We start from the raw sequence: 71,695 nt of genomic DNA, 5'->3' as shown, positions 1-71,695 counted from the left end.
TCTACGCTCAGAAATCGCTCCTGGCAGGCTCGGGAGACCATATGGGATACCGAGATTCGAATCACCGTCCCTCTGCATGCAAGGCAAACACTCTACCTCCATGCTATCTTTCTGGCCCCAAGCACAGTTTTTGCGTCTAGAGTACTAAGTAATATGGTAGTGAGGACTATAAGATGTGGCTACCCTATGTAGTATTGTCCATCACATCTTATCTATAGAGGTACTTTCCTAAAGAGAAACTGACAGTGTGGGCTTTATTTAACATTGATTGAGTTGATGAAGAAGAAGAAAGGAGAGAAGGAAATAAGTAGAGGGAAAAAAGAGAGAAAGAGAGAAAGGGAAAATAACCAAAAGTAGTAATTTGCAAAAATGTATTCGATGAGTGGGACCTGTAGCATAAGTCTGTGGTGTGCCATTGACTGTTTCAGTGATTTGAATGATCATATGCTTTGGGTCCTAATAGAAGACATAAAAAGAAATGGATAAGTTGGAGTATTTTATCGAGACATTGTCATAATGAGCACTATATTTGATGTCTAGTATGATTGAGCACCAAGGCGTAAAATTTGGGTGTCCACCTTTGCTTCCAAGGACCATTGTGGACAAAGAAGCTGAAGTAACCCTTATACCGGGTAAAATTAAGGCATTAAAACATATTGTTAGTAATCACTGCAGCAGGAGTCCCTGGCTTCCAATCATATTCTGCACCTGATTCTGTGAATAAATACATTAGGACATTATTATAGGTCTTTGTAGTTAGAGGTTGATTGCATACCTGTTCACTCTAAACTGCTGTTTCCGTTGTTTCTGGTTTATGGTATAATGGATAGTCGCAGCTTTGTTGTTGATTCCCATTCCACTTGATTTAAAAACTTCTCATTATATGCTGATACCTATGATGTTTGGAGTTTCTACTTGAAAAGGGAAGGGTTTTTATGTGTTTTGTTTGTTTGCTTTTTTTTTTTTTTTTTTTTTTTTTTTTTTTTTTTGGGCCACACCCGTTCAATGGTCAGGGATTACTCCTGGCTAAGCGCTCAGAAATTGCCCCGGCTTGGTGGGACCATATGGGACACCGGGGGATTGAACCTCGGTCCGTCCTATGCTAGCGCTTGCAAGGCAGACACCTTACCTCTAGTGCCACCTTCCCGGCCCCGTTTATTTTGTTTTTTGGGCCCCACCCAGCACTCCTGGCTCTGCACTCAGAAGTTACTCCTTGCAGGCTCAAGGGACCATATGAGATGCTGGGGATTGAACCCTGGTCAGCCACATGCAAGGCAAATGTCCTACCAACTGTACTATCTCTCTGGCCCCTTATGTGAAGTTTTTTTTTAATCCTAGTCCTGAGCATTGCTGGGTATGTAAACAAAACAAAGAAAAACACCCAAAATATGACTTAAGTAAATTAAACAATTCAATAACAAATAACAGAGAATGGAGATAGTACTTGCTTTGTATATGGCTGACCTACTTCTACTCTTGGGATTGCATATGGTGCCCCCAAAGACAACCAGGAATGATCCCTAGCACAGAACAAGAAGTAAGCCTTAAGCACCTCTGGATATTATTTCCCCTAAAAAAATAGCTGTGATTATTCTTATTTCTCCCCAGGTACAAAAGTTTGTGTACATGAAAGAATCTATAAAAATATTGACTTATAGGACACAAAGTATAGAATGAATTTTTATTACTCTTTAAGAAAAAAAGGTCAGGGGCCAGAGAGATAGCTTGGAGGTAGGGTGTTTGCTTTGAGTGCAGAAGGACAGTGGTTCAAATCCCTGCATCCCATATGGTCCCCAGAGCCTGCCAGGAATGATTTCTGAGTGCAGAGCCAGGAGTAACCCCTGAGTACTGCCGGGTGTGACCGAAAAACAAAAACAAAAACAAAAAAAAGGAGAAAAAAGAAAAGAAAAGAAAAAAGGTCAACTAATAAATGGAGGAATGTGATGAGGAATTGTTTGGAAAAAATGTGGGAAACTGTGGCACTTAGACTTTTTGATGACAACAACCAAATAAATAATCTATATTATGATTAATGCAGAAGGAATGCTTTGGAAGCACAGAGAAAAGAGAAGTGTACCTGTCAGATAGTATGTAGGTTGCTGTGAAATTGACTCAATGTTTATAGCCAAATGGGATGTAAATCTCACATCCATTCTATTTCCAAGGATTTTTCACAATCTAAAGGACCTAGCTTAAGATCTCCCTTGCTAGGATCTAGATATAGCCACCAGGCCTACCTAATTTATGGAATAGCCTATTTGCCAAAGGACTTCTGGGAGAGAATGGATTTGAAAAGACAAAAATACCTTATTTGAGCAAAGAAGTTTCAGGGACAAGAGAAAGATGATTAAACAGAGTAAATCTGTCTCTTGGATTTAATTCAGACTTAGCTCAAATGAAATTATTTCTAAGTCTAAGGAAAAGAAGTAAAGAAAAAGAGAAGTTCCAAGAAAAAGCAGAAATCAAAAACTGAAATAGCATGGGGCTGGAGTGACAACACAGTGGTAGGGTGTTTGCCTTGTACACAATCAACCCAGGATGGATACAGGTTTGATTCCCAGCATCCCATATGGTTCCCCCAAGCCTGCCAGGAGCAATTTCAGAGCATAGAGCCATGAGTAACCTGAGCACCACCAAGTGTGACCCCCCCCCAAATTTTTTAATTAAAAATATAAAAACTGAAATAGCAGTTTTTACTAAATATCTGACATATATTGACATTAACTGAAATCCCTTTCACATAATGTCATAAAAAACTGGAAAGAGGGGCAGGAGCGAAAGTACAGAGGTGGGGCATTCGCCTTACACCTGGCTGATCTAGGTTAAATCCTCGGGATTCCATATGGTTTCAGGAGCATGCCAGGAGTGATTTCTGAGGGCAAAGCCAGATGCAACCCCTGAGCTGAGTGTTCTTGCCCCCACCCCCAAAAACTGGAAAGATATTTGTTGTGTCTTTTCATTATGATAATAAGAAATCCACATTGCTGGAAGGTAATGATCCAGGGAAGTACTGATTACAAACAATTTAGGGGGATAAAAGAGTAATCAACTTACCCAAATTCTACCAGATTTTAAATGATAGTTAGAATTTTGGTCCAGATAGTCTCTAGAATCATTTCCTCTAGTTCTCATTTTATGTTCCTCCATGCTATCCTAATTGTGTTTACTTCTAGTGATAATAACTTTACTTGCAGTGTTCTCAAGGGAAGATGAATAATTTCCCACTTGCCTTAAAATTTGAATTGGTATCTTTATCTCTTCTGCTCTTCTAGGGTACTCTTCTGTAAAAATGTATGTTCCTGGGGGTTGGAGTGCTACCATAGCAGCTAGGGTATTGGTCTTGGATATGATCAATCCAGGTTTGATCCTTGGCATCCCACTTGGTCCCCCAAGCCTGCCAGGAGCAACTTTTGAGGGTAAAGCCAGGATTAACCTCTGAGCAACACAGGGTGTAGCCCCAAAACAAACCAAAAAACTATATTTCTTTAACTACTATACCTTCAGACTTTTTCCTTTTTGGTTTTTGGACCTTGGTTTTTGAGCACCCAGAGATGCTTAGTGCTTCCCCCCCCCCATTTTTTTCCTGCATAAAAGACACAAAGTGGGGCTGGAGCAATGGCACAGGATATAGGGCGTCTGCCTTGCGCATGCTAGCCTAGGACTGACCTTGGTTTGATCCCCTAGCGTCCCATGTGGTCCCACAAGCCAAGGGAGATTTCTGAGCACATAGCCAGGAGTGACCCCTGAGGAGCATCACCTGGTGTGGCCCAAAAACAAAAAAAAAGACACAAAGTCAGTCATAATGGTATTTATTCAGTACTTTTTTTTTTTTTTTTGATTTTGGGTCATACCCAGCAGCGCTCAGGGGTTACTCCTGGCTCTACACTCAGAAATTGCTCCTGGCAAACTCACGGGACCATATGGGATGCCAGGATTCGAACCACCATCCTTCTGCATGCAAGGCAAATGCCCTTCCTCCATGCTATCTCTCCAGCCCCTTTTTCAGCACTTCTGATGTGATAATAGTATAATGTCAACCATGAGAAATAAAAATAGCCCACTTGGAGACAGAGAATCACACACATGCATGGACAAGCATTTTTCATGGGGAGGGTCAGAACATGTACAACATGGAGCTGAAAGTCCAATCCAAAGCTACCAACCCCCAATCCTATGATTTCAACTAGTGACAGTACATTACCTGTGTTCCTCAAATACACCATCTTTTAAACCCTAGACTCATAAACTAGAAACACTGAATGGCCAACCAGGTGCTAGTAACATTCTGATTTGTAATTCGCCAGGCAACCTGACAGAACTGTCTGAAGGAGACTGGCAGTATCACGATGGAGTCATACTGCTAATTATCCTTCAACTATTATATAGCACATGAGAAATAACACGGCTCACATGAACAGAAGAAAGCAGGTCATTGAAATGTGCACTTACTCCTGGCTCTTTACTCAAGAGATCATACACAGTTCTGAGGCTTTACACTCAGTAACCACTACTGGCAGGCTAAGAGGGTAGGGTGGGATGGGATCAGGGGGAGGGCATATGAAATGCCTAGGATAGAACCCGGGTTGGCCGTGAACAAGACTAGTGCCCTACCCACTGTGCTATCACTCAGTCCCCTGAGGTAGCCTAATTGTTTTCGTGTTATTCTTCCTTCTAATATCTTAAAGTTTATTTAGATTATCATTTTAAATTAGTTTTTTTTCTTCAGTTTTTTGGGTCACACCTGGCAGTTTTTTGGGTCACACCTGGCTCTATGCTCAGAAATCACTCTTGGCATTCAGCAGACCCAAGTTCTAATTACCAGTCCATGCCAAACACCATGCCAGTGTTAATACAGAGCCGAGAGTAAGCCATGAGCACTGATAGATGTGACCCCCCAAACCAAAACCAAACCAACAACAAATAAACAAAAAAACTAAAGGGTAGAACCTGATTGGTATAATTCAGTAACAAGTAATTGGTTGACAAATGTCACAAAACCTCAAATAAATTGATTAGCTGGTCCAATACTTAAGGGAATAAAATACCCTCTTTTGTCTTGGTTGTGGATGAAGTATATTTTATGGTTAGAAACTTACTTCTTTGAAGGGATTCAAACTCAAAATAAAGCCAAAGAGAACCAGAGTTGAGTAGGGATTCAGCTTAAGTGGTATAGTACATGCTTTGTTTATGTAAGGTGCTGTTTGGTCTACAGCACTGCATGTCTTTATGAAAATTGCCATGTGTGGCCTCATAGTTAAAGAAAGAATGACACCAGAGGTATTTATAGGAGACAGAGAGATTATACAGTGAATGGCACTTACCATGACACTCCAACCCTGGTCTGGGTTTGACTGTAGCACCACATACAATCTTGAACACTGAGTACAGTGACAAGAGTAAGCCTTGATAACAATTGGATATGGTTCACAAAACAAAACAAAAATAAAATTCTAAAATACTGTGTGGTGTTGTATCCATGGTGCTTTATGGTAGCCAGAGTACTATCAGTAACCCCCAACCATCAAAATAGGAGTAGCAGCCCTTGATCACCACCACTTTTTTTTTTGTTTGTTTTTGGGCCACACCTGGCATTGCTCAGGGGTTACTCCTGGCTATCTGCTCAGAAATAGCTCCTGGCAGGCACAGGGGACCATATGGGACACCGGGATTCGAACCAACCACCTTTGGTCCTGGATCGGCTGCTTGCAAGGCAAATGCCGCTGTGCTATCTCTCCAGGCCCTCCACCACTTATGACTCAAAATCAAAACCAAACTTAAAATACAGAGCAGGAAGAGTACAACAAACTTATATGAGAAATAAAAAGAAATGTATATGAAGGTAAAATGTCTGTGTTTCTCTTTAAATGGTAAAGTACTGGTTCTAAGTGGACTATTAAAAGTACTTATGTGGGCTGGAGAGATAGCATGGAGGTAGGGCATTTGCCTTGCATGCAGAAGGATGGTGGTTTGAATCCCGGCCATGCCTTGCCGTGCTCAGGACTTACTCCTGGCTCTGCAGTAAGCGATCAATCATGGCATGGTGTGGGGAGGGAGGGAGGGAGAAGGGGATATTGGTGATGGGAATATGCACTGGTGAAGGGGGGTATTCTTCTTATGACTGAAACCCAACTACAATCATGTTTGTAATCATGGTGTTTAAATAAAGATATTATTTACAAAAAACAAAGAACAATCATGGCGTGGTTCTGGGAACTCAATGGGATGTCAGAGTGAGCAGCACTGATTGCATACAAGGCTGTATTCTCACTCCAGACCTCTACTTTGATAATTTTGTTAGAAGCTCCCCAAAATGGAATAAGCCTGAATCCCTTCTATTTTCTTTCTTTCTTTTTTTTGCTTGGTTTTTGTGTCACACCCGGCAACGCTCAGGGGTTATTTCTGGATCTGCACTCAGAAGTCGCTCCTGGAAGGCACAGGGGACATATGGGATGACAGGAATTGAACCACCATCCATTCCTGCTTGGCCACGTGCAAGGCAAACACCCTACTCCTGTGCTATCTCTTTGGCTCTATGAATTCCTTCTATTTGGGGAGTTGGGGTGGTCACACAAGGCAGAGCTCAGGGGTTACTCATGGCTCTAGGCTCAGAAATCACTCCTGGCTCTGGGGACTATATGGGATGCCGGGATTCAAACCACTGTCCTTCTGCATGCAAAGCAAAGGCCCTACCTCCATGCTATCTCTCCAGCCTTTTTTTTTTTTTTTTTTTTTGACCAAAGTGGATTACAAATCTTTCACAGTAATTTTCTAGGTACATAGTATCATTGAATCAGGGGCATTCCTACTACCAATGTTGTCCTCCCTCCAACCCTGTTTCCAGCATGCATCCCATATCCCCCTCCTGTACCCCCCGGGTTGCTAGGGGACCACTAAGGTCCCCTCTGTGTCTAGCATGTTGTAGATTGGGTGTCAATTCTGTTGTCGTTGGCTTTGGATTTGGTGTTTAATTCTGATCATTATTTTATTTGTACTTAATGTTCATATGACTGTCTGGTCTTGGTATCCTCTATTATTTCCCCCTCAATTTGTGAGGCAAAACAAAATGGTTCGAGTTATGTGGTTCTGTTTGAAGAAAAAATAAATAAAATAAAATGCGGCAAAAATCAAACAAGCAAAAAATGGGAAGAGTCCTTCTAGAACAGGGGTCTCAAACTCAATATAGCTGGGGGCCGCAGGAGGCAAAGTCGGGGTGAGGCAGTGCCGCTTAAGGGATTTCGCTTACCGAATATTCGCAATAAAAAATCGCATTAGTGATCCAGGACCAAAGGTGGTTGGTTCGAATCCCGGTGTCCCACATGGTCCCCCGTGCCTGCCAGGAGCTATTTCTGAGCAGACAGCCAGGAGTAACCCCTGAGCAATGCCGGGTGTGGCCCAAAAACCAAAAAAAAAAAAAAAATCGCATTAGTAAGAAAAAAAATCGCAAAATATCGCATTAGGGGCCGGGAAGGTGGCGCTAGAGGTAAGGTGTCTGCCTTGCAAGTGCTAGCATAGGACGGACAGCGGTTCCGTTCGATCCCCCAGTGTCCCATATGGTCCCAGCAAGCCAGGGGCAATTTCTGAGCGCATAGCCAGGAGTAACCCCTAAGCGTCAAACGGGTGTGGCCCAAAAACCAAAAAAAAAAAAAAAATCGCATTAAACATTTGCATACCCCGAACAGAACTGCTCGGGTTATGCGAATGTTTACTGCGATTTTTTTCTTACTAATGCGATTTTTATTGCGATTATTCGTTTACCGAATAATCGCGAATACTGCGATATTTGAAGGCCGGCCGTGGGCCACAAAATGTTGTATGGAGGGCCGCAAATGGCCTGTGGGCCATGAGTTTGAGACCCCTGTTCTAGAGGCTATAAATATCAGTTTAAAAGAAGAAAGGGAAAAAGGAAGAAAAATATAAGAACGATACTAAATTTTTTTTAATAATCAAACAAAAAACTCGAAAAGCACCATAGCAATAAAGACACCAACCACACAATAACCTGAAATAAAAACAAAACAAAGGGCCCGGAGAGATAGCACAGCGGTGTTTGCCTTGCAAGCAGCCGATCTAGGACCAAAGGTGGTTGGTTTAAATCCCAGTGTCCCACATGGTCCCCGTGCCTGCCAGGAGCTATTTCTGAGCAGACAGCCAGGAGAAACCCCTGAGCACTGCCGGGTGTGGCCCAAAAACCAAAACCAAAAACAAAAACAAAACAAAAAAAAAACAAAAACAAAGCGGGGCCGGAGAGATAACCTGGAGGTAAGACATTTGCCTTGCATGCAGAACGTCGGTAGTTCGAATCCCGGCATCCCATATGGTCCCCTGAGCCTGCCAGGAGCGATTTCTGAGGATAGAGCCAGAAGTAACCCCTGAGCACTGCCAGGTGTGACCCAAAAACAAAACAAAACAAAAATAAAACAAAGCACACACACAAAAAGAAAACCCACAGGAAAGAAAATAAGCAAGAGATGGCATGGAGGTAGGGCATTTGCCTTTTTTTTTTTTTTTTTTTGGGCCACACCCGGCGGTGCTCAGGGGTTACTCCTGGCTGTCTGCTCAGAAATAGCTCCTGGCAGGCACGGGGACCATATGGGACACCGGGATTCGAACCAACCACCTTTGGTCCTGGATCGGCTGCTTGCAAGGCAAACACCGCTGTGCTATCTCTCTGGGCCCGGGCATTTGCCTTTTATGCAGAAGGATGGTGGTTCGAATTCTGGCATCCCATATGATCCCCTGAGCCTGCCAGGAGCAATTTCTGAGCGTGGAGCCAGGAGTAAGCCCTGAGCGCTGCTGGTGTAAGAAAGGGAATTTCCTTGGCCTAAGACATACAGGGTTTCTCCACCCTTGAAGTATACTGTCATGGAATAACTACAGGTTCCGTACATACATGTTCTTTTAATCTCCCCTTGGTCCTTTGATGGTGTCTGGAAACTTTCCACTCCATCATGGATGATAAAAATCATGCCTCTGTAGCTAGAGATTTTGGTATTTTCACAGGTCAAAGGATGGAGCCTAGGATGGAATCTTTCTTTATGGTTCTAAAAGTTCTGTTCCATCATTGTTTTGGGTTTTTTTGTTTTTTGTTTTTGTTTTTTTTTTTGGTTTTTCGGGCCACACCCGTTTGATTCTCAGGGGTTACTCCTGGCTAAGCCCTCAGAAATTGCCCCTCGCTTGGGGGGGGGGAACCATATGGGACGCCGGGGGATCAAACCGTGGTCCTTCCTTGGCTAGCGCTTGCAAGGCAGACACCTTATCTCTAGCCCCCCCATCATTGTTATTTTAATCAGTCTTCTGTAGTCGGTGGTCTTGGTTTTTGCCCCATCCTAGAATGAAGCTTTAGGATGTTTCCAAAAGATCTGCTTGATTGCAGTTGTCTCAGTCAGACCTCTGGAGTTAGAGATCTTGGTAGTTGTATAGATCATAGGCCAAGGCCTAGACTAGGGTCTTTTTTTTTTATTGGTCCCAGGATGACTCCCTTCTATTTTTGCAGCCAGTATGGCTTACTGAAAAATTTCTCTTTCCCAGAACTTTAAAACACTGCTTTTCTCCTCTTTGAAACCCTGAGTAGGCGGTGTACAGCAATTATATCCACTTTATTTTGTTTGTTTGTTTTGGGGCCACAACCTCCTGACTCTGTGCTCACAAGTTAACTCCTGGCAGTCTCAGGGGTTACTCCTGACTCTGTGCTCAGAAAATAACTCTTGTCAGGCTGGCGGATAAAACCATATGTGATGAAGGCCAGGGATCGAACCCTGCTTGGCCATGTGCAAGGCAAATGCCCTGCCAGCTTGCTGAGTGTTCCAGTCCCATATAGGCCACATTTCAAGGCTGGAAAAAGTTGCCAAATAGAGCCAACTCCAACTCCAGGAAGTTTGTTCATCTTTTTTGTTGTTTTGTTTTGGGGGGGGCTACAGCTGGTGACACTCAGGGGTTCCTCCTGGCTCTGCGCTCAGAAATTGCTCCTGGCTTGGGGGACCCTAGGGGAATCGAACGCCCTACCGCCTGCGCCACCGCTCCGCCCCCTTAACAGTATATCTTAACTCAGTGCCCATTCCTCCGCCCCTCTAGCCTCTAGTCTTCAAAATTTGCCTATCTAGGAAGCAGTCCTCGATGATCACTCCTCCGAAGCCTTCAAGGCTGCCGCCCCGTTTGCTCTCCAGATGGCCCTCCAGATACGGAAGTGCGGAGGGGAGGGAGGAGGGCGGGGCCAAGCAGAGCCTGTCGTGTGCGCATGCTCGATCGCGAAGCACGCTGGGAAAGGGGGCGGAGCCAGCGCCTCTGTATGGACCGGCACTTCCGGAGCGGAGACCTCGGGCGGCCGGCTGGCGTCCGGAAACGAAAGGAGTAAGCCTCGGGAAGCGGCGCCCGGTTCAGGCTTTTCCCCGCCGCCCCGTTTTCGCCGGAGTAGGGACGGAGACATTCGTGTGTCCTAGTGAGGAAAAAGGACGGGTCAGTTAGGTCAGGCATGGTCGCTAAAGCTGGTGGGGGGGGCGTGCTTTGTCACTGCTGTTTTGTGTTTGGAGGTTTTGGTTTGGGCATCACACCCGGCGGCGCTCGGGGCTTCCTCCTGGCTCTGCACTCAGAAATCGCTCCTGGCAGGCACGGGGGGACCATATGGGATGCCGGGATTCGAACCACCGTCCGCGCGGGGTTTCTCACACTGCTTAACTAGGAGAGTTTGGCCTTTTTTTTTTTCGGGGGGGGGGATGAGGCCTGCATTCGGCCTTGCTGCTTTACTTTAAGGTGCTTTCTTGGGAAGGGCAGGCCATGCGGGCCCCCGAATCCGGATCTTCGGCTTGCTCCAGCCCTGGGTGCTCTGTCTCACACCGGAAAGCTTGATGATGCTCTTGGTGTCTGCGCCCTGGAAGTTGGGGAGTCAGCGGGGCTGCATCCTTCAGTAGATCTTTCTTTGCCTTATTCCTGGAGAACTGGGGTTTGTTTGCAAAAGTTGCAACGAACGATTATGCGGGGTGCTCTGCTCGCTCTGATGCCACGTCTGGCGCCGTCTGGCGTTTGCTAGGCTTTGAATAAAATGTTGCCCCTTTCCCAGCTTGCTTTCTGCAGGCTTTGCAACCAGCCTGAATCGAGAGCATTGAAGTTCATCTTTTTGTTTGTTTGTTTGTTTGTTTGTTTGTTTTTTGTGAGGCACACCTGGCCACACTCATGAATTCATCCTGGTGCTCGGTGCTCGGGGAACCAGGTGGGATGCCAAAGATCGAACCCCAGCAGGCTGCCGGCTAGGCAAGCAAGCAAGCTCTCCACGGGCTGGTACTCCAGCCTCTCAAGTTATGTTGTTGTTTGGCCCTGCGCCACACCCCGGCCTTGGTCAGGATTTACTCCTGGTTCCAGTGGTCCTCAAACTATGGCCCGCGGGCCACATGCTGTATTTGTATCTGTTTTGTTTCTTCATTGCAAAATAAGATATATGCAGTGTGCATAAGAATTCGTTCGTAAGTTTTGTTTCTACTATAGTCAGACCCTCCAATGGTCTGAGGGACAGTGAACTGGCCCCCTGTTTAAAAAGTTTGAGGACCCCCCACACACACAGTCAGTTAGTCCTGGCTAAGCTAACCCAGGTCAGCTGAGTTCAAGACAAATACCCTACCCTCTGTATTATGGCCTGGACGTGTGTGTGTGTGTGTGTGTGTGTGTGTGTGTGTGTGTGTGTGTGTGTGTGTGTGTGTGTTGCGTTTAAGACAAACACGTGTGTTTGTGTGTGTGTGTCAAGACAAACACTCTAGTGTGTGTGTTTGTGTGTGTGTGTTGCGTTTAAGACAAACACCCTACCCTCTGTGCTATGGCCTGGACCCATTTGGGGTGTGTATGTGTTTTACTTCGGTTCTTACTTCCATTCTTGGGGGTATAGGGGACCATGTGGGAAGTCGGAGTTTGAACCCTGGCCAGCCTCAAGCAAGGAAACGTCCTACCCTCTGTACTGTCCCCACAATTACCTTTTTTTTTATGAGAATAGGATCTCTAATGTAACAATTGGTTGTCCTTCTAGCTTATATTGTTAAGACTGGCTGTCCTTAACATTCAGTGTAACAAGATTGTAACATGTAATCCTGACTATAGACTTGATGGAAAAACTTTTTTTTTTTTTTTGGTTTTTGGGCCACACCCGGCGGTGCTCAGGGGTTACTCCTGGCTGTCTGCTCAGAAATAGCTCCTGGCAGGCACGGGGACCATATGGGACACCGGGATTCGAACCAACCACCTTAGGTTCTGGATCGGCTGCTTGCAAGGCAAACACCGCTGTACTATCACTCCGGGCCCTGAAGAAAGAACTTTTTTTTTTTTTTTTTTTTTTTTTTTTTTTTTTTTTTTTGGGCCACACCCGTTTGACGCTCAGGGGTTACTCCTGGCTATGTGCTCAGAAATCGCCCCTGGCTTGGGGGGACCATATGGGACGCCGGGGGATCAAACCGCGGTCCTTCCTTGGCTAGCGCTTGCAAGGCAGACACCTTACCTTCAGCGCCACCTACCCGGCCCTGAAGAAAGAACTTTTACGTTGAAGGAAGAACATTAGAAATGCCCTTGCTAAAACTGAGTTTGGTTTTAGGCTTTTTTTCTATAATTAAACAGGTCAGAATCCAAACTAGAATAGATGCGAAGCTGTCACCTTATTTATAAATTTAAAAAGAATTTATTTTTATATAGGCTCCCAGATTGCAGAAAAGCTGTTTTATGAATTTCTTTGTTCATCTCGTATAGTTCAAAATACCTAATACTTGCTACATAGTACACTTTGATGTCTTTTATTTTACTAGTTTAAATATTTTAATTTTTTCTCTCTTTTTTTTTTTTTTTTTTTTTTTTTGGGCCACACCTGTTTGATGCTCAGGGGTTACTCCTGGCCAAGCGCTCAGAAATTGTCCCTGGCTTGTGGGGACCATATGGGACGCTGGGGGATCGAACCGCGGGCTTTCCTTGGCTAGTGCTTGCAAGGCAGACATCTTACCTTTAGCGCCACCTCGCCTGCCCCTATCTAAATATTTTATTTTATTTTATTTTATTTTATTTTGGTTTTGGGCCACACCCGGCGGTGCTCAGGGGTTACGCCTGGCTATCTGCTCAGAAGTACTCCTGGCAGGCACAGGGGACCATATGGGACACCGGGATTTGAACCAACCACCTTTGGTCCTGGATCGGCTGCTTGCAAGGCAAACACCACTGTGCTATCTCTCCGGGCCCCATCTAAATATTTTAAATGCCCCTAGTTTATCTAAATATTTTAAATGCGAGTGGGCATTCCCTTGCACATGACCTGAGTTCAATCCCCAGCATCCCATATGGCCCCCCAGAACCTGCCAGGAGTAACCCCTGAGCGCTGCCAGGTGTGCCCCCCCAAATACACATTTTTGGGGGTTACAACAGGCAGCACTTAGGGGTTACTCCTGGTGCTACACTCAGAAATCACTTCCTGCAGACTCGGGGGACCATATGGGATGCCCGGATTTGAACCCCACTGTCTTGCATACAAGGCAAACGCCCTACCTCCATGCTATCTCTCCGGCCCCCCCAAATACACTTTTAATTGAGATTTGAATATGTGTTAAATTCCTAAAACCTTATTTACATGACTCGTGTTCAAGGTTTTTAGTTTTCAAGACCTTCCAGATCTGATGTGTACCTCCTATTCTGATTTGCTCACCTGCCACTTTCATTTAGCTTCAAAAATAACTATATATTGAGGCTGGAAAGATAGCACGGAGGTAAGGCATTTGCCTTGCAAGCAGGTCAGTGGTTTGAATCCTGGCATCTCATGGTCCCCTGAGCCTGCCCGGAGCGACTTCTGAGCATAGAGCCAGGAGTAACCCCTGAGCACTGCTGGGTGTGACCCAAAAACCTATATATATTATACATATATGTACATATACATATTATCCTAAAATACAGGCTATTTGTACATGTTGTCCCTATATCTGGATTATCTTCTGTCTCTTGTAGACAAACTTCCATAAAACCTCATTTTAATTTCACTTTGTAGAAAGTCTTTGGCCATTTCCCCCCATTATGCTTTATCTCCAATTATGCTACTGTGTTAAGCAGAACTGAGAGATTAGATAAATATAGGGTTATACTATTTACTGGGGCCAAAGAGGTAACACAGCAGTAGGCCGCTTGCCTTGTAGGCGGCTGAGCCAGGTTCGATTCCAGGAATCCCACATGGTCTCTTGAGTCTGCCAGGAGTGTGGAGCCAGGAGTAATCCCTGAGCACTGCCGGATGTGACACAAAAACAGAAAAAAAGAAATTTACTACTTACTGCTGTAATACCCAGGGACTTAACACAAGAAAATATGAAAAAAAAAAGAAAAAAGAAAAAGAAAAGAAAAGAAAATGTGTAAATATGATGGGGTAGAGCTGGAGATAGTCCATGGGCACATGCCTTGCAAGTGGCTGATCTAGATTTCTGTTCCTGCAATCATATATGGTCTCCTTAAGCATGCCGGAGTGATATCTGAGCATCTCTGCCAGTGGCATATAAACAAAAAATGTATTGAGTTTGAGGGGGACTTTTGGAACATCCAGGTGGAGATATTTAATAGGCAATGAGCTAATAATAGGATGGAGCAAGAAAGTAGACTATAGGTGATAGTTAAATCTGAGGTTACGCATAAGTGAGAAAAGACCTGGGAAGTTTTGTTTGAAGTAACAGATAAATTTTTAAAATACTTTGAGTCATTTGGTGAGAGACAGTTGCACAGTTCACGATTGAGTTTCAGCCATACAATGAATAGCACTCTTCACCAGTGCACATTTCCTGTCATCAGTTTCACCCTCCCCCAGTCTCCCTTCCATGCTCTTCCTTTTGCCTCTGAGACAGACATATTTCTTCTCCCTTTCTTTTTTTAGGCACAGGGGTTTGCAATATTGTTACTGAAGGAGTATTGTGTATATCATTTTATCTCCTTTCAGCACCCAGTTCTTGTCCAAAATGATCATTTCCAGCTGTTACTGCCTTAATGGCCCCTTCTCTGTCCCAACTCACTTGATTGCTATTTGTAGCAAGTCCTATCATGGACTGTCCTCCTGGTACTCATCTCTGGTGTCCTTGGATATTATTACCAGGTTAGGTTTTTTTTAATATCCCACAAATGAGTGTGATCAGTCTATGACTATTTCTCTCCCTCATTTCATTCTTTATATCCATCCACATTTTATAACTTCATTTTTCCTAACAGCTGCATAGTATTTCATTGTGTAGATGTACTATAGTTTCTTTATCCATTCCTCAGTTCTCGGGTACTTGGGTTGTTTCCAGATTCTGGCTATAAGGAAGAGTGAGTGCTACAATGAACACAGAAGTGCAGAAGACTTTTCTGCATTGTGTTTTTGGGCTCCTAGGGTATATTCCTAGGAGTGGTATTGTTGGGTTATATGGGAACTCAATTTCTAATTTTTTGAGGAGTAACTTTTTTTTTTTTTTTGGTTTTTGGGCCACACCCGGCGGTGCTCAGGGGTTACTCCTGGCTGTCTGCTCAGAAATAGCTCCTGGCAGGCGCACGGGGACCATATGGGACACCGGGATTCGAACCAACCACCTTTGGTCCTGGATCGGCTGCTTGCAAGGCAGACACCGCTGTGCTATCTCTCCGGGCTGAGGAGTAACATTTTAAAAGCAAGTGAAATAGCAAGAACTATGTATAGCACAGTGGGTAGTGGGTGTTTGCCTTGCACACAGTCAACCAGGGTTAGATCCCCAGCATTCATGGTCCCCTGAGCCAGCCAGTAGTGATTTCTGAGCACAAAGCCAGGAGTTACCCCTGAGTACTGCTGGGTTTGGCCCAAAAAACATAAAACAAACAAAAATAAGGCAAGTAAAATAAATGTTTGAGAATAAGACTGTCAAGTAGAATGAGAGAAATATGTCTTGGAATCAGGATTCTATATAATTCAGGATGGTCTAAGAATAGTGCAGGTGCCTTGCATGCACCTGACCCAAGTTCCGTCAGCCGACAGCCCATATATTCCCCCTAGTCCTCCAGGAGTAATTCTTGAGCATTGCCAGTATGGCCCAAACTCCCCCATCCTCCAAAAAAAATAATTTCAAGGAAACTATCATTGAAAAAGACAGCAAAGAAATACAGCTTTAGAATGCATTTATATATATATATATATGTATATATAATATATATAAGCATGTGTGTTTTATTTTGGTTTTTGGACCACACCCAGTGGTGCTCAAAGGTTATTCCTGCAGGTTTGGGGGACCATATTGTATGGCAGGATGTGGGGATCAAACCCAGGCCTGTCCCAGGGCAGCATGTGCAAGGCAAACGCCCTACCACTATGCTATCACTCCAGCCCCTAGAATGCATTTTAATGGGGTTTTTGTGAGGAGTTGATTTTTGGGACTATACCCAGTGGTGCTCAGAGTTTACTGCTACTGGTTCTGTGTCCAGGAGTCATTGTTATTAGTGCTCAAGGGATCATTTGTGGTGCTAGGGCTTGAACTGTGGATGGCCACAGGCAAGGCGAACACTTTGGTACTATTTCTCCAGCTCTATTTTTGTTTTGCTTTTTTTTGTGTGGTTTTTGGGTCACACCTGGCAGTGCTTAGGGGATACTTCTGGCTCCATGCTCAGAAATTGCTTCTGGTAGGCACGGGAGACCATATGGGACGCTGGGATTCAAACTGATGACCTTCTGCATGAAAGGCAAACGCCTTACCTCGATGCTGTCTCTCTGGCTTCTCCAGCTCTATTTTAATGTTTTTGTGAGAGTAGTCAAAAAGAAAAAGAGTTGAAGATGTGGGTGATAACTTGCTCTGTAAGAGGGCAATATGGAAGGCTGGAATGATAGTACAGGGGTTCAGGTACTTGCTTTCCTTGCACTCAGCTGACCTGGGTCCAATCCCATGTTCCATATAGTCCCCTGAACATTGCCAGAAATGATCCCGGGGCATTGCCAGGTATTGGAGTTTCCCCTATCCCCCCCAAAAAAGAGGGCAGGGGGCCGGAGAGATAGCATGGAGATAAGGCGTTTGCCTTGCATGCAAAAGGATGGTGGTTCATATGGTGGTTCCCATATGGGCATTGCCGGGTATAACCCAAAAACCAAAAAAAAAAAAAGTATTGGTAGGGTGTATTGAGAATTATGTAAGCAGTGTTAACTTCAGATAGATTTTACACTTACTAATAATTGTAAGTTGGGGCCGGAGAGATAGCATGGAGGTAAGGTGTTTGCCTTGCATGCAGGTCGGTGGTTTGAATACCGACATCCCACACATCCCCTGAGCCTGCCAGGAGCAATTTCTGAGCATAAAGCCTGGAGTAACCTCTGAGCGCTGCTGGGTGTGATCCAAAAACCAAAAACCAAAAAAAAAAATTATAATAATAATAATAATTATAAGTTGGGCCCGGAGAGATAGCACAGTGGCGTTTGCCTTGCAAGCAGACGATCCAGGACCAAAGGTGGTTGGTTTGAATCCTGGTGTCCCATATGGTCCCCCATGCCTGCCAGGAGCTCTTTCTGAGCAGACAGCCAGGAGTAACCCCTGAGCAACGCCGGGTGTGGCCAAAAACAAAACAAAAAAAAGATTGTGGGCCCGGAGAGATAGTACAGCTGCGTTTGCCTGCAAACAGCCAATCCAGGACCAAAGGTGGTTGGTTCAAATCCCGGTGTCCCATATGGTCCCCCGTGCCTGCCAGGAGCTATTTCTGAGCAGACAGCCAGGAGTAACCCCTGAGCACTGCCGGGTGTGACCCAAAAACCAAAAACCAAAAAAAAAAAAAAAGATTGTAGTCATGAATGGTGGAATAAAAATAAATATTTAAAACATTGGGGCCCGCGAGGTGGCACTAGAGGTAAGGTGTCTGCCTTGCAAGCGCTAGCCAAGGAACGGACTGCGGTTCTATCCCCCGGCATCCCATATGGTCCCCCCAAGCCAGGGTCAATTTCTGAGCGCTTAGCCAGGAGTAACCCCTGAGCATCAAACAGGTGTGGCCGAAAAAAAAGCAAAAAAAAAAGAAAAAGAAAAAAAAAAACATAGGGGCCAAGTGGTGGTACAGTGGTAGGGTGTTTGCCTTGCACGCAGCTGACCTAGGACAGGCTGCAATTCCATCCCTGGTGTCCCATATGGTTCCCCGAGCCAGGAGCGATTTCTGAGCTCAGAGCCAGGAGTAACCCCTGAGTGTCACTAGGTATGGCCCAGAAAAACAAAACAAATGATTTAAAACATAACAGCTGGGGTTAGAATAATACTGAGGGTAAGGTGTTTGCCTTGTATGCTGTTCAATCCCTAGCATTCTATAAAATCCCCAAGTACCACCAAGAATGACCCTGGAGCACCACCAGGTGTGGCCCAGCCGCTTCTCCCCCAAAAAAAGAAAAGCCTATAGTTGTATATACCAAACCCAAGCAAGCTATAGCTGTATTGAGGAGCAGTGGATGAACAGAAGAAAACCAATGTTGGCCAAGTTACCTAAAGTCCCTTTAAAGCTTTCTTTCTACCTTCTAATAAATTTCCATTAATAATAACTATGTAAGTAGATACTTTTTTTTTTTTTTTTTTTTTGGTTTTTGGGCCACACCCACCATTGCTCAGGGGTTACTCCTGGCTGTCTGCTCAGAAATAGCTCCTGGCAGGCACGGGGGACCATATGGGACACCGGGATTCGAACCAACCACCTTTGGTCCTGGATCGTCTGCTTGTAAGGCAAACACCGCTGTGCTATCTCTCCGGGCCCTAGTAGATACTTTTTTAAGTCATACTCTTCACTAATTACTATTTTGTTTTAAGAATCTATACAGAGTTTTCAAAGAAGAAACTCATTAACTTGGAGCTGGAGAACTACCTTGCATAAAATACTAAAATGAAAGAATCAATAGCTGGCGAATGTGATAAGGCAGTTGCACCACATCTAGGACATCTAAATGAAATTAAGATGGAACCTGACAATGCTCATGTAAATATTTTTATCTTATTTTATATATTTGTTTTTGTTTTGTTTTGGGGCCACACCCGTTAAAGCTCAGGGTTTCCTCCGGCTATGCGTTCAAAAATCGCTTCTGGCTTGGGGGGACCATATGGGACGCCAGGGTATCAAACCGCAGTCCATCCTAGGCTAGCCACTGCTCCGGCCCCTTATTTTATTTTTCTCTCTCTTTTTTTTTTTTTTCCGGCCCCTTATTTTGTATCTTTTTTTAGGACATTTAATGATAAAATTTAGTTTTGTAGTTGCTGCTTTATTAGTTAAAATTTAAGTCCTTTCAAAGCATTACAAGATAATGAGGTTAATTAACTGCCATAGTAAGTATTGAAAGTGATTGGAGAGGGCGGGGCGGTGGCGCTGGAGGTAAGGTGCCTGCCTTGCCTGCGCTAGCCTAGGACGGACCGCAGTTCGATCCCCCGGCATCCCATATGGTCCCCCAAGAAGCCAGGAGCTACTTCTGAGCGCATAGCCAGGAGTAACCCCTGAGCGTCACAGGGTGTGGCCCAAAAACCAAGAAAAAAAAAAAAAAGAAAGTGATTGGAGAGATGAATGTTCTGTTTAGAACTGAGCTTGGTGTTTACCTTGTACACGGCCAACATGGGTTCAATACCCAACATCCCATGTAATCCCCGGAACCTGCCAGGAGCAATTTCTGAGTGCAGAGCCAGGAGTAACCTTTAAGCTCTGCCTGGTGTGGTCCAAAAACCAAAGAGAAGAAAAGAACTTTGGGGTGGGTGCTTTGCATGAGAGAATACTGAGATAATAGTGGAGGGAAGTAGATATTCTCATGGAGCTTGTGGTATTGGGGTGTTGTATATGTGACCCCTATAATGAACAGTTTTGTAAGTCATTGTGCTTCCAATAAAATTTAAGGAGAGGAGGAATGTGCTATTTAAAAATGGGTTTGAAAGTTTGAGAATAAAGCACAGTAGTAGTTACTTCTGTCCTCAGCACCCTCCAGGGAGAAAGAAAGAATCATGACTTGGAATTAATCAAAGGGTCGCTTGCTTAATATGTTACTTGCCTAGCTAGGATTAATACATTTTTATTTTTATTTTTCCTGTAGCAATACAAGTAATTTTTTTGCTACTGCTTAAGTAGATATGGTACAGTTTTCATGTTTTATACAGTTTCATGTTTATATGTTTTCACTTCTTTAGACATATACTGAAAAATCTGTAAAATATGAACTGACTCAAACTGAGTGTTCTATTAGAAGAGTCAAATTTCCGTAGAAAGTATGTGAATCAATTGAGAGATTTCAAAGGAAATAAAAAGTAAACTCTGAGACCAGAGTGATCATTCAACAGATTGGGCATGGCTCGACCTTGAATGTGGCCTTGCCAGGTTCAATCTTCAGCATTAATGGCCTGTGGTTCCCTGAGCCTGCCAGAAGTGATCCCAAGTTGTGGCCCAAAAACAAACTTCCCAAAATTAGCAATAGCATGAAGCCAGAGAGATAGCATGGAGGTAGGACATTTGCCTTGCATGCAGAAGTTCGGTGTTTCGAATCCTAGCATAGCATCCCATATGGTCCCCTGAGTGCTGCTGGGTGTGACCCAAAAACCAAAAAAAAAAAAAAAAAGTAGTATGGTGGGGCCAGAGAGATAGCGTGAAGGTAAGATATTTGCTTTGCTTTGCATGCAGAAGGACGGTGGTTTGAATCCCGGCATCCCATATGGTCCCCCGAGCCTGCCAGGAGTGATTTCTGAGCATAGAGCCAGGAGGAACCCCTGAGTGCTGCTGAGTGTGACCCCAAAACCAAAAAAAAAAAAAAAGCAATAGCAAAAAAGTAAATCAGTGTTAAATAAAAATGTGTCTCTCAATATGTTGGTGACATTGGAGAATATGATACATCTCTAAAGTATCTTGTTTATTTAACCCCTGGACAATCAAACACATGAATCAAGATTAGATAGTTTGCCTTCCACTCTAAAAAAAGTAAAATCTTCCACAGCAGTTGGGCACAAGTTGTCTTGCACAAAACCCACCCAGGATGGACCTGGGTTCAATTCCCGGCATTCCATACGGTCCCCCATGCCTGTCAGGAGCGATTTCTAGTGCAGAGCCAGGAGTAACCCCTGAGCGCCATTGCGTGTGACACAACCCTTCCCCTTCCCCCCATTAAATGACTCATTTACTCATGGGGCCACAGCTGGTAGAGTATTTGCCTTGCAGACAGCTAACACAGGTTCAATCCCCAGCATCCCATATGACCCTGATCCTGCTAGGAGTAATTTCTTAGCATAGAGTTAGTAAGAATCCCTGAGTAACCTCTGTGTATAGTCCTAAGATCAGAAAGAAAAAAGGAAAAGACTCATTTCAGCCTGTACAACGGTTTTTGTGTAAGGTCTTTATGAAGACATCAATGAAGACATTTATGTCTTTATTTATGAAGAAAATTTGTCAATAAGGAAAGAGAGCCAAGAAGATACAGGAATTAGACATGTGTCCAATTCCAGTTCAATCCCCATATCCCCAATACCTCATGTCTTCCCCAACTACCCCCATTATATTCCTGGAATATAATACCAGGCACTGCCAGGTATGCCATAGTTGTTCCTCAGCACCTCAGAACCCATGAATAGCTACATCCTTTGCCTCCAACAGTGACCTGCCTGATTGGCCAAGAATCCCTGTGAGTGGCCTCCAGGCTCCTTGAGCATTTCTTGGGAAGTCCCCAAAATATACATAAAACAAAGAGGAAAATAGATACTATCAATATTGTTAACTATTTTGGTAGCAGCAACTAAGGTACTTTGTTAACAAAATTGTCTAGAATTATACCTAGTTCAATAGGAGTTGCAATGGGGAGCCGGAGCGATAGCACAGTGGTAAGGTGTTTGCCTTGCATGCAGAAGGATGGTGGTGCGAATCTGGCATCCCATAAGGTGCCCCGAGCCTGTAGGGCGATTTCTGAGCGTAGAGCCAAGAGTAACACCTGAGCGCTGCTGGGTGTGACCCAAAAACCAAAAAAAAAAAAAAAAGAAAGAAATTGCAGTGGTTAACATGTTACTATACAAACCAGCACTAGAAAGGGAAATACCCATTTACCATGGTTTAATTCTATTATTTATTTATATTTGGATTTTGGGTCACACCAGGCGGCTCAGAGGTTACTCCTGGCTCTGCTCAAAAATCACTCCTGGCAGGCATGGGGGGCCATATGGAATGCTGGGATACAAACCACCATCCTTCCTGAATTGGCTGCATGCAAGGCAAACACCCTACTGCTATGTTACTGCTCCAGTCCTAATTCTATTATTTATTGAACAGACTTAACATCATTTTCTATTGAATGGTCTTCATCAGTAACATTATTTTAAACTCCCTTTTTTACCCCCTAGGAGTATTGTCAAGCCCAACAACCCAAAAATCAAGAGAATGAACTGAAAATAAACACTACATTTTCAAACGATGGTAATAGAATTATTTAAATTGATTTAAATTGATGGTTTATTTTGACATGATAGTAAACGTAATTTTTTTAGAATACTTTTTAGTTTTCTTGTTGATTTTTGCTAGTTTTAGATGTTTGTTTAGATATTTAGATGTTTGTTAGAACCACTAACTTAATGCTTGAGGATTCCTCCTGGTGGTGCTATGGGGACCAAGCAGGCGGGTGGGGGTTGGGCTTTATGGGGTGAATTTAAGTTTCTGGCACAGAAAATACGTACCCTTTGAGCTAACGCTAAGGCACCTATATGTTAGAAGTCCTTGGATTACTCCATAGTTTGGGGTTTAAGATAGGGAGAAATATATATATATATATATATATATATATATATATATATATATATATATATATATGTATATTCATAAATATAAATTCTAATTTTTCTTCCTGTTTTATGTTTATAGCCTCAGAGTTGACTACAGGCATTCAACTTTCTCTGGCATCATCAGGAATGAATAAAATGCTCCCTTCAGTTGCATCTACAGCTACTCAGGTTTCCTGTTCTGGTTGTAAAAAAATTCTTCAGAAGGGGCAAACAGCTATTCAGAGGAAAGGGTCTACTCAGCTTTTCTGCTCCACTCCATGTATCAGTGAATACATTTCATCTACCAATTCACCAGCTCTTCCCAGGAGAATTTGTTCAAACTGCTCGAAGTATAAAATTCTAAATTATTTGCTTTCTTATTTCCCAACACCGATGTAGAATGAAAGCCTAGTTTAAATTTTCTACATTTGCGCTTTTTTCAAAAGAAGTTATCACTTCTTTTTTTTGTTTGTTTGTTTTAGTTTTTGGGCCAAACCCAGCTGCACTCAAGGGTTACTTCTGGCTTGGTGCTGAAAAATCACTCCTGGCAGGCTCAGGGGACCATATGGGACATGCTGGAGATCAACCCTGGATTCTCAAGGCAAATACCCTTCCTGTTATGCTATCACTCAGGCAAGAGCGAGGCTGGAGTGATATTACAATGGGTAGGGGTATAGAGCCAGAAATAACTCGTGAGCATAGTCAGGTATAGCCCCAAAAAATGAAGGAAAAAAAAGAAGTATTAGGACCAGAGCAGTATGGCACTTGACTTAAACACTGCTAACCTGGGTTCTATTTCGGGAACCACATATGGTTCCCCCAAAACAGAGGAGAGGCTAGAATGATAATACAGTTAAGATAGAGTGCTTGCCTTGCATGAGGGCAGTCCAGATTCAATCCCTGACATCCCATTTGTTCACTTGCACCCACCAGGCTAATTCCTGAGTGCAGAGCAGAGAGTAACCCCTTACTGGCCAAAACCTTGATCTGGAGTTCTTACTCTCTTTAGCTTTAAATTATTCCCAAAACGTATTCTTTCTTTTGTATGTAGCATCGTTATAAACTATATTATAGATTTAGAGAGAAAATAGTGGGCAAGGTATTTGTCTTGCATGCATCTGGTTTGAGTTCAGTCTCAACACCACACATAGTTCCCAAGTACTGTCAGGGATTATTCCTAAGAACAGAGTCAGGAGCAGTGTCTTAGCAAATCTGAATTTGTCCCCTGCCAAAAAAAAAAACAAAAAAACAACCCACCGAGAACTGAGTGGCTTAATAGAGTTAATACTGTGGGTAGAGAGTACTTACCTTCCTTTTTTTTTTTTTAACCTTTCATTTTTTAAAGTTAAACTATGTAGGAAGCAACCTATAAATATCAATCATAGAACAGTTTTAGATTCCAAAGTGTACAGTTACCTAAAGTTTTTCCTTTAATGGAAAAGAGGTTAATTTTATTTTGGAGGGGTCACACCCAGCAGCACTCAGGTTACTCCTGGCTCTATGCTCAGAAATTGCTTCTGGCATGCTGGGGAACCATATGGGATGCAGGGAATCAAACCGGGGTCTGTTCTGTGTTGGCCGCGTGCAAGGCAAACACCCTACCGCTGTACTATCGCTCCGGCCCCAAGATGTTAATTTTTTTTAATTGAATAGCTGGTGCCGAAGTGATACGCAGCGGTAGGGTATTTGCCTTGCACACGGCTGACCCAGGAAGGACCGATCCGTGGCGTCCCATACGGTCTTCCAAGCCAGGAGCGATTTCTGAGCACATAGCCAGGAATAACCCCTGAGCTCACTGGGTGTGGCCCAAAACCAAAAACCAAAAAAACAAAACAAAAAGAATAGCAGTCGATAAACATACTTATAATGTCTAACCCTCTCTAGACTCTGTAAGCTATTATGGAAATATGTAAAGAAATAAAAGATTATTTCAGAATGGACTAGTAAAAAACATCCAGAACTTGGAAATATATATAAAGGATCCATGCTTTGAGAATTCTATGATAACGTGATATTTTTTAGTTAGTTTTCCTTAAACGTGAATGCTGCTTATTTTATTTAGTTATTAATTTGGTTCTTGGTTTTTGAGCCACACCTGTTGGTGGTCAGGGGTTACTCATGACTCTACTCAGAAATCACTCCTGGCAGGCTTAGAGGATCATATGTGAATTGAACCTAGGTTGGCCAAATACAAGGCAAACGCCCTAATTATTTTCTTGTTTCAAAAGCAGACATTTAAAACAGCATTCACTGAGGCCGGAGTGATAGCTCAGTGGTAGGGCATTTGCCTTGCACACGGCTGACCCAGGACCGACTCTGGTTCAATCCATGGGATCCTATATATTCCCCTGAGACTGCCTGGAGCAATTTCTGAGTAGATTTGGGGTGGGGGGTGGCCCAAAAATGCCAAAAAAAAAAAAAAAAAAAAAGAACAAAATACTTAAATAATGAAGTCTCAGAGTCTTGCTTGGTTATCAAATTACCATATTACCATTACTGGACTTCTTGCTCGTGTTCCTTGACTTTTGTTTGGGCAACACCCAGCAGTGCTCTCTTCTAGCAAACTCACTGAACCCTAATTAGCTGCATGTAAGGCAAATATCCTCTCCTGTGCTATAGCTCTGGTCCCCATTTATAGTTAACCTTTGCTGCTTAAAATGTGTTCTTGAGCTGCACAATTTATGGAATATGGGAAATATAGAAACACAGAATCTCAGGTCTGTCTCAGACCTACTGAGCCAGAACTCAATCCCCAGTTGAATTATATACATGGAAAGTGAAAAGCATTGAAAATTGTATCTTAATCTTGTTTTATTAAATGTACATGAGATTTATGAATTTTTATTTTTTTTTTTTTTTGTGGTTTTTGGGTCACACCCGGCAGTGCTCAGGGGTTACTCATGGCTCCATGCTCAGAAATTGCTCCTGGCAGGCACGGGGGACCATATGGGACGCCGGGATTCAAACCGATGACCTTCTGCATGAAAGGCAAACGCCTTACCTCCATGCTATCTCTCCGGCCCCTTTCTTTTACATTTATTTTTTTTATTTATTTTTTTTTGTAAGATTTATTAATTTTTTTGTTTGTTTATTTTGTTTTGGTTTTTGAGTCACACCCCGAAGCGCTCAGGGGTTACTCCTGACTCTAGGCTCAGAAATCCCTCCTGGTAGACTCGGGGGACCATATGGGATGCCAGAATTTGAACCACTGTCCTTCTGCAAGCAAAGCGAATACTCTGCCTCCATGCTATTTCTCTGGCCCCGATTTATGAGTTTTGAATAAGATTTGTAAGCAATCACACAGTACAACTAAGAAAATGTAACCTAGGGCCGGGCGGTGGCGCTGGAGGTAAGGTGCCTGCCTTGCCTGCGCTAGCCTAGGACGGACCGCGGTTCGATCCCCCGGCGTCCCATATGGTCCCCCAAGAAGCCAGGAGCAACTTCTGAGCGCATAGCCAGGAGTAACCCCTGAGTGTCACAGGGTGTGGCCCAAAAACCAAAAAAAAAAAAAAAAAATGTAACCTAATCTATTCTCAGCAAACTCACAAATTTATATTTTATTGGTTGCTTCATTTCCTCACTTGGCTATTTGCTCTGAGTGTTGTATTTGTTGCTTTGGTCCTAGTTCCCAAAACTTTACTTAAATTTTGCCTTTTTTTAATACTTTATCTCTCTTTTTTTTCTCTTTCTCTCTCTCTCCTGAAGTCCTCTTCTTTTATTTTTTTCTATGGGTTGTTTTGGTTATTTCTTTGGCCTGCTTACTTTTTCTGCAGAATCATAAAACTGAAAAGGGACCTTAGAGACCATCCAATTCAAACCATTTTCTTTTGCTTTTAGGAAAGAAATTAAGGTATCATATTGCTATATTTGGAGTTTATTTATTTTACATTCAGCAGACCTACATATTGAAAAGAAAAGTGAGAGTCTGGGATGTGGCTCAAGAGAGAGAACATGCCTTGCATCTAAGAATTTCTAGGTTCTATCCATGGTTCACTCCCAGCACTGCTTAGTGTGACCATGATTCACTGTGGGTGACAGTTGAGTCCAATAATTAAAATTTTAAAAAAGGCTTGATGAGGGAAAGATTTATTGTGAAAATTGTTTTCTAAGACAATGAAATCAGATATGATCGAAAGTATGAAGCAACTTGTACTTCCATCAGAATTAAAATTTTTAGGGAGCTGAGAGAATAGTACAAAGGTTAATACACTTGCCTTGCATGCAGCTGTGGCAATAGTTTGAATTCTGGCACCACAAGGTCCCTAGGACACTGTCTCAGGTTTGACCTTTACCATAGAGCTAGGAGTATTCTCTGAGCACTGCTGATGTGGATCAAAACCAAAACTTGAGGCAAGATAATCTTATAGATTAGTCAAGAGTAGGAGTAATAATTTGATGAGTGAAGTCATCTCTTTGCCCAGTAAATGTTACCAAAACTTTTTATTTAATTTCATACTAGCTAGCCTCATTAATGTCCTCTTTAGACTTGAGCTATTATCAATTATTGTGGAATTTTCTTATAACCATGATAAAAATTTAGAGCTAAGATTATGCCTCAGTAGAAAAGATCTTCCGGGGCTGGAGAGAGCATGGAGGTAAGGCATTTGCCTTGCATGCAGAAGGTCGGTGGTTCAAATTCTGGCATCCTTTTTTTTTTTTTTTTTTTTTGATTTTTGGGCCACACCCGGTAACGCTCAGGGGTTACTCCTGGCTATGTGCTCAGAAGTTGTTCCTGGCTTGGGGGACCATATGGGACACCGGGGGATCGAACCGTGGTCCGTCCAAGGATAGCGCAGGCAAGGCAGGCACCTTACCTTTAGCGCCACCGCCCGGCCCCAAATTCTGGCATCCTATATGGTCCCCCGAGCCTGCTAGGAGCGATTTCTGAGCATAAAGTCAAGAGGAACCCCTGAGCGCTGCCGGGTATGACCCAAAAACCAAAAATAAAACAAAAATAAAGAAAAAGATCTTTGCATGCCAGAGATGTGGGTTTAATTACGGTCTTCACACAAAAAAATTAGTCTTCTGTTAGTCATCTTTACTATGTTTAATGAGTCATGTGAAATGAGTTTTTTGCATGCAAGTGTGTGTCTGTGTGTATGTCTGTGTGTGTCATACTCAGCAGTGCTCAGAGATCCATTCCAGCAATGGATCTCTGGTCTCTGGCCTTCAGCATGCCATGCACTTAGCCTATTCTCACTGGTCCTGAAATATTTTTTAGTTTTGGGGGCACACCCAGTGATGTTCAGGGATATGCCTAATTCTACTCAGGAATTACTTCTGGTGGTGCTTGAGATCATTATGGGATGCTGGGGATCAGACCTTGGTCAGTTGCATACAAAATCTTATGAAGTATCTCTCCAGCCAGAAAAAGATAAAATTTTTGAGAGAGTGAGTGAGACATAGATCTTTTCTACCTTGGAGTATTCCATTTGGAAACAACCAGAGATCCTGAAAATAGGATTTGATACAGGTTCCTACACTGTTAAATATGTTAATTTGTATGAAAGTTATTCAAATCAGTGCTTAGAACTTAAGCGCTGCAGGATGTGACCCAAAAACAAAAAATCAGACTTTGTTTCTAACTTCTATTTTTTTAGGTTCATGTTATAACTTGTTTTTCAGTTTATTTTTTATAACTGAATTCACTGCATTTGAGTACCTAGGAGTTAAATTGAAGGAATGATCTGTTGCTTTGATTTTTTTTTTTAATTGGTTTTTGGACCATACCAGATGACGCTCAGGTGTTACACCTGGCTATGCACTCAGAAATAGCTCCTGCCTTGGGGGATCATATGTTACGCCAGGGAATCAAACTGCAGTGCATCCTAGGTTAGTGCGTGCAAGGCAAACACCCTACCGATTGTGCCACCACTCTGGCCCCGCTTTGCAATGTTAGTCCAGGTATCAACACAACAAAAAAACAAAAGTACACCTTAAGATTATTATGAAAGTAGTTTTGAGGGGCCAGAGAGATAGCTCAGCGGTAGGGTGTTTGCTTGCAAACCACAGACGATGGTTCGAATCCTGCCGTCCCCATATGGTCCTACGTGCTGGCCAGGAGCGATTTCTGAGCACTGAGCCAGGAGTAACCCCTGAGCACTGCCAGGTGTGGCCCAAAAACCGAAAAAAGAAAGTAGCTTTGAGCTCATGACTTCTCCTCCCCACCCCTTGAAAGTATTGGAAGGCCCCAGAAATCTATAGATACTACCTTGAAGTAGTCTAACTGATTTCAAAGTTGTTCAGTTATAAATATGTGATTTCTTTTCATTCTGGTATCACAAGGTTAAGTAATCCTCAAAAATCCAAAGTATTATATAAGTCTTACTTTGTAGATGAAGAAACAGTATTTAGGGAATACAGATGACAACCATATTTACTTAATATTAGTGATAACTATACCAAATTCAGATTTTGTCATTTCATGGTTGATATTAGTACAGCTATTGCACAATTTTTCACACAAATGAAATAGCATTATAAAATTGTTTTGAGTATTTATTATTTAATAATGTCTTTGTTTATTTGCTTTTAGGGATATTTTAAATCTAACGAATGTGATCACTAATCAGTCAGAAGATACCTCTAGCAAAACTTTTTGCAGCCAAGCTTGTCTTTCATCCTATGAAGAAAAGAGAAAACCTTTTGTTTCTATGTGCAAAAATAATATTTTAACCAAATGCAGCGTGTGTCAGAAGACTATTATTGTAAGTTGCTATCCACTTTTGAACTATTAGGGACCAAGGGCCAGAGTGTTAGCACAAAGCATTGGCACAGCGGTAGGCTATTTGCCTTACACGCAGCCAACCCAGGATGAACCTGGGTTAGATTCCTGTCTTCCTATATGGTGCCCAGAGCCTGCTAGGGCCAATTTCTGAGCGCAGAGCCAGGAGTAACTCTTAAGTGCTGCTGGATGTGGCCCCCCCCCCAAAAAAAAATAAATAATACTTTTTTAATTAAAAAAACTATTAAGCTTGGGCCTGGAGAGATAGCACAGCGGCGTTTGCCTTGCAAGCAGCCGATCCAGGACCAAAGGTGGTTGGTTCGAATCCCGGTGTCCCATATGGTCCCCCGTACCTGCCAGGAGCTATTTCTGAGCAGACAGCCAGGAGTAACCCCTGAGCACCATCGGGTGTGGCCCAAAAACCAAAAAAAAAAAAACAAAAAACATTAAGCTTTACCCAGTGGCAGTATCGTAACCAATGAGGTTTATCCGAGGCGCAGTTATTGTTAATTGAAAACTTTTCCCAATACCCCGCTGTGAATACTTGAAATATAGTCAGCATTGGCAATTAAAAAAAAAAAAAAAAAAAAACTATTAGAGACCTAGTAACAGTAGAGCAGGTAGAGGATTTTCCTTGTAGGAAGCTAACTCAGGTTCAATCCCTGGCAACCCATATGATCCCCTGAGCTCTGCTAGGAGTGATCCCTGAATGCAGAGCTAAGATTAAGTTCTGACCACTACCAGTGTGTCTTCAAAACCAAAATATAAAAATAATGATAATAATTTTTAATGTGAGGGGTCCCAGAGCCATAATATAATGAGCAGGGCGTTTATACACAGCTAATCTTGGTTTAAATCTGGTACCCAATATGATCCCTGAGCCCCATCAGAAATAATCCCTTAATGTAGAATTAGAGTTACGAGTGTCCAATGTGGGCCCCTCCCCAAAAAATGTTAGGGATTCAAAAGTATTTGGCTTTTTCACCAAATCTTTTTTTTTTTTCAATTCTAGATTCAGTTTGAAGTAAAATACCAGATCATTGGGCCAGAGTGATAGTACAGTGATAGGGCATTATTTGCCTTGCACACGGCTGACCCAGGATGGACCTGGGTTAGATCCCTGGTGTTCCATTTGGTCCCAAGCCAGGAGCAGTTTTTGAGCACATAGCCAGGAGTAACACAGCGTCACTGGGTGTGGCTGCCACCCCCAAAAAAATACCAAAACATGAAGCATAATCTTTGTAGTAATACCTTGATTTTTTGGGGTCGAAAATCAGCACAGTGGTAAAGCCTTTGCCTTGCACTTGGCCAACACAGGATGGACCCCGGTTCAAATCCTGACATCCCATATGGTCTAAGCTTTCCAGGAGTGACTTCTGAGCATTGAGCCAGGAGTAACCCCTGAGCGCTGCTGGATGTGATTCAACTCCACCGCCCAAAAAAAAACTTGATTTTTGAAATTTTACTCAGTTTACAGTCTCATCACAAACTGTTGTAAGAACTGTGAAGGTGGTACCAGAACACTAGCACAATGGTAGGGTGTTTGCCTTGCACGTGGCCTACCCAGGATGGACTCAGGTTCGATTCCCGGCATTCCATATGGTCCTCCAAGCCTGCCTGGACGAATTTCTGAGTGCAGATCCAGGAGTAAGCCCTGAGCACCACCGGCTGTGACCCAAAAACAAAACAAAGAAAAGAAGAAGAAACTGAGGGCCCGGAGAGATAGCACAGCGGCGTTTGCCTTGCAAGCACCCGATTCAAGACCAAAGGTGGTTGGTTCGAATCCCGGTGTCTCATATGGTCCCCTGTGCCTGCCAGGAGCTATTTCTGAGCAAACAGCCAGGAGTAACCCCTGAGCACCGCTGGGTGTGACCCAAAAATAAAAAAAAAAAAAAAAAGAAAGAAACTGAAGTTTTCTATTATACTATCTCTAGTCTATTCTATGTACTTCAGGTATAAGCACAATCTCATTAGTAGTTCAAAGAATATTTCAGGGGCCGGAGCAGTAGCACAAGCCCTAAGGCATCTGCTTTGCGCACACTAGCCTAGGACAGACCCCAGGGCCCCTTGGGTCTCCCAAGCCAGGACCGATTTCTGAGCACATAGCCAGGAATAATCCCTGACTGTTACTGGGTGTGGCCAAACAAAACAAGAAGAGTATCTCAGTATATGTGCAATTAATAATAGGATTTGTTGCATAAAGTGAGGACCTGTCTATTTGAATTTAGCTACCAAGAAAGTGAAAAATGGGGCCAGAGTGATGGCACAAGCAGTAGGGCATCTGCCTTGCATGCACTAACGTAGGCTGGATCGCAGTTCAATCCCCAGAGTCCCTTGTGGTCCCCAAGCCAGGAGCAATTTCTGAGCGTATAACCAAGAGGAACCCTTGAGTGTTACCAAGTGTGGCCAAAAACAACCAAAAAAAAAAAAAAAAAAAGAATATTCTGGTTAGCAAGAACCATAAAGTTTTTTTCTTTTTGTTTTGTTTTTTTTTTTTTTTGGGGGGGGGTCACACTGGGCGGTGCTCAGGGGTTACTCCTGGCTTTGCAATTAGAAGTCAATCCTAGCAAGCTCGAGGGACCACGTGAGATGCCAGGAATCAAACCCAGGTTGGTCCAGGGGTCAGCCACAAGCAAGGCAAACACTCGTTATTCTGTCGCTCTGACCCAAGAACCATAAAGTATTCATAATTCCATGAACAGAATTGATTGAATTTTGAGTTCAGGGGCCATTCCCAGTTTGGTAACTTCTAGATGGGCCTTCTAGATGCAAAGCATCTACCCTAGTCCATTGAGTCATCTTTCTTTCACATGCATAGAATCCTTAAACTTACTCAAGGTTAAGATGAATCAAGGAAAGGGGCCAGAGTGATAACACAGTGGGCAGGGTGCTTGACTTTCAGTCTCTAGCATCTTATGGTCTCCATAAGTTAGGAGTCTCCTCTTAAGTTTTGAATGTACAGCCAGCCCAGAGTAACCCCTTAGCATCATCACAACAAAAAATAAACCACCGAAATGACTCGATGTCTTTTGGTGGGGCCGGAGAGATAGCATTGAGGTAAGGCATTTGCCTTTCATGCAGAAGGACGGTGGTTCGAATTCCAGCATCCCATATAGTTCCCTGTGGTTTCCAGGGGTAATTTCTGAGCATAGAGCCAGGGAGTAACCCCTGAGCACTGCCAGGTATGACCCAAAAAAAAAAAAGATGTCTTTTTGTTTGTTTTTAAGTCACACCCAGTGGTACGTAACCCTCGTAAAGGCTGAGTAAAGCGCTCAGTAATCCTGTCAGGCTAGGGGACTGTATAGAGTACTAAGGATAGAACTGGGGTTGGCCATGTGCTAGGCAAGTACCCTACTCACTGTATTATTGCTCTGTCCCAGAGAATCCCATACACCCGGTGACACTCGGGGTTACTCCTGGTTATGCGCTCAGAAATCACTCCTGGCTTGAGGGACCATATGCGACACTGGGCGATCAAATCTCGGTCCGTCCTAGGTTAGCGTGTGCAAGGCAAACGTTCTATCGCTTGCGCCATCTCTCTGGCTCAGAATCTCTTACTTTTGATAGGAGAACCTTTGTGGGTTCTTCGACATGCAGAGAAGTGGTCTAAGTTAAACTTTGATGTGGTCTAAGTTAAACTAGCATCAATTGATGTTGATGGAACAAGGTAAATGAGTTGATTGGACTAGAGGTGATATAGGGAAAGTAGTAGGAAGTTGTGTAGTAACTACATCAGTGTCATAATTTGGGGGTGGCCAGAGGGGTTTGAGTCACACCTAAGTCTTTTCAGGGCTTACTCCAGGCTCTGTTTTAGAAATCCTGCATTGCTCAAGAAAGTATTTGAGGGCCCGGAGAGATAGCACAGCGGCGTTTGCCTTGCAAGCAGCCGATCCAGGACCAAAGGTGGTTGGTTCAAATCCCGGTGTCCCATATGGTCCCCCGTGCCTGCCAGGAGCTATTTCTGAGCAGACAGCCAGGAGTAACCCCTGAGCACCGCCAGGTGTGGCCCAAAAAACCAAAAAAAAAAAAAAGAAAAAGAAAGAAAGTATTTGGGGCCGGGCGGTGGCACTGGAGGTAAGGTGCCTGCCTAGCCTGCGCTAGCCTAGGACGGACCACGGTTCGATCCCCCGGTGTCCCATATGGTCCCCTAAGAAGCCAGGAGCAACTTCTTGAGCGCATAGCCAGGAGTAACCCCTGAGCGTCACAGGGTGTGGCCCAAAAACCAAAAAAAAAAAAAGAAAGAAAGTATTTGAAGGGGGCCAGAGAGATAGCAGGGAGGTAGGGCGTTTACCTTTCATGCAGAAGGACAGTGGTTCGAATTCCGGCATCCCATATGGACCCCTGTGCCTGCCAGGAGAAATTTCTGAGCATAGAGCCAGGTGTGACCCAAAAACCAAAAAAAAAAAGTATTTGATGCTGGGGATCTGACCCATGGAGAATAAGCAACCAACCCACTGTAGTATTTGTCCATCTCAGTGCCATAAATTTCAACACTAGAGTAAACCATGTTACTAAACTAATTTAAAACCTGATGCAGACTTGCATATAAGATAATTTTCATGACAGTGAAGGTAGCCCATATTGTTAGTGAACTGTGGTCAAGAATTAGAGAGCCAAGGACTAGAGCACACACTTTACAAGAGCCTCTGGTTGGACCCTTCACATATACTAGTGTCATTGGGGCTGGAAAAATAGTACAGCATGTAAGAAGATTGATTGCCTGCAAATAGCCAACCCAAATTTGATCTTCTACCAGGAATAATTCCTGAGGTCAGAACCAGTAATAACCATTGAGCAACACCAGTTGTGTCTCAAAAACTAATTTTTTTTGTTTGTTTTTGTGCCACACCTGGCTGCACTCAGTGGTTACACCTGGCTCTACTCTCAGAAATAGCTCCTGGCAGGCTGGGGGGACCACATGGGATGCCAAGAATTGAACTGGGCCTGTCTCAGGTTGGCTCTGTGCAAGGCAAACACCCTACTACCTGTGCTATCACTCCAGCCCTCAAAAACAAAATATTTTAAAAAGTGAAAGAACAAAAGAAAAGTGTCAAGTCTATGAATCTATAAATGGGGTGACATTTATTTGGGGCTCATACCTAGCTGTGCTCTGGACTTGTTTTATGTTCAAGGATCCCTCCTGATGCCAAGGGTATCTTATGTAGTGTCAAAGATCAAAAAGGATTGACCATGGGGCCGGGCGGTGGCGCTAAAGGTAAGGTGCCTGCCTTGCAAGCGCTAGCCAAGGAAGGACCGTGGTTCGATCCCCTGGCGTCCCATATGGTCCCCCAAGCCAGGAGCGACTTCTGAGCGCATAGCCAGGAGTAACCCCTGAGCGTCACCGGGTGTGGCCCAAAAACCAAAAAAAAAAAAAAAAAAAAAAAGGATTGACCATGAGCAAGCTTTTGTTTGTGGGCCACACCCAGTGATACATAGGTTATTCCTTACCTGCACTTACAAATCACTCCTGGCAGTGCTCAGTGATATGGAGTGTCAGGAATTGAACCAAGTTTTTTGAGTGCAAGCCAAGTACCCTCTATACTATCTCTCCAGCCCCCAAAGTTTGTTTTGTTTATTTTGGGGCTACTCCTGGTGTTGCTTCGGGGGGTCAGATGGGGTTTGAAGGTTTAAGGTTTGAAGGCAGGTCTCCTGCCTTGCATTTTTGTTTGCTTTTTTTATATGTTTAGGAACCATACCTGGTGATGCTCAAGGGGTACTCCTATCTCTGCACTCAGAAATCACTCCTGGTGGTGCCTCAAAGTGTGGAAATGCCTTTCCCACTGTACTATGGCTCTGGCTCCAGGGCTTTTTAACTGCATAATTGTTTGATATAATTATTAAGGTAATATTTTAAGTGAATATTAAGTATTAATTAGCTTTCTTAAATGAATAATAAATTATAAGTATATAATTAATTATAAGTACATAATACTATAAATTATACTACTTTTTGCTTATTGCTAAATATAATGAATGATTGGGTCTCAATACAAAAATTGTACTACTAATAATAGAAAGAAATGTTAAAATTTAAAATTTTAGCTTCATTATTTCTTATTTTTGTTTTTGTTTTTGGATCACACCCAGCATCGCTCAGGGGTTACTCCTGGCTCTACACTCAGAAATCACTCCTGGCAGGCGCAGGGGACCATATGGGATGCCGGGATTCAAACCAACATCCTTCTGCATGGAAGGCAAACGCCTTACCTTCATGCTATCTGTCCAGCCCCTGTTTTATTATTTCTTAGTCAATATTCTGTTCTGTTTATTTGTTTGTTTTGAGGACCACACCGGGCAGCATTCAGGAATTACTCCTGGCTCTGTGCTCAGAAATTACTGAGCAGCCTTGGGGGACCCATATGGGATACCAGTGATCAAACCTGTTTTGGCTGCATGCAAGGCAAATGCCCTGCCTACTGTGCTATTGCTCCAGCCCCTCAATATCCTGTTCTTTCACAGAAAAGGAAACTAATAGAAAATTACACTTGTCTTTCGTAATTGTAGTGTGTTTGCTTCTTATATCCATGTGATGTTTTCTTTTCACTTAAAAAAAAGTGGTGCACCTTACACATTTTAGCCTTTTCCTTTACCAATTTTTATGAACCATGTCCTATACACTTTTTTTTTTTTTTTTTTTTTTTTTTGGTTTTACGGGCCACACCTGTTTGATGCTCAGGGGTTACTCCTGGCTAAGCGCTCAGAAATTGCCCCTGGCTTGGGGGAACCATATGGGACGTGGGGGGATCGAACTGCGGTCCTTCCTTGGCTAGCGCTTGCAAGGCAGACACCTTACCTCTAGCGCCACTTCACTGGCCTCATGTCCTATACACTCTTAATGCTTTCTTTTTTTTTTTTTTTTTTTTTGGTTTTTGGGCCACACCCGGCAGTGCTCAGGGGTTACTCCTGGCTGTCTGCTCAGAAATAGCTCCTGGCAGGCACGGGGGACCATATGGGACACCGGGATTCGAATCAACCACCTTTGGTCCTGGATCGGCTGCTTGCAAGGCAAACACCGCTGTGCTATCTCTCCGGGCCCACTCTTAATGCTTTCTTATAAAATATTGAATTGCAATTGGTCTAAGAAACAGCTATTCCCACATCTTATGTGTATTTTTTTTTTTTTGTGGTTTTTGGGTCACACCCGGCAGTGCTCAGGGGTTACTCCTGGCTCCATGCTCAGAAATTGCTCCTGGCAGGCACAGGGGACCATATGGGACGCTGGGATTCGAACCGATGACCTCTTGCATGAAAGGCAAACGCTTTACCTCCATGCTATCTCTCCAGCCCCCATCTTATGTGTATTTTTATGTATCTTTTTCTGGTTTCATAGTACTGGTTGGTTAGTTAGTTCTCCTAAATTGATGCCCAAATTGATATAGAGGAAAAATTATTACCTGCAGGATTTGTTTTTATCCAATTGGTTTTATTGAGGTGATGAATAACTATGACCACTTATTTCTTTTTTTTTTCTTTTTTCTTTTTTTTTTTGGTTTTTGGTCCACACCGGCAGTACTCGGGGATGTCAGAGATCAAACCCAGGTTGGCCACATGCAAGGACAAACACCCTGTCCTCGGACCTATCACTCTGGCTCCTGTTTCTTGAATGTGTATATTATTGCTAGTAATGTATCACAGATAATACAAATTGTTGTCCAATAGTTCAGTGTCATTTTAAGTCATTGAAATTTATAGTTTTTTTCCTGTTGTTTTTTTTTTTTTTCTGGTTTTTAAAAGATGTCAAAGTAACTTAATATTTGTGATATTTAAACTAAAAGCAGTGAGAGTGGTATATTTTTTGTTTGTTGATAATATGCATCATATATCAGGAGTATAAAAATTACTCTATTCTCTAAACAGAAGCCAACCAAGACTCTTACATCTGGTCTTTGCAAACCATTGAAACCCTCAGATGAAATGGTTGAGATAACCAGTGACTTGGGAAAGACAGAGCTTTTCTGTTCCATTACTTGTTTCTCTGTTCACAGTAAAGTTAAGATGGAATCTTCCACAGGTAAGATTTTAGGGCCCTCCGGCCCCTAAAATTTTTTAAATTAAAAACATTTTTTGGGGTGGGGGGGAAAACATTTTTAGGGCCCGGAGAGATAGTACAGCGGTATTTGCCTTGCAAGCAGCCGATCCAGAACCTAAGGTGGTTGGTTCGAATCCCGGTGTCCCATATGGTCCCCCGGGCCTGCCAGGAGCTATTTCTGAGCAGACAGCCAGGAGTAACCCCTGAGCACCGCCAGGTGTGACCCAAAAACCAAAAAAAAAAAAAAAAACTTTTTTAGGGACCAGAGCGACAGTACAGTGGTAGGGCATTTGCCTTGCACGTGGCTTACCTAGGACAAACCTTGGTTCGATCACTGGTGTCCCATATGGTCCTCCAAGCCAGGAGCGATTTCTGAGCGCATAGCCAGGAGTAACCCCTGAGCATCACCGGGTGTGGCCCAAAAACAAAAAACAAAAACACTGTTTCTTAACAATTTTTAACTCTTTATGTTTGTTTCTTTCTGGGTCATACCTGGCCATACTAAGAAACTATTTCTGGCAAGTTTTAGAGCACCATATGGGATGCCAGGTATCAAACCTGACTTGGCCACGTACAAGGCAAATGCCCTATCATTCTGGCCCCTACTGTTTTTTTTTTTTTTTGTTTTTTTTTTGTTTTTGTTTTTGGGCCACACCCGTTTGACTCTCAGGGGTTACTCCTGGCTATGTGCTCAGAAATCGCCCCTGGCTTGGGGGGACCATATGGGACGCCAGGGGATTGAACCGCGGTCCGTTCCTTGGCTAGCACTTGCAAGGCAGACACCTTACCTCTAGCGCCACCTTCCCGGCCCCTGTTTTAATTTTTAACAGTTTATTTCCAAATCAACTTGAAAGTCAAACCAGTCCAAAACTTACAGTAAAGAAAATGGGTTTAGGGGTGGGGTGGATTTTGTTATGTTTTAAGACCACATCTAGCAATGATCAGAGGTTATTCTTAGCTTTGCACTCAAGATTTACTCCTAGACGTGCTCTGAGGATCATAAGAGATGCTTGAATCCTGGGCCAGCCTCGAGCAAGGCAAACGCCCTTCTTGCCTGTACTATCACTCTACTATAACTCAGGCTGCCACTGTAAAGAAAATTTTTCCAGTATTTTTGTACATGATGTATCATGTACTAGAGATAAAGTATTTTAAAGATTGGGAGGCCGAAGAGATAGCACAGCAGTAAGGCATTTGCTTTGCATGTAGCCTATTCAGGATGGATGGTGGTTTGAATCCTTGCATCCATATGGTCCACCATGCCTGCCAGAAGCGATTTCTGAGCTCAGAGCCAAGAGTAACTCCTAAGCGCTGCTGGGTGTGACCCAAAACACGCGCACACACGCACACACAAAAGTATTTTAAAAGGGGCCGGGCGGTGGCGCTGGAGGTAAGGTGCCTGCCTTACCTGCGCTAGCCTAGGAGACGGACCGCGGTTCGATCCCCCGGCGTCCCATATGGTCCCCCAAGCCAGGAGCGACTTCTGAGCGCATAGCCAGGAGTAACCCCTGAGCGTTACCGGGTGTGGCCCAAAAACCAAAAAAAAAAAAAAAAAAAAGTATTTTAAAAGTTGTTGTGGGGCTGGAGCGGTTGCGCAAGCGGTAGGGCATCTGCCTTGTACACGCTGACCTAGGACAGATCAAGGTTTGATTCCCCAGCATCCCATATTGTTCCCCAAACCAGGAGCAATTTCTGAGCACATAGTCAGGAATATGCCCTGAGCATCGTCAGATGTGACCCAAAAACAGAAAAAAAAATTGTCGTATTTTAATATATCTATAAAATGTTTACTTAACTCAGCTTTATGAAAACAAATTGGTTAATTAGTCACAGGATGTACAAAATGAATGCTACTTGGGCTTATACATCATGTAAATTTGCGTTATAGAAATCTCTGCAGTGGGGGCCAGAGAGATAAAGTACAGTGGTAGGGCATTTGCCTTGCAAGCAGCCTACCCAGGACCAAAGGTGGTTCGAATCCTGGCATCCCATATGTTCCCCATGCCTGCCAGGAGCGATTTCTGAGTAGATAGCCAGGAGTAACCCCTGAGGGCAGCTGGGTGGGGCCCCAAAACAAACAACAACAACAACAACAACAACAAAGCAAAAAAGACAAAGAAATCTCTGCCATGCTAGCAAAGATACCAGTTTAGCTCCATTCTCATTCAATTTTTTAATCTGGAAGAGTTAGATATCATGTTCATTTGGAAATTCTATAGACATCTCTTCTTTTTTTCTTTTTTTTTTTTTTCTTTTTTTTGGTTTTTGGGCCACACCCGGCGGTGCTCAGGGGTTACTCCTGGCTGTCTGCTCAGAAATAGCTCCTGGCAGGCACAGGGGACCATATGGGACACCGGGATTCGAACCAACCACCTTTGGTCCTGGATCGGCTGCTTGCAAGGCAAACGCTGCTGTGCTATCTCTCCGGGCCCCTTTTTTTTTTTTTTTTTGGTTTTTGGGTCACACTCGGGCTACTCCTGGCTCTACGCTCAGAAATCGCCCCAGGCAGGCTCGGGGATCCATATGGGATGCCGGGATTCGAACCACCATCCTTCTGCATGAAAGGCAAGCACCTTACCTTCATGCTTTCTCTCCGGCCCCTAGACATCTCTTCTGTTCTTTTTGTATGGAAAAACTTTTCAGTAAGTTGTTTAACATAAATATTAGCTCAAAATTTCAAGCAATATAAAAGGACAAAAAGTTATATGCAAAATATTATATTAAATATAAGTAAATGTTAAACAAAATTTAATATTATCCCATAGAACCTAGCTAAACCTAAAACTATAGAAAAAAAATCACTTCAGTACCTAGCAGCACCTAAATCTATTTGCATTGTTCATTAAAATACTTACTAAACAAACAGTACCTTCTAATTGATTGGTTCTACCTACTGTTTCAAAAACTTTTTTTGTTTATTTTTATCAGTAAATGTTCCCAAGGTGCACAGTGCTTCAGTGGAACTCCCTTCTCCAAAGAAAGATACAACTCCAGTTATAAGCAGTATAGTATCCTTGGCAGACACTCAGGTTGCTGTGCCCATCATGAACTCTGGTGTCTTACAAGGTAAAATTGATGGGAATATATTTGACATAATACACTTTTTGCCATTCATAAGAGCCTGGCGGTGTTCATGGGTTACTCCTGGCTCTGCTCTCAGAAATTACTCCTGGCAGGCTTGGGAGACCCATATGGGATGCCAGGGCTAGAACCCTGGTTGGCTGCGTACAACGCAAATGCCCTACCGCTGTTATTGCTCTAGCCCCTGAGCCTATATTGTTTTCTTAGGACACAGAGTTATAGTTTAGGATGCTCTTTTATAGAAAGTATTTTAAAATCTTAATTGTATGCTCTTATTTTAACAGATACAATTTATTCAGACACAGACAAAGATGTTGCAGATGTAAGTTTTATTAATGTGTATGTATATAAGCCGGGGAATTGAACAAAGGGCCTTCTGTATGTGAACTCTGCTTTCTACCACTGAGCACATCATATCCTTTAATATTTTCTTGTTTTTGGTTTTGCTTCTGGGCCACACTGAACGGTGCTCAGGGCTTATTCCTGACTTTACACTTAAGGTGCATTTAGGGAAGCTTACATGATTCTGGAATCAAATCCCAGTTGGTTCACCGTGTGCAAAGCATGCACCTTACTCTTTCTTATAAGAGGATTCATCTCAGCATATTATTTTGATCCTAGAACTCAAAAATTAGGGCACTAAATATCATGAGAGACTCACATTTATTTAACCAAACCTCAAATTTGACTTGATGTTTATAAACATAATTGAAGTTTGTTCTCAATGTTTTTGTTTTTGGATCGGATGCAGCGGTGCTCGGAACATGCTCTTGGCTTAGTTCTCAGGGATCACTCCTGGGTGGGCTCGGCAGTCTATATGGTATTGGTATTGGGGATCAATCCCAGTTTTACTGTATATGTACTATCACTGCTGTACTATCACTCTGGCCCCTCATCTGGGTTCTTGCTAAAATATTAAGCCTGAGCAGTAAAGATTATCAGTATGGGCCAGAGCAATAGCACAGCATTAGAGCATTTGTCTTGCAAGAACCCAGGTTCCGGGCCCGGAGAGATAACACAGCGGTGTTTGCCTTGCAAGCAGCTGATCCAGGACCAAAGGTGGTTGGTTCAAATCCCGGTGTCCCATATGGTCCCCCGTGCCTGCCAGGAGCTATTTCTGAGCAGACAGCCAGGAGTAACCCCTGAGCACCGCCAGGTGTGGCCCAAAAACCAAAAAAAAAAAAGAACCCAGGTTCCAGCATCCCATATGGTCCCACAGCCTGCCAGGAGTTAATTTCTTTTTCTTTTTTTTTTTTTAGTAATTAATTTCTGATTGCAGAGCCAGGAGTAACCCCTGGGCACCCCACTGGGTGTGACCCCAAACAAAGCAAAACAAAACCTATCGAAATTTAATACTAAATACAGATTATAAATAAATTATACAGTTGTTGGGCTTGAGAAATATAACAGAGATTACTGTGCTCACGCCTTGCATACAGCCCAGATTTAAGTTCAGTGTCCAGCACAGAGAGAGAACTGGTATGGACAGGGACAAAAGCATTTTACATAATTGCTCATATTTCTCCCTAATGATACTGTAACAAATTCATTTTACTCTAGCTTTAGGAAAAATGTGTTTGAATGTTGATTATTTGAAAACTGTTAACATAAGTTTAATTGGCCTATTTTTTCCTCTAAAGACTCCTAAGAGTTCACCTTGTGAAACAAATATCGCTAATAGTGCTGTGGAACAACCAAGCCTTTCACCATCTTCCTCAGTACTCAGTCAGCATACAGTTGGCTCCAATATTGAAGATCAAGAATCAAACCCGAATCCTGCTTGCAGGGTGAAACTTGTGAAAATAACTGATGAACTCTGTCTCCCAAACTTTACAGCCAGAATTCAAAAAAGTAAATTACCAAGCATTAAAAACTCTTGCTGTTCAAGATTTCATCATTTGAGAAACACTATTAAAAAGGATGCGACATTCTGTTACTCATGCCAGTTATTCTGCCAAAAAAATTGTAGTTATCAAGGAGATTCCTTCACAACCCAAGACGTTTCTAACTGGGAAAAAACCCTCGAGAATTTTCGAAAGCATGAAAACAGTGAAATGCATTTGAAATCTTTACAATTTTGGAGGGAATACCAGTTTTATGATAAAACTATTGATGATAGTCTATCTGTTAGTTCTAAACAGATAGAAGAAAATAAGAAGTACCTAAGACTTGTCATTGAAAATATTTTATTTTTGGGGAAGCAGTGTTTATTCCTAAAAGGAAATGAAGAGTCTCTTTCATCTATAAATAAAGGCCATTTTTTAGAATTGCTAGAAATCAGAGCAAAAGATAAAGGAGAAGGAGTATTACAACTTATGACTTCACAAATTGACTTTTATAATAGTACACAGATTCAGAACAATATTATTGAAATCATCAAGACTGAAATGTTGCAAGATATTGTAAATGAGATAAATGTCTCCTCAGCTTTTTCAATAATATGTGATGAAATAAATGATAAAGGCACTAAAAATTGGGTTTCAGTTTGTGTAAGATACCCACATAAAATATCAAAGGCTATCTTAATTAAAGAAAGATTCTTGGGTTTCATAGACGTTGACGAGATGAATGGCACCAACTTGCATAGGACTATCAAAACTTACCTTCAGCAGATTGGAGTCGATATGAATAAAATACGTGGCCAGGCATATAACAGTGCTACTAATTTGAGGAAGAAATTTAATGAAAGTGCAGAAGAATTCAAGAAGGAAGAGCCACGAGCTTTATATACACATTGTCACGCACACTGTTTGAACTTGGCAGTAATTAGATTTTGTAAAGAAATAAAAGAACTCAGGAGTGCTCTGAATACTCTCACTATTTTGTTCAGCACCATTCGTAAGTCTGAGAATATGTCAGCTAATTTTCAAAACATTTGTAAGTTAAGTCAAAACAAAATATGCAAGAAACATTTATCACAGTCGTGTTGGATAATCCATGATCAGGTACTGTTATCTGTGATTGAGGGTCTTCCAGAAATTATTGAAACACTAGAAGTTGTATTAACTCAGACTTCAAACACAAGTTTAGCTGATAAATTGAATGATTTATTGATATTAGTTTCCAAATTTGAATTCATCTTTTGTTTGAAATTTCTTTATCGAGTACTAAGTGTAACAGGAATTCTTTCCAAAGAACTTGAAAGTGAAGCCACAGATATTTTTTCTTTGTCTCCAAAAATAGAAGCTGTTTTGGAATGTTTATCCTCTGAAAGAAATGGTGTCGATTTCAAAACACTTTGGGATGGAACACAGGAAATATGTCAAAGAATAACCTGTAAAGGTTTTGAAGTTGAAAGCCCTTCTTTACAGAAAAGAAGAAAGATTCAGAAAACAGAACATGGTGGTTTAAGTAGCATATTTTCTCCTATCTCAACAGAAGAACAATATAAAATTAATGTGTATTATCAGGGATTAGACTGTATACTACAAAATTTAAAATTATGTTTTTCAGAGTTTGATTATTTAAAAATTAAGCAAGTTTCAGAACTCTTATTTAAATGGAATAAACCATTAAATGAATCAACAGCCAAGCATGTCCAAGAGTTTTATAAGCTGGATGCAGACATTGTCCCAGAACTTAGATTTTATCGACAATATGCAAAGCTTAATTTTATCATAGATCATAATCATATTGACTTTGTCAGTCTTGGCTATTTATTTATTCAGCATGGTCTTCACAGTAATATTCCGTGTATATCAAAGCTGTTATATACTGCATTGTCTTGGCCAGTTACTTCAGCAAGTGCTGAAAACTCATTTTCTATAATGTCTCGTCTTAAAACATACTTATGTCATACCGAAGGCCAAGAAAAGCTTAATGGCCTGAGTCTAATGGCTATTGAACAAGAATTGGTAAATAAGCTGATGGAACCTGAAAGACTGAATGGAATTGTGGAAAAGTTTATCCATCATATGAAATAAATATAATAGTTTTCCCATTTGGACCTATTTAAAATAATTTTTTCTATTGGAATATTGCAAATTTTACTTCAAATAACTGTCCGACAGTGCTCAGGATTTATTCCTGGCTCTGCAAAAACAAGGATCATACAAGGTGAGCCTCAGGGAACCATATGGGTTTCTAGGGATTGAACCTGGGCTGGCTGTGTGCAGGGCTAGTGCCCTGTGTAGTGTACTATGACTATGCCTCCCCTCTTTTTTTCCTTCAAATTTTTGTCTTTTAAGAAAGAAGTGTTTTCCACAAAGCGTATAGCATTCACTTGGTTCAAAATTCAGAAGACACAGAATGATACATGCTGAAAATTATCTGGCTCCCCCTCACTGAAGTGAAAACTATTTCTAAAATTCTTTCTGGATATATAAGCAGTACTATACAATGTATAGAATTTAACTTTTTTCTCACAACTAGTAATGTTTGACTTTGCGCAATCTTACTGACATTTGCCTTCCTTATAATCATGTTATGAGTAATGCTGCATTTCATTTGTACTATATAGTTACTATAAGAAAAATATAAAGGGTAATTACTAGGTCAGATGGTATGTTCATTTTTCTTTTCTTTTTTTTTCTTTTTTTTTCTTTTTTTTGGTTTTTGGGCCACACCTGGCGGTGCTCAGGGGTCACTCCTGGCTGTCTGCTCAGAAATAGCACCTGGCAGGCATGGGGGACCATATGGGACACCGGGATTCGAACCAACCACCTTTGGTTCTGGTTCGGCTGCTTGCAAGGCAAACACCGCTGTGCTATCTCTCCGGGCCCTTCATTTTTATTTTCACTGATAATAGCAAATTGTTTTCTACTAGGGTCGTACACATTTATGACCCCATATGAGAGTGCCTCAGATCTATAAATAGTGTTATTATATTTTAATCTTTGTCAGTATATTGAGTAATTTGTACAGTAGAGTTTTGTATTCTCATCTAAAAAATGAGATTCTGGATATCTGAACCTTTTGTATTTCTTTTTCTGTAAACCAAACCTCACTTTAAACATTAAAATAAACCTTGTCATTGCTGCAAATAAAAGAAGTTTATTTGGGAAATAAAAGGGAGGGAAGAAGAGGAGTATATAAAAATACTTGTGCATGCACCTCTTTCACTTCAGCCCCAAAGTTTCTTGTGGCACAATAGCTGAGTGACTTAAAAATATCTACTTTGTATTTTGTCAGCCCCCAAAATGGGGCTGGGGTGATAGTGGGGAGGGCATTTGCCTTGCACGTTGCTGACCCAGGTTCGATCCCTAGCATCCCATATGGTCCCCAGAGCCTGCCGGGATTTCCGAGCACAGAGCCAGCATCTCCCCTGATAGCCATCAGATGTGACCCCAAATCCCCCCAAAGACTATTTTGCCCAACTGAAGTGGGGCTCATGGGCTAACTCTTCAGTGTTGGGACTTGCTCAGAGTGCAGAGCATTCAGGTGACCATATGCACTGCTGGGGATTGAGCCCAAGGCAAATTCCTATAACTTACTGTACTATCCAGCCCTTAACTATAAAGTTTTTACTTAATTTTCTGAAAAGTTAGATTCCTAAATAAAACCAGAAAAAATCCAGTGTTGGAATTAACATCTGAACAACTCATACTCAGAGAACAATGATCTTTAACCAGTGTAGCAAGTACTCGGAGCAAGAAAGAAACGTAAAAATAGAAATTCTGCCAACATGTTTGTTATTTGTCTCTAGATTCTAAAACCAAATACTGAACTGAAAAAGTGTTAAAATTTTTGTGATCTGGGCCCGGAGAGATAGCACAACAGCGTTTGCCTTGCAAGCAGCCGATCCAGGACCAAAGGTGGTTGGTTCGAATCCCGGTGTCCCACATGGTCCCCCGTGCCTGCCAGGAGCTGTTTCTGAGCAGACAGCCAGGAGTAACCCCTGAGCACAGCCGGGTGTGGCCCAAAAAACAAACAAAAAAAAATTTTTGTGATCTGCGATTTAATGCATTTGTGGAAGATTATTTTTTATCTTGTAAAAATTTTTTGTTTAATATATATTTTAAACATTTCATTAGTGATTAAATTCTACTTTTGCCATCCTAACTAACGTGATTATCTCAGAACAGGTTACTATTGTAAAGTATGACTTCCTTGTTTGTTTTTTTTGGGTATTTTTGGTTTTTGGTTTTTTGTGCTACACCCGGCGGTGCTCAGGGGTTACTCCTGGCTATCTGCTCAGAAATAGCTCCTGGCAGGCCCGGAGACCATACGGGATTTCGGGATTCCAGGATTCGAACCACCTTAGGTCCTGGGCAAGGCAAATGCTGCTGTGCTATCTCTCCGGCCCTGACTTCCTTGTTTTTGTTGGCTCATGTGAACAGATGTACAGGGAAAATTAAATTATTTTAACACAAAAAAAAGATTCAAAGAAAATGTATCACATAGTTGACATACTTGAGTATAATACATATGTACATCTGTTCACATGAGCCAACAAAAACAAGGAAGTCAGGGCCGGAGAGATAGCACAGGTACCCACCAGAAATGCAGGTGAATTTCACAATCGCCAAAGATCACTCTGAGGGCCTGCCAGTCCCACAAAAAGACTTAACTTGTCGCACTGAATATTAAGATAATTGAGGAACCTAAGATGGGGTAATATTAACTACTTAGGGGGCCGGAGAGATAGCATAGAGGTAGTGCACTTGCCTTGCATACAGAAGGATATTGGTTCAAATCCCAGCATCCCATATGGTCCCCTGAGCCTGCTAGGAGCGATTTCTGAGCACAGAGCCAGGAGGAACCCGAGTGCTGCCAGGTATGACCCAAAAACCAAAAGAAAATAATAAACTACTTAGGTAAGAGACAGCTCAGATGATTGGTATATACTCTGCATATCATAGTCCTGGGTTCTATCTTTAGCACCATCTGGTCCCCCAAGCACTAGGGTTGAGCACCAAACTGGGACTTACCTACACAGTTGGATGTACTATTTCCCTCCCAAAAAAAGGGGGACACTGGAGCAATAGCAGTGTAGGGTGTTTGTGGCAAACCAGGGATGCACCTGGGTTCAATCCCCACCATCCCATATGGTCCCCCAAGCCTGCCAGGAGCCATTTCTGAGCAGAGTGAGTCAGGAGTAATCCATGAATGGTGCAGGTGTTGCCCCCCGCCCCCCAAAAATTTTTTTTCAGGGGCAAGAGGGATAGCACAGCAGATAGGATACTTGCTTTATACATGGCTGACCTGGTTTTGATCCCCAGCATCCCATATGGTCCCCAAAGCCTGCCAAAAGTGATTTCTCAGCACAAACCCAGTAGTAATGCCGGGGTGCTGCTGGGTGTGGCCTCCCAACATGAATTCCATGGGGCTGGAGACAGCAGTGTGTCTAGGGTTCTTGCCTTGTATGTGAACAAATGTGTTCCCATTCCCAGCATCCCAAATGATTCTCCACACACAAGCACTGCCAAGAGTAACCCTTTGCATTTTGTAGCCAATAAGGAATAAAAACTATGTGTGTGTGTGTATGGCCCCTAAATATTAAATTGTTTTCTTCACAGGGAGAAAAATATTTCAAAAATACCATAGATAAAAAGCAGGATTTATTAAAGCAAAATCGTGGCCGGGGGGGGCAGAGAGATAGCATGGAGGTAGGGAGTTTCCCTTGCATGCAGGGCTATGGTTCAAATCCCGGCATCCCATATGGTCCCCTGAGCCTGCCAGGAGCTATTTCTGAGCACGGAGCCAGGAGTAACCCCTGAGCATTGCCGGGTGTGACCCAAAAACTGAAAGAAAAAAAAAAAAAAAAAAGACTTGGCCAGGAGGGGTACTAAGGCAGATGAACACATAAAGGGTTAGGTATCACTATGACTATGACTTGGGCATTGTTAAAGCTCCATCCATCTGTATTTTTTTGTTTGTTTGGTTTGGTTTTTGGGTCACACCCAACCGCAGCGATCAGGGGTTACTTCTGACTGTGCGCTCAAAAATCGCTCCTGGCAGGCTCAGGGGACCATACGGGATGCCAGGATTCGAACCACCTTCTTCATGAAAGGCAAATGCCCTACCTCCATGATAACTCTCCAGCCTGGAAAGTAAGTTCTTTCTTTGGGAGAAGGTACCACACTCAGCAGCGCTAAGGGCTTACTCCTGGCTGTGCTCAGAAATCGCTCCTAGGAGGGGCCAGAGAGATACCATGGACGTAAGGCATTTGCCTTGACGTAGGGCATTTGCCTTGCATGCAGGGGTTCAAATCCCCACATCCCATATGGTCCCGAGCCTGCCAGGAGCTATTTCTGAACACAGAGCCAGGAAGAACCTGAGCGCTTCTGGTGTGACCCAAAAACCAAAATAAAAATAAAGCGTTTTATTGGATCCAGGACGTGGAGTTCTTGCTTGTGTACTTGGTTCATCTCTCAATCAGAACCCACTGAGCGTTGTCTCCCTTTGGCCTGGGAAACTCAACATTGGACACTGTGGCAGTCTCCAGCATTTCCCTTAACAATTACAGCTTGTTGTCTGATACCATAGCTAGAAAACCATTATTTCATTTACTTTACTTTGCTAACTCACTTATTAATTTTCCTTTTTTGAAATTATTTTGGCTTTTATTTCACCTGGCTATACTTAAGGTTTATTCCTGGCTCCACATTCAGGGATCACTCCTGGAACTGGTCAAGAGACCATGTGAGATGCCACAAGCCAAACTCAACTTAGATGTATGCAAGACAAGCGCCTTACCTACTATCTCATCTGACCTCTGGTGATGAAACATGAATAACTTCCATCTTGGACAGAATGAACTACTTCTTTCCTTGGGGGGCCACACCCATTGATGCTCTGGGCTACTCCTGGCTATGCACTCAAATCGCTTCTGGCTTGGGGGACTACATGGATCGTCCAGGAACTGAAACTGCAGTCTGTCCTAAGCTAGTACGCACAAATGCCTTACTTCTTGTGCCATCGCTCCAGCTCCATGAACTACCACTTTTTTGGGCCATACCCAGCTGTGCTCAGCGGTACCTTGGCAGGCTCATGGGACCATATGGAATGCAGGGATTGAACCCAAGTTGGAAACACCCAAGGCAAGTGCCCTAACCACGATCTGTGGCCCTCTGCTTTCCATCTACTGGGTCACCCCAGCAGTGCTTGTGATGCTGCCTGCATCACAAATCACTCAGCTCAGGGTATGAGAAGACACAGTAAACCCAGGAAACTCACATATAAAGCATGCACTTCAGACCATTGGGGCCTCTATGACTCAAGCCATTATTGCTTACATTCGGAGGGTAGAGGGTCTCTCCAGTATTGAGCCCCAAAAACATCCGAGCAATGCTTAGAGGATACCAGTCACCTACCATATTTTCCGGCGTATAAGATGACCCCCTAATTTTGCAGTTAAAACTTAGGTTTAGGCCTATATTTGCTGTATCAGACGTCCCTGTGCTGCAACTGTATGTACCACAGTGAGCCAATCACAACAAGCAAAGGTCCAAAGGTTATACTGAAATAGACTTACTTCCTCTATGACTCTGGCCAATCTGAGCACGCTTGGTTTTGTTTTTGGGCCACACCTGGCGTTGCTCAGGGGTTACTCCTGGCCGTCTACTCAGAAATAGCTCCTGGCAGGCACGGGGGACCACATGGGACACCGGAACTGGACCCAACCACCTTCGGTCCTGGATCGGCTGATTGCAAGGCAAACACCCCGAGCAGGCAAGCAGGCTTTTTACAGTATAGATTCGGGTCCAGACGTTGTCTAGTCTAATTTTCATGCATAAAAAGCCTGCTTGGATTGGCTGAGTTAGAGAGGCGGTCCGAGCAGCCTTGCAGTGATTGGTGTTGAATCGACTTTTGTGGCATTATTCAGATAATTTTCATTTAGCAGCATATTGAAACATTTTTCGGGATATACTCCGCGTATAAGACGACCCCCGATTTTCGGTTGTTTCAAAAGTCGTCTAATGCACAGGAAAATACGTTAAATACAAGGGGACCAGAGCTATATACATACCCAGTGAGAGGAGATGGTGCCTAATACAAGGCATAAAAATACCATGTGATGGGCCCGGAGAGATAGCACAGCAGCGTTTGCCTTGCAAGCAGCCAATCCAGGACCAAAGGTGGTTGGTTCGAATCCCGGTGTCCCATATGGTCCCCCGTGCCTGCCAGGAGCTATTTCTGAGCAGACAGCCAGGAGTATCCCCTGAGCAAAGCCGGGTGTGGCCCAAAAACCAAAACAAAAACAAAAAAAAAACCATGTGATAAGCTGTAGTTCAGTGTTAATTCCTTATTATAATTGGGACGGCCCAGAGAGATAGCACAGCAGTGTTTGCCTTGCTCACCTGTTGGGAAGCAGTGATAACTCAAGTAATAACTTGACTGTTCAAATAAATGGCTCTAAACTGATGCTATTTTAGCTAATAAAAGCAATGTGATCCTGTCATCCCCTACAACTAGCTCTGCATTTCATTTCAATGTATTTTGTTATCTACAAATGTCAAACCCAGATAATAGTGGAGATGTGGCCCAAACCTAGTGTCTGAATCTCTACCCAGAATAAGGCAAGTGTGCTTGCCTTGCATGTAGCCAACTGTGATTTGATCACAAACCCTATTCCTGATTTGAGTTTACTGTCAGTTTAATTACCTCAAGGTATTTAACATGTATAATCCCTAACCCCAAAAGTACAACCTGGTCATCAAATTTTAGGGGTATAAGATCACAACCAGCTGTGTTCAGGGATTATTACTGACAGAACATAGGGATCCTAGTCAAGTTTACCACGTGCAAGTAAGTGCAAAAACCACTATAAATCCCAGTATCCTCCTTATTCTGGGTGTGTAGGGGCCAGTACTCTGCTAGGAGTTTTGTCTCAGGGGTCGGAGAGATAGCATGGAGGTAAGGCGTTTGCCTTTCCTGCAGAAGGTCCGAGGTTCAAATCTCGGTGTCCCATATGGTCCCCCCCCCTGCCCCTGCCAGGAGCGATTTCTGAGCATAGAGCCAGGAGGAACCCGAGCACTGCCGGGTGTGACCCAAAAAAAAAAAAAAAGTGGGGTCTCAAAAGCACCTGTTGGTTCTATGGATGGACCGTGTGCAACTATGGATGTAGCCTACTAGCCTGACCTCAAAATTTTTTGAAGCTGCATTCTGGTGCTTAGAGAGACTATATGGTGCTAATTAATCAAAACAAGTGTCTGTTGCACTCGACACCAACTGCATGATTTTGGAGGCAAACTTCTTACTCATGTAGTAGCAGCTCCCAGCTCTCAAGAATTTCAACACATTAGCACCACTGAACACCACTTTCAGAAAACAGTCCCTAAGTTCCAGTTGCATGTGTGAATTACCAGTGACCACCAGTGAACACTGGAACAAATGTTAAAGCACTTGGTGCAAAAATGGACCAAAACTCCACATAAGCACCCCCCCTGTAGTCAGCTGCTTTGACCACTAAAGAAATCCTTAGGTGGGCCCGGAGAGAGAGAGCACAGTGGTGTTTTTTGCCTTGCAGGCAGCTGATCCAGGAACAAAGGTGGTCGGTTCGAATCCCGTTGTCCCATATGTCCCCCACCCCACCCCCCGTGCCTGCCAGAAGCTATTTCTGAGCAGACAGCCAGGAGTAACCCCTGAGCACCGCAGGGTGTGACCCAAAAACAAACAAACAAAAAAAAAATCTTTAGGTAGGACAAGATGGCAGCACATAAGAAAAATTCTAGTTGATTAGAGAACTACTTAGGATACAGAACTAAAACGAAACATCCATCTGGTTTTAGAATGTCTTTATTAAAGACAAATTAAGTTGTTCATTCCTCTTAATCCTCTTCCTCACTGGTTTGCTGTGGACAGTTCACCTGATCCTGCCAATTAAAAAACACAATTACTTCAAAAACAGAAGTCATATTGTTTTCAAATAAGTTATTTTAGGGGTAAAGAGCCCAAAGGGCTGAAGGCACATGTTTTGCATACAAGAAGCCTAGGTTCAATCCCTGAGGGAGGTGCTCAGGCTTGGTGCTCTGGAGTCACCCTGGGATGTGTCAGGGTCTGAACCTGAAGTTCCTGCATCCAAAGCTATATGTAATCTCAGGCCACTCAGCTTTCTCACCGGCGCAGGACTTTTTTTATTTACCCAGAGGTGAATAGCTCTCTAACTCATTGATAACTGGTGGATTTTGTTAAGTGCATATAAGAATATAAACTTACAAAAAATAAATAAATAAATAAATAAGTAAAAGGGGCCGGAGAGATAGCATGGAGGTAAGACGTTTTGCCTTTCATGCAGAAGGACAGTGGTTCGAATCCCGGCATCCCATATGGTCCCCTGTGCCTGCCAGGGGCGATTTCTGAGCATAGAGCCAGGAGTAACCCCTGAGCACTGCCAGGTGTGACCCCCCCCCCCAAAAAATATACTTAAATATCAAATCCTTTTAAATAGTAAAGTATCAAAAACAAACGACATCAGAACCATATAGTACAGAAAAGGAGGGTGGCTCCCTTGCTAAATGGCCAACTAGGTCCAAGCCCTGGCACCTCATATGGACCCCTCCTGAGCCTGTCAGTAAAGACCCAAGTGCAGAGCCAGAAATAAACCTTGGTGTATAGCCCACGTATGATCCCTCTAAAAAAAATTACATCACCTCCCTCAACTAATTGGGATCAAATATGTAAAATTACCTGACTGAAAACGAATCTGCATGACAGATTACTTAAAGCCAGTAGAGGACAACAGGTAGAACTCATACACAGATACACAGACTACCTGGCCCTTAAAAGGGGGGAGAGGACCTGGAGAGAGAGCATGGAGGTTTGCCTTTCATGCAGAAGGTCGGTGGTTCAAATCTTGGCATCCCAGATGGTCCCCAAGCCTGCCTGGAGCAATTTCTGAGCATAGAGCCAGTAGTAGCCCCTGATCACTGCCAGGTGTGACTCAAAAACCAAAAAACAAAAGAAACCTTATGGAACTTAAGACAATTACAGCTGATTCCATTTTGATTCCCAACATCACACAATGACTCCTGTGCAGAATCTGGAGTTAAGTCAACATAGCTGAGTAGAAGTATGTCTCAAAAAAACAAAACTAGGGGCAGGGCAGTGGCGCTAGAGGTAAGGTGTCTGCCTTGCTAGCGCTAGCCTAGGACGGACCGCGGTTCGATCCCCCGGCGTCCCATATGGTCCCCCAAGCCAGGAGTGACAGGAGCGACTTCTGAGCGCATAGCCAGGAGTAACCCCTGAGCGTCACCGGGTGTGGCCCAAAAACCAAAAAAAAAAAAAAAAAAAAAAAAAACTAAAAGTGAAAAAGGCCAAATAGTTTCACGAGTAATCAACACTATTGCAAGAAAGAGGTCTAGTAAACACTCCACAAGAGTCAAGTAGACAATACTCAAGAGCATTTTCTATTCCCAGCAACTGCATGCCCCTCCCCTCAGGACAGTGCAGGGAATAGTGGCCAAAGAACTGCCATGTGTATACAAAAGCAAAAAAACAACAAAAACAAAAACAAAAAAAAACCAGAAAACCTAACTGGCACCTTCTCACTCGGTTTCCAGGGGTCCTCAAACTTTTTAAACAGGGGGCCAGTTCACTGTTCCTCAGACCATTGGAGGGTCTGACTATAGTAAAAACAAAACTTATGAACAAATTTTTATGCACACTGCATATATCTTATTTTGCAATGAAGAAACAAAACAGATACAAATACAATATGCGGCCCATGAGCCAGTTTGAGGACCACTGGTTTAAGCCATATAGCATTCCTATTTCCATTGTTTCAAAAGTGATTGTGACCATTTTTAAATGTCATTTAAATAAGAAAATGGCGGGCCCGGAGAGATAGCACAGTGGTGTTTGCCTTGCAAGCAGCCAGTCCAGAACCAAAGGTGGTTGGTTCGAATCCCGGTGTCCCATATGGTCCCCCATGCCTGCCAGGTGCTATTTCTGAGCAGACAGCCAGGAGTAACCCCTGAGTACCGCTGGGTATGGCCCAAAAAACCAAAAAAAAAAAAAAAAAAAATCCCCTAGTGCAGGGGTCTCGAACTCACAGACTGCAGGCCGTTTGCGGCCCTCCGTACATTATTTTGTGGCCCTGCCTTAAAGGAATCTTTTTTTGTTGTGTTGTTTTAGTTGTTTGGGTCACACCCCCCAATGTTCAAGGCTTACTACTGACTCTGCACTCAAGGATCACCCCAACTTTGCCTCCTGCGGCCCCCAGGTAAATTGAGTTTGAGACCCCTGCTGGGACCAGAAAGATAGCGTAGAGGTAGGGCAAACTTGCATGCAGAACAGTGATTCAAATCTCGGCATCCCATATGGTACCCCAAAGTCTGCCAGGAGCAATTTCTGAGTGCAGAGCCAGGAGTAATGCCCTGAGTGCAGCTGGGTGACCCAAAAACGAAAATAAATAAATAAGTAAATCAACTCTACTTACCTACACACTTTCACAATCTATATTAGCGGTGACCTTCCTTCTTGAATGGCTCATGCTGTATGATGTCAAGAATAAATATCCACCTATCATATAAAATCAGAAGATACAATTAAGGTACCTACATTGCAAAAGCAGCTGAGCTGAGCTTGATTATGGGCACTGCATGTCTTCTGACAAACACTTCCCATTAAAAATAACTGGGGGCAGAGCGGTGGTGCTACAGGTAGTGCTAGCCTAGGACTTCAGTGGTTCGATCCCGTATAGCCCTCCTGTCAGGAGCAATTTTAAACAGAGACAGGAGTAGGCCCTGAGCATCAACATCAACAGGTGTGGCCCAAAAACAAACAAACAAAGCCCTACCACTGTGCTATCACTCCAACCCACTCTTAGTTATGGGCTGGAGAGATAAGAGTGGAAGGTAGGGCGTTTGCCTTGCATGGGTGGTTCAGATCCTGGCATCCCAACTGGTCCCTGCAAGGATCGATTTCTGAGCATTAGGCAAGTGTAACCTCTGACCACTGCTAGGTGTGACAACCCCCCACAAAAAAAAAAAGCTCTAAGGAAACTTACCTCAAGTGAATGAGTACTCCATCAGCCAACATCAATTATTCTCACCTAAAGAATAATAAGAAAAAGTTAATATAAAAATACAAGGACATTAAGTTTGAAAATGCTAGTTATCTAAAAAAAAAAAAACTTAAGAGTAAAATCCCAGAGACAAAGATTAGGGGCAAGTTACAGCATAAAAAAAATAAGAAGAAACTTCATGGGGGGAAAGAGATAATCTAAAATTACACTTAGATTAAGACACCTAAATTAAAATAAAACGAAACTCTTCTTTTAAATACAAAAGCCTAACTACTATTTTCACCAGTCTGAGCACAATAAAGGTTGACTGCAATCCAAAATATACTATCCCTTATGTGAAGGTATGTGTCAACGTTCACCTTTCCCCAGTGAGTTTTAACCTAAGGCTATTTTCATAGAAAAGCACATAACCTGCTCCCCATTCAAGTATGTCTTCGTTCCAGGCAGACTGACCACCTTTGTAGGAGTCCTCCATGAGTACTCTCCCCATTCCACAGTACACAAACACTGCAGTTGTTATTCAGTAACCCTATTTCTTTCATTCACTCCCTTCTGAGTTTTTAAGTTAAGGTAAAGAAGCTATGCCTTATTAGGTCAGCAAGGAACCCAGGTTTTTCTGAGGGAGAAAACACCCACTTTCACTCTTTAATGCCTGGCAGGGCCACAATGCACAGAAGACCAGAAAAATCAGCCTTAAATCAAATTCCAGGTTTTCTCTTCTTCCTAACTATCAATTACTGCCAAGAGTGTATAGATAGTGTTTCCTGTTGCACATGTACCATCCATAAGGGATACTATATCGTTTTGCATTCTTTACCCATCCCCCAGATTATCCTAATCTACATTCAGTCCCTTTTTCACCCCCCAAAGAAAATCTTTTCAGCACTGGTGATCAAAAGCAACATTTTCATGGTTGATTTACCAACAACTGTGGAAATTCCACAGTCGAATCTTAAAAATTGCCAATCATTATCTAGCAGCAATGACAGATGATAGAAGCAGTCAAATCCTCTTGAATTCTTGAATTCTAATAGCAGCCATTTGAGAACTGCACTAGCTTAAAGAGCACTGAAACATTATCAGCTAAAGCCAAACCATATGAAGGCCCAGAACATACACCCCAGCTTTCTAAAACCTGTCTAAAATCCTGGGAAAGGCAGTAGATGCAGGACTGTAGATCTTGTCACTGCAGCTGACAATGATTAACAGTAAGAGGCATGCACAACCCCCATTAAGGTTAGAAGTCCAAAACTAGTCACACATCTCTCTACTGGGGAAGTGAGATTATGCATTCTTGTAGGTTTCCAATCTTATTTGAAGAGCATTGCATTTCTGTTCTTTCAGAAAGCACCGGTTATCTGTTCCAAGGGCCTAACAGCACGAAATGCATTCTGACATCACACCTCTGAACCTCAGACAATTCTCATAAAGAATAATTTGGGCTTTTAAGTGCAAAGAGTATGAAATACAATGCAAGCACCTCAGTTTAGTGTTATTACTGAAACCCATTTATTCACAGCTTTCACCTAAAATGATTTTTAAACCCTCTTCTGTAATATCAGAAATTGTAGCTACACACAAATTAAAGCTACTAAAAATTGACTTAAGTCACAGGTTTCTCATTTCAAAGTGCAAATATCTACTTATCTTGAAGCAGAATAAAGCAAAATTAACCCCACGCCAACGATGTCCCTAAATTTCATATTCAAGTTCCTCAAATTTGTTTCCCTAGACATTAACCTGGGTTTTTATTTCTAAATACTCATCACTAAATCACGGTAGCACAGTTGGCCACCGATTTAATAAATTATGCACAGGAAACCATTTGTGTTATATGCCAATTTAGTGACGTCTGTCACCAAACATGTTTTATCTTCACCATGTTATTAAGACTAAACTAGGGCCCGGAGAGATTGCACAGAGGCGTTTGCCTTGCAAGCCAGCCGATCCAGGACCAAAGGTGGTTGGTTCGAATCCCGGTGTCCCATATAGTCCCCCGTGCCTACCAGGAGCTATTTCTGAGCAGACAGCCAGGAGTGACCCCTGAGCACTGCCGGGTGTGGCCCAAAAACAAAACAAAAAAAAAGACTAAACTAGTAAACAGTTGCTCTTCACTATCCAGAACAAGACTTGTTTAAGTGGACTATATCTTTTAAGTATTAATTTGTCCCCATACCTTAAGAACTGCCTGCCAATAAGCAAGCCATTTATTTTAATACAATGAAGAAATTCTCAGCCATGAAGCATTTTCACCAGCATTTATGCAAAGTTAACCAAAATCTCCAGTTAAGAGTAAAAGGCATTTATACATGAAAGCAGTTTTTCATGCATGCTAGAAACAAACCAATTCAGAAATCAAGTTGAATTGGGGTCTGGAACAACAATTAATGCAAAGCTTTATTGACTCCTTAACAAAAGGTACTATAAAAGTCTATACATTTCTTAGTAACTATCTTAAGACCTATTGTAACATCACATCTCTAAAACCAATGGAACCGAAATCAAGGCTAATTTGAACAATTGTGATCACCTTTAAGAAAAAAAAAAATTCTTATGACTGGGAAATTCATTCTCAATGTAAGCTGCAGGTAAGGTCAACATGCCATACCAGTTTCCCCAGGTTTAGAATATTCAGACAAGTCACATAACTTGTACTACTCATATTAGAGTCCCACATAAGCCCAAGGTAGTAAACAAAGGATGTTCTGTTCCCATGGAGTCCATTTTTTAAAAATCACATTACAAAAAGGTCGTACTTTTATAATAGTCTTTCACTCAACCTACAGAAAAAAATTACATTTGCATTCTAAAATTACTGATTAAAATTGCTGCTCTGTGGGCAGGTCAGTATGCTACGAGATTTCCATGCTATACATATAGTCCAGTGTCAAGATACTCTAATTCTCAAATATGGTTTGGTTCCCCCCCCCCAACACCACTGATGTTCCATGTTATCTGCCATTATAATGCAACTTGAAACCACACAACTGAGTCCAATATATAAAGGAATGAAGTTTGCACTTTTTAGCTGAGAACTGTAACAGTACTGAATTCTGCCTGACAAATTACAACTCTATAACCCAAACCCAGTTTTGATAAACTAACTTTACCATAGTTGTTAGGTGCTGCACTGTAATTTCATTGTCAGAAGTGTGATGTCAGAATGCCCACGGAGTAAAAGTACATAGCAAGTCACCAAGTTAGATTATATTGCTTGTTACCTACCTGTATGCAGTCGGCAATGAGAATCTTGGAGCAAGCAGGAATACTACATCCGGGTCCTAATGTCCATTGCCATTTGCGGTACTACGTTCCTCACAGTTACGCACTGCAGAAATGCTGGCTAAACGCAGTTATGTAGCAGGCCACTACTTTTAATAGTGCATAATTGCAGTCCACTCCACGAACACCAGAAAACATTCTGCCACTACTCAGTGGCTTCCCCAAGAAAAGCCAAGTATATCTAAATTTTAACTGCCATAATATGCCACTTATTAAAATTGCACAGGCGTAACATTACAGTTTCCCAGTCCTATTTGTATTAGTGGTATATAACATCTAAAGAGTGGTGGGGTTGGTAGTTTAGTGTGCTAAGCAGAGTATTACAGTTTCACTAAAAAACTGTGAGCCAGTAAGAGCTTGTAAGATACATTAAATATACTGTGGTCTCTTGAGAGAATGCATTTTTTAAATATTAGGAGGAATATCTTTTAAAACACCAAGTTTCCTCTTAAAATTACAAGACAAGGTGAAGAGGGAGAAAATGGGGTCAGGTGATTTCTTTAAATGAGAAAAAAATGACTAAAATGCTTCAAGAGTATTACCCTTCCCTTTCCCACCCAAAGTTCCTCAGCAGCTTTATAAAGGACATTACTTAAGATTTCAATTCACAATAGGCTGAAACTATCACATACACTGAAAGACTTAGTTGAAAGTCTATTTTGCGTAGTCTACAAATCCTTGATTTATTTCTGGTTATTCAGTAATTAAGTCAAAAATTAGTTAAAGCTAAGCAACATTATGTTTGCTAAACATCATTTAGAAATTCTACAGCCCACAGAGGAAGGCTATCAAAAAGCCACAACTTTCAGGAAAATATATTATTTCACCACTCTTCAAAGGTACATTACTACCAAAAGCTTATTTTAGGGGCCTGTGCCAGCATCCCTTATAAAGAAAGGCATGTAATCTGAAAAATAAACTGAAACATTAATTTTATAGGCAGATTTTCCCATTTCCCCCACCAACCCCTCACCCACACATTCACTTTCACCCTGACGGTGTCCCGTGAACACCACTTATTAGTGGAGTCCCTACCATATAATTCAAATTACAATGGACTCCCTTTTTTCCATACAGAAAATCTCTTTATCACCCATTAGGAGGATCAAACTTCCTCATATATGTATTATGGTATAACTACTTGTATTTCAAGTGTCTTAGTTAGCAGAATTAACATTTTCTAAATAGATTCTCTCCCTTTATCAGCACACCATGTACCTGTCACACAACCAGAATTTTGGTGACATGCCATTATGTTCCACTCCACTACTGTTTTACTTATTGTATTAGTTTGCTATGCAGAAAGTGCTCAATTGTCTTCAACAATAGGTTCCCCTTTTTACTCAGGCACCAAACTAAGCTTCAGCATTTTAACAGACTTGATTTAAAATTTACTTTTGCCAATTGGCAACAAGAACAGCGGTGAATAGGAAAGACACATTCATTTTAAGAGTTCTATAATGTACAAATTTGGAAAAATAACTAAGAACAAAAGCCAAACCATTCACTTTTACTACATTTGAAATTGTTCCTCTGCTAGCATATTTACACCAGGAAAGTTAAGTTCCCATTGTACTAAAGACAACAGTAATGATCTGCTGAAGTCAAAATGTCTCATTCTCATGGAAGGAGATTCAATGACATTGACAAACTGACAACACCATCCAAATACTCCAAAGCTTTATGGTGATATGATGGGGAAAGGGGTATTTTGTACCATGTGGCATACACTACATCTTCAATTTAGTGCTACATCAGAAGGAAAACTGGAAAGTGAAGTCAAATTTACAGTAAAAATGGTTTGTCATAGTAACCCTAATTTGTTGTAATCACTGGCACCTAGGCAAAGTAGATTTCTATAGTCCAAATTTTTTTCAACAGAAATAGCACAAGGCACTGTAAAAAATTAAGTGCATATGTTATTTAATTGTTCATCTATTTTAAGGTTACTAAACTCCTTTCAGGCTGGGTATTTTCAGACTGAGCTCTTTCTAGAAGTAATACATGAAAAGACTTCATGTTTGACAATCTTTAATTCAAATGTGAAAGATTAATACAAGCCATTTGTAGGGCTTGGGATTTCTTGCTTAAAAAAAAAAAAAGAATGGAGGAATGCAACAAAGTGATCTTTGTTTTTTCTTCAAAAATTTCCAAGGAAAAAGATAGATCATAGTCCCATAAAAGATTCATTTAGTCATACCCACTTTCTCCCCCTACCAGTCGTCTTACACCCAATTCCATTCCATCATCTTAATACACATTCCTAAATAAAGTTACAGTTCAGCTTTGCTTACATAACCATTTGAAAATACTTAGCACCAGGCTTGTGTCCTATATTGCCAAACAAATCAAACTACTTCAATATGCATGTCTTCATTTCATTTTAAAACAAGGGGCTACTTATTTGTAGAAAGCAAATCTTAGCCTACAAATACATTTCCCAGAAATGGCAAATGCCATTCAAAGGCCTAAACACGCTCATGCTTTCAAAGTGAATTACCTATATATAGCCTAATGTGCATAGAAGCATGAATGGCAAAGTTAAAGATCAATAATTAACTATTTTTTCTATTTATTTGAAGCACAGTAAAAAAAAATTGGTACACTTTGGAAGTTCAGTGGCACAAGGTACACTGCCATAACTTGAGGGACATTATACAGTTTAAAAAAAAAAAGAAATAAAAAGGAAAAAAATTTCCTGTTTCGAACACTGCATTACATAATTTTACCTGCCCAAACAGACCATTTACAAATATTAGGTCAATAAACTAACATCCATAAAAAGGTAGCTTTCTTACTAAAATGCAAGAATTTAAAAGATTGGTATCTAAACAAGAAAAGACAAAAACAAACTGGAATGAAAGCCTAGGCATCACATCTAAAATCGGGGTTTTTTGTTTGGGCCTTCATACTCTTCTCTCCCTCTACCATATCCTGCTGGAGTTCCGGGCCCCATTCCTCTAGGACCCTGTCCACCCACAGGTCCCGCACCTCCCTGCCCAAAGCGATCAGTACGCTATTGGGACAGTAATTAACAGTTCATTATATGTAGTTGATGTCCATGTGTGTTAAGTAAATATTTTAGAAGGTTCCGTAGTCAACGTTCGTCGATACAATCACCAATGAGTCGATCCACAGGTACCGGGAACATAGAAAGGAAAAAAGGGTAATTTGAAAATTAGTTTACGATAATACATGCCTTGTGGTATGTTCCCACTTGAGCCATTCTCATACACCTGTTTCAAAGAATAGATCTTCCCTGTAGTGCTAGAAAATTTAAGAATTAGTACAGATGTGAAAACCCATTCCAAAATGAGTTAAGAAATTTCACATCAGATTAGCCCACTGAAAGGCTTTGAAACTTCTCACTTTCAAGCTCTAAAAGGAAATTAATTTCCAAGTAAGCCTAACAAGCCCAACAGACAGATCCAAAGACCTACTCACCAGTTAGTGGCATGTGCTGCATAAGAAACACCTTGTGCTTTTCAAGGTAAGACACATCTGCTAAAATTGCAGAAACCTTAAAAGGGTCAAAGTTTTAATAAAATGCTACCGGACTACAAAAAGAAAAAAGTGTAAGACTAGTTTTAGTCACTTAACCGGCACAGGAACTTCTTCATTTAAAGTGCTGCCACATTCTCACATACATATAAATACCACCTTCAAAGCCAACAACTATAACCCTAGACAATTAGTTCACAGTACTAGCCTAGACTAATAAACTGTATGTATACAGCCCACCCAAATAACAGTCCAACTTCCCCCCTTAAGGTCTTTAAGTATGAATCAAAGTTTTAGATATATTTCCTAAATATCATTAACACCACATCTAACTTACTCCAAAAAAAGCAGTGACTTCATTATTCCACCTAGTTTTTGGTCATTCTAATCTGAGAAACCTACTCAAAACAGAAGGCCCCTCTAAGATATGCAAAAGCACAGCAGCCTCAAATAGCAAATTCCACATAAAAAATAAAGCAGTTACTGAATTACTCCAAAAATTTTTTCAAAAAGGAAACAAAAAAGTATGATTAGGATTTAGATATCCCTAGACACAATTTATAAGTGTTTTCTACTAGATACAGGATTCAAAAGGCTAAAATCTCAATCTTGATAAATTAGTTTCTAAATGCTAAAAATTTTATTTATCTAGTACATTGTTGTATTTAATGTAACTCAAAAATGCCAAAAGGGGAAATTGCAAATTCCCCAATTACAACACATCAGAACCTAAACACTACCTATTACACGAAATATACAATCTCTACTGTGGGAACATTAAGTTAGACATTACAAATTTGTTAACATATCTTTAAAAAGTTGCCTTAAAAAAAATGTTGCCCACGTTATTTTTAAAACTCAATTTGAAAGTTTATTATTATAGCTATTTACTATTTAATTCTCAAGATTCAAGTTGATTTTAAATAGGTGAGGTAAGGCCCCATATGCTTAAATCCTTGCTGTTACTAGTAAAAATGAACTTTGTGAACTGCTCTCTATAACCTTACTCTTGCAAGAAGCCTGTTACATAATCAAGGTTCAATTCAGTGATAAAACCGTACTCCTCTCTAAGCCCACCTCTAAATCAGTAATATCCAATTCTAAGGATTTTTGAAGTCCTAACACAGTAACTTAGACCAATCAGTTGATTGTTCTAAACCATTCTGACAGATTATATAGCTCAAACATGATAGCATCAGGAAGATTCAGATCAAATGCACACACCGGTATGCTTAAAATTACTCATTTTTTGCTACCCTGTAGTATAAAATAGATGCCAGTTTAGTTTAGAAAGTATACCTATTGATTGACCCAACAGATGTGGGAAACGACGAGTCAAAAGACTAAACAATTCCCTTTTCATGGGTGGTAGTCACACCAAATAAAGGTCAAAGTCTATACATCACTAAAACATGCCTAGAGCTACAAAAGTTTGATTCTCATTTATGGCAAATAACAGCTTAAAGATTTGAGTTTGCCATTTGATTACTCTACCTTGATGTAGAATAATCAGATACATTACATCTAGAATATCTAATATTTGGATTTGCCATGCACTAGAGTGCAAAAGAATACAAGCAATATAATGGAAAGCGGCACCTAAATCTACTTATTGCCAAGGGTAACTCCACATATACCACTAAAGCATCAACACTGACTTCTCAGTGGCAACCACATTTTCTAGGTTACCACAAAGCTGTTCTATGTCACCAAAGTATTCTTCAATATTACAATTTACATGACGGGGGACTACTAAAAGAAGTCCAGTCACCTTCTTTAAAAAAACAAATGAGAGAGAAAAGAGGGGGTGGAAGAACCACACATACAAGTGGTAATTAAGAATTTCCTTAGTACTAGGTCCCATAGGATACATTACCATGTCACTTCCCATCATGGAACCACTCATGGTTGCTGGTGGAACGCCAGGGTTAGCTTCATAACCTATGCCACCACCACCACCTAGAGGTGGAAATTTCTGGCCTCCTGAACCGTAAGGATCTAGGAAACAAAAATGCTGATTACAATGCAAACAGAACACTGTTCTCAAATGGTATTGCTAATTTAATTTTCATGCTTACCTCCCATGTTCATTGCTCCTCCACCTCCCATTCTCATGTCTCTTTCTCTCTGAAAGAAATACAACCCTTTCAAATAACTGGACTATAACCATACAAAGCATTTTTTAAGGGAGGAGACAGATTTGTCTTTTGGACCACACAAGGCACTGAGTGGCTCAGGATTTAAGACTGGTGGTGCTTGGGTTGACTGTACCCAGTGCTGGTGATTAGCATGAAAGAAAATCACCCTGCCCCAGTTACTTCTTATTCAGTCCCAATATACAAGGCATTCTAGAGTACAAACTTTCCAAAACCAAAGACCACCCACACGTAAGAGTAAACGGATAGCAGAGCAGGTGCACTGCCTTTTATGTGGCTATAAGCATAGCTTAAATCTTGTGTTATGAGATTCACACACACACACCCGGCAATCCTAAGGACCAGCCAGGCACTGTCCTAAGGTATGTACATGGTAGCTAAGGCCCTCTCCTCACTAAAAATTATAACTAAGGCTGGACAGATGTGGGTCAGTGGACAAAAGGGCATATTTGTTATACAGCTGTGAAGGCTATGAGTTCTATCCCTACTATTGACAACCCCCTCAAAAAATACAGATCTTGGGACTGGAAGAGATTTGTCTTGCACGCAGCCAACCTGGGATTGACTTCAGTTGATTTCCAGCATCCCATATGTCAGGAGTAACCCAAGCGTCGCCAAAAAAGAAGAAAGTCCGATATTATTAAAAAAAATTAAATACAACAAAATGGCAATACCCCCCCCCAAAAAAAAACCTTCATTCTTAGAGCGGGGGACAATACATCATGTAGACCACTTGCTTTGCACACAAACCTGTCACCTGGGTTTATAATCACACATTTCATATGGGTCCCCTGAGCTCTACCAAGTTATCTACAGAGTTCAGCCTTGAGTAACCAGGAACACTATACCAGGTGTGGCCCCAGGTCAAAACAAAAATGTTCATTCTAATGTACCTTCAAATTTTGAAGTTAATTCCAATTAGATTAAAAACCTTACTTACTGGATCCATGTAGCCCATGCGGCTGTAACTTTCTTCTCTTTGGCGTCTCATTTGTTCTTCCATCTCACGTTGTCGTATCATCATTTCTTCTTCCCTTCTGCGTCGTTCCTCTTCTTGCCTGCAAATATTCAAATTTGGGGCTTTTTTTTTTTTGCTCTGGCTTTCTTTGGGCCATACTACTCAAAAGTTATTACTGGCTCTGTACTCAGGAATCTCTCCTGGCAGACCTTATGAGAAGCCAGTGATTGTCTAGGGTAAACTATATATAACAAGGCAAACACTACCACTATACTCTCTGGCTCAGGGGTCAGCAACCTGCAGTTCCAGAGCCACACGTGGCTGGACAGCAGAGCTGATAGCAGGGGGGCAGGGAGCTGTTATCACTTACCTCCACTGCTTGCGGACAAAATCTCGTAACAGGTAAATTAAATATTTTAATTAGCTATTAATTTTTACAAATATATTTGACATGTTAAGTCAAGTTCTCTTCACATCTAAAGCTAATTGCATGATCCTGTATAGTATTAAGATAAGAAACAATGTATGCAGTACTGTATCTGTTTTAAGGGATGGTCTTGTGGCTTCCAAGTTTCTTTTCCTTTGGCTCTTAATGTCTTAAAGCAGTGGTCCTCAAACTATGGCCCGCGGGCCACATATTGTATTTGTATCTGTTTTGTTTCTTCATTGCAAAGTAAGATATATGCAGTGTGCATAAGAATTCGTTCGTAAGTTTTGTTTTTACTATAGTCAGGCCCTCAAATGGTCTGAGGGACAGTGAACTGGCCCCCTGTTTAAAAAGTTTGAGGACCCCTGTCTTAAAGGTTGCAGATCCCTGCACTCTGGGCCCCTCTACAAAGAAATGTCTAGAGAATGAAACTTATTAAGTAAAATAAAAGTAAAATCAAACTTTAATCAAAGACGATGTAGTTAACTACAAAGGCCGGAGAGATAGCACAGCAGTAAGGCATTTTGCCTTGCACACAGCAGAACCAGGACTGACCGTGGTTCGAATTCCCTGCACCTCAGATGATCCCCTGAGCCAGCAAGGAGTGATTTCCAAGTGCAGAGCCAGGAGTAACCCAAGTGCCGCTGGGTGTGACCCAAAGAAAAATTTTAGTATAAATGCAAAGGTTTTTTTTGTTTGTTTTTTGTTTTTTTGTTTTTTTTACAAAATATTACCTCAACTGCATTTCTTTACGTTTCTGCATCTCTTGATTGTGAAGCTCTTCCATGCGTCTTAATTCTTCCTGGCGTCTCATCAGATCTGAATATTGGAAAATTGTGTTGATTTACCAACACCAGTATACTCCACGAAACAACTATTTTTAAAAGGATACTCCCAATAACTGTATTTTCTAAAGAAAACGGATCCCATCAGAAAATTCAAAGCCATCTTACCTTGACGCAGAAGGTTTGCCTGATGTTCATGATAAGCATCTTCCATTTCACTTTCCAATTTATCTTTTGCATCTTTCATGTTTTTTTCAACTTGCTCCCTTTGCTGTTTTTCCATTTCATCCAAGGACTTCCACCGCTGTGAATATTCATATTCAAATGTGCCATGCTGGGCAAAACGAGGTGGTGTCTCTCTCTCCCTGACAAACATAAATCAATTTGTATAGATGCACAAGGAACACAAGTTATCTGTACTTGTCTCTTCCCTGACCGAGCAGGTTGGAGGGAATAGAAGGCAAACCACATATAAATAGTGCTTATGTGCCAGATGAACACCACATAGGAGAATGTTAACCATTTTCCCTTATTACAATCTAATTCTGTTTCTTATACACAATATCTTGTTAAGGGAATAATTTTTCCATCTTGGGTGAAAAAAAAGTTCAAGGGCATGAGACCAGCGAGGTAGAACAAGCACTCATCTTATCTTGCAGTCAACCCTAGTTCTAGTCCAGGAAACAGGACCCCCACACCATATCATGTAGCATGTGTGGCGAAGCATGTGTGGTTGTACTGTCAAGTTCAGCTTTAGTGATCAGTTCTAGGCTCCTGAAATTACACTCAAACAAAGCAACAGTGCATGAAAATGGAACTATTTTAGAAAACCTTTACTTTGACCATATTAAATCCTTGGTCAAGTTTTTTTTTTGGGGGGGCCACACTCTGTACAACTCAGCGGTTATACCAGGAATGTTCAGACCATCATACGGATGCTGGGAATCACACTGTGTTATTATACTTGGTGCCCAAAGAAAGCACAGATCCATACAACTTAAATTAAGATGCAATAAATTCATTTACGCTTTAAAAGCTGCTAACATAAAATCAATCTTACTTTTGATACTTTGGATTCTTCTGTGCAAGTTTTTCAGGAAGACCATCTTCATCATCTAATTGTTCCAGAGGTTCCACGATGACTGGTCGAGGAGTTCTGTTAACAAAAATGGTTCCAGCTGAACTTTGAACCAATTTTATTCTAGTTTTCTTTTATTAGCTAACCAAAATTATTAGGATAAGGACAAGAACTTACGTTGTAAGTAAGAAAACCCCTTCACTGCATCTTTCAAATGCTTTCCTTGCTGCTGGTTTAGATGCAAATTCCACAATGCCTTTCCCAGTAGATCGTCCACGATCATCCACAATTACAACTGCCCTTTCAATGGGACCAAATTGGCTAAAGGCTTCTTCCAACAATTCATTGGAAACATAGGGTGACAGGTTACGAACAGATAGGGCAGCAGCATGTGTGGCAAATCGAACTCGTAGCTGTCTACCCCTCATGGGTGTATCATCAAGTTCAGCCTTAGCAATTTCAGCCAAAGCTCTAGACTCCTGAAATAAGACACAATCAATGAACTCAAAATCGGCTTGGCCACACTTGAAATTGCCAGAGTAAACCTATGCCCACCATTGCTTCCTTGTCCAAGCACATTCCTTTAGAAAGCCCTCCCTTAGCACCATTCAAGATTAAGTAAAGATTCCTGATTAACCCACTCTCACTCAAACCCTCTCTTTCCATTGCACCAACAATTAAAAGCATAGTTCTTAAATCTATGTGCAAAACGGTAATATCTTAAAGACCATTTATTCCTAAACCCATATACTTGTAGTCTAAAGAGCTTCTAATTTTAGATAAAAATCGAACACCAGGGACCAGAGCGATAGCACAGCACTAAGATATTTGCCTTGCACGCGGCCAACACAGGAGGGACCCAGTTCGAATCCCGACATCCCATATAGTCTGCCAGGAGCAACTTCTGAGCAGAGCCAGGATTAATCCCTGAGCACCGCTGGGTGTACCCAAAATGCAACCCCCCCCCCGAAATCGAACACCAACTCACAAGCTTAATAAATCCAAATCCTTTGCATTTGTTGATAAAAACTTCTCCTGGTTCTCCATATTTAGCGAATAGTCTTTTGAATTCATCCTCTGTGATATCAGCTGGTAGATTACCAACAAACAACCGGCAACGCTGAGTATAAGTTTTCTCTCCAGGCCTCCTCAAGAGAGACAAGTTGGCTTTAAACCCCTAATTGAAAAAAAAAAATTTTTTTTTCAAAGACAAGACACCTATGCAAGTAGGAAGCCCACAGATAATAGCTTTCCCCACACTGGTTGTTACAAAACCGGGTTTACTCCTGTTAGGCTCCAACTCAAGATTATGCCTTTGCCAGGTTCCAACGTAAGCACCACCCTAATAAAATTAATCCACCCAAACCACAGAATATTCGCGAATAAGCATTTCATAACAGGCCGACTGGTCAGCTAGAAATGCTCTATCCCTAAGAAATAAAACTAACCAGGTGGAAATGCAAGAATACCACCGGGTGTAGCCCCAAACTAAAAAGCCATCCAATATAAGATGCAAGAAAACGAGAAGGTGGGCCCGGAGAGATAGCACAGCGGTGTTTGCCTTGCAAGCAGCCGATCCAGCACCAAAGGTGGTTGGTTCGAATCCCGGTGTCCCATATGGTCCCCCGTGCCAGCCAGGAGCTATTTCTGAGCAGACAGCCAGGAGTAACCCCTGAGCACCGCTGGGTGTGGCCCAAAAAAAAAAAAAAAAAAAGGAAAAAAAAACGAGAAGGGGCCGAAGAGACAGCATGGAGGTAGGGCGTTTGCCTTGCACGCAGGACGACTGTGGTTCGAATCCCGGCATCCCATATGGTCCGCCTGAGCCAGCCAGGAGCGATTTTTTCTTATTTTCTTTTTTTGGCTTTTGGGTCACACCCGGCAGTGCTCAGGGGTTACTCCTGGCTGTTTGCTCAGAAATAGCTCCTGGCAGGCCCGGGGACCATATGTCCCACCGGGATTCGAACCAACCACCTTAGGTCCTGGATCTGCTGTTTGCAAGGCAAACACCGCTGTGCTATCTCTCCTCCGGGCCCCCAGGAGAGATTTCTGAGCGTAGAGCCAGGAGGAATCCCTGAGCGCTGCCGGGTGTGACCCAAAAACCAAAAAGGCAAGGCGCTTTGCATTGCATATTGCATGCAACCAACTCAGGTTAGAACCCAGAGCATCACTTCATCACTGGGTGTGGCTCCAAAGCATTAAGAATCCAAATCCCCTGAGGCTAGCGAGGTAGCATGGAGGTAGGACGTTTGCCTTGCATGCAGAAGGACGGAGGTTCGAACCGCGGCATCCCAAAAGGTCCCACTAGCCTGCCAGGAGCGATTTCTGACCATAGAGCTCGGAGCAATCCCTGAGCACTTGCTGCGTGTGACCCCAAAACCAAAAACCAAGGGGAAAAAAAAAAGAAACCAAATCGCAAGGCTCCACTGAAGCTGCGCCAAGCGTCCCCGCACAGCCTTGCCTTAGGTTCCACCCATCCTGCCAAAACCCTACGTCGATAACGTCGGGCGCCCTAGGCATGGGCAGTTAAAGTCTCCTGGGACCCTCGAGGGCCGCCGTAGCTGGGCTGATGCCGCGGGCTCACTCGGCCCGCCCCCGCCTCGGGGCCCAACACAGCCCCGCCCCCGCCTGCCCGCCAGTGCGCAGGCGCCGCCGCGCATGCGCCGGTGGGGCCTCCGACAAAATGGACGCCCGCGAGCGAGCAAAGGGGGGGGCGGCCGCCATCTTAGAGCTAGCAGCCAACGGCCGCGCCGCCGCCGCGCAGTGTGCGGCCGGGGCTCACCTCCGAGTCCGAGATCTTCTCCTCGGCGCGGCCGGCGGGGCCTCCGGGCGGGGGCCCCTGGTGGTGCTGCTGCTGCTGCTGGTGGTAAGGCGCGTGGTGCTGCCGGCCGCCGCGAGGCTCGCCGCTGCCCCCGCCGCGGTGGGGCGGCGGCGGCTTGGGATGGCCGCCGGGCCCGCCGAGGCCGGGGCCGGGGCCGCCGCCGGGGCTTGGGCCCGCCGGGCATCTTGACGGCGCCCTTGGGGCCCCCGACGCCGACGCCGGGCTTGGGGCCGGGCCCGGGGCCCCCCGCGACGTTCGGCGGCGGGCCGGCGGCCTGCGGCGGTGGTGCTGGGGACGCGGCGGCCGGGGCTCCGGGGGGCGGCGCGCCGGGGGGCGGCGGGGCGCCGGCGGGCGGCGGCGTGGGCGCAGGGCCGGGCCCGGGGGGCGCGCCGGCGCTGGGCGGCGTGCCGGGGGGGCGCGGGTCCGGGCGCGTTGGCCGGCGGCCCCGGGCTTGGGGCGCGTCCTGCGGCGGCGGCTGCTGCGGGTGCGCGTGCGGCGGCTGCAGGGGAGGCGGCTGCGGCTGCGGCGGGGGCTGCGGCTGCTGCTGCGGCGACTGTGGCGGCGGCTGCTGCGGCGGCGGCGGCTGCTGCTGCTGCTGGTGCGGCGGCGGCGGCGGGATCGGCGGCTTGGGGCCGCCCGGCATCGGGCCCAGCGGCGGCCCGCGATTCTGGTTGAGGCCCATGCCGGGCGGCGGCGAGCGGAAGTCGTGGAGCCCCCCGCGGCCGCCGCCGCCGCCCCTGCGGTGGAAGCCGCCGCCGCCGCCGCGGCTCCGGAAGCGATCCCGAGACATGCCCGCCGGACTCAAGGGGCGGTCGAGGCAGAAGCGGAGAAGACGCGAGGGGAACGTGGAGGCCACCTTGCTGCGCACAAGATGGCGGATGACACAGGCGCTCGGCCGCCTTTGTCCTCCGCTTATATAGGGCCGCCCGCGCGGCCCCGCCTCCTTCCCGGAGCGGCGGCTCCGCCGGCCAATCGGAAGGGCCGTCTTTGGTGACGCCGGCGCGCGGAGAGACGGCCCTTTCGATTGGGTCGCGGAGAAGACGGGAGGCGGCGTCAAGTAGATGACGTTTCTAGAGGGCCAATGGCCCAGCGAGGAGTTGGCTGTCGGCCACACTATTTGCTGGGGGATATTTGAATGGGTTTTAGACGCTACAGCACGATTTCCCCCCCTCCCCCTTAGGATGCTGAGATAGCCCAGGTCCTATCAGCTCCCGCTGAGAGCAGTTAAGAGAGGCTGCCTTTGGC

General features: G+C 42.9%; 2 protein-coding genes, 1 long non-coding RNA gene, 1 other non-coding gene and 1 pseudogene across 4 annotated transcripts; 2 read left to right on the top strand and 3 right to left on the bottom strand.

Annotated features, from left to right (window-relative positions):
- Positions 1-4,316: 4,316 nt before the first annotated feature.
- Positions 4,317-4,445, bottom strand: LOC126012489 (small nucleolar RNA SNORA19). The gene has a single exon (XR_007496952.1). It is a non-coding gene; the product is annotated as a small nucleolar RNA SNORA19 (small nucleolar RNA).
- Positions 4,446-18,757: 14,312 nt separating this feature from the next.
- On the top strand, positions 18,758-44,497 carry ZMYM1 (zinc finger MYM-type containing 1). The gene is made up of 8 exons (XM_049774653.1): positions 18,758-18,915; positions 22,290-22,362; positions 22,804-23,053; positions 29,239-29,410; positions 37,285-37,438; positions 40,385-40,522; positions 40,822-40,859; positions 42,178-44,497. The coding sequence occupies exons 1-8, from the start codon at positions 18,823-18,825 to the stop codon at positions 44,458-44,460; spliced, it is 3,201 nt and encodes a 1,066-aa protein (XP_049630610.1). The 5' UTR covers positions 18,758-18,822; the 3' UTR covers positions 44,461-44,497.
- LOC126012817 (uncharacterized) lies at positions 29,877-29,990 on the top strand (annotated as a pseudogene).
- Positions 44,498-52,200: 7,703 nt separating the features above from the next.
- On the bottom strand, positions 52,201-54,942 carry LOC126011442 (uncharacterized). Its single transcript, XR_007496753.1, has 2 exons — positions 54,858-54,942; positions 52,201-52,293 (listed from the first exon to the last, which is right to left on the bottom strand). It is a non-coding gene; the product is annotated as an uncharacterized LOC126011442 (long non-coding RNA).
- Positions 54,943-60,095: 5,153 nt separating this feature from the next.
- Positions 60,096-71,322, bottom strand: SFPQ (splicing factor proline and glutamine rich). Its single transcript, XM_049774718.1, is given in 11 exon segments — positions 60,096-61,743; positions 64,105-64,226; positions 64,307-64,355; positions 65,325-65,442; positions 66,504-66,588; positions 66,723-66,919; positions 67,615-67,710; positions 67,810-68,111; positions 68,621-68,809; positions 70,412-70,612; positions 70,614-71,322. Coding segments are annotated over 11 exon segments (2,124 nt in total). The 5' UTR covers positions 71,241-71,322; the 3' UTR covers positions 60,096-61,605.
- Between the last annotated feature and the right edge of the window lie 373 nt (positions 71,323-71,695).

The sequence above is a fragment of the Suncus etruscus genome, chromosome 6 (assembly GCF_024139225.1).
Source record: "Suncus etruscus isolate mSunEtr1 chromosome 6, mSunEtr1.pri.cur, whole genome shotgun sequence".
NCBI classification, from domain to species: domain Eukaryota; kingdom Metazoa; phylum Chordata; class Mammalia; order Eulipotyphla; family Soricidae; genus Suncus; species Suncus etruscus.
This window is presented reverse-complemented; position numbering and strand designations above follow the sequence as displayed.

Excerpts from the sequence above, each read along its gene's own strand:
- ZMYM1 (XM_049774653.1), top strand. The coding sequence starts at position 18,823 with ATGAAAGAATCAATAGCTGGCGAATGTGATAAGGCAGTTGCACCACAT. Across the intron at positions 18,916-22,289 it reads TGGAACCTGACAATGCTCAT|GAGTATTGTCAAGCCCAACA; the intron begins GTAAATATTTTT and ends TTTACCCCCTAG. Across the intron at positions 37,439-40,384 it reads TAAGATGGAATCTTCCACAG|TAAATGTTCCCAAGGTGCAC; the intron begins GTAAGATTTTAG and ends TATTTTTATCAG.